General features: G+C 35.9%; 1 protein-coding gene, 2 long non-coding RNA genes and 1 other non-coding gene across 5 annotated transcripts; 2 read left to right on the top strand and 2 right to left on the bottom strand.

Moving 5' to 3' along the window:
• Positions 1-22762: 22762 nt before the first annotated feature.
• LOC118485270 lies at positions 22763-22869 on the top strand. Its single transcript, XR_004875575.1, has one exon. It is a non-coding gene; the product is annotated as a small nucleolar RNA R71 (small nucleolar RNA).
• Positions 22870-29396: 6527 nt separating this feature from the next.
• Positions 29397-35690, top strand: LOC110895737. Of its 2 annotated transcripts, none has more exons than XR_002567340.2 (3): positions 29397-29536; positions 31005-31054; positions 35418-35690. It is a non-coding gene; the product is annotated as an uncharacterized LOC110895737 (long non-coding RNA). The 2 variants fall into 2 exon arrangements; XR_002567341.2 differs by having other exon boundaries at positions 29402-29536; positions 35443-35690.
• Positions 31565-33524, bottom strand: LOC110895736 (homeobox-leucine zipper protein ATHB-40). The gene is made up of 3 exons (XM_022143089.2): positions 33366-33524; positions 32956-33266; positions 31565-31917 (listed from the first exon to the last, which is right to left on the bottom strand). The coding sequence occupies exons 1-3, from the start codon at positions 33451-33453 to the stop codon at positions 31696-31698; spliced, it is 621 nt and encodes a 206-aa protein (XP_021998781.1). The 5' UTR covers positions 33454-33524; the 3' UTR covers positions 31565-31695.
• Positions 35691-45454: 9764 nt separating the features above from the next.
• Positions 45455-45797, bottom strand: LOC110897046. Its single transcript, XR_002568392.2, has 2 exons — positions 45688-45797; positions 45455-45615 (listed from the first exon to the last, which is right to left on the bottom strand). It is a non-coding gene; the product is annotated as an uncharacterized LOC110897046 (long non-coding RNA).
• Between the last annotated feature and the right edge of the window lie 26292 nt (positions 45798-72089).

Raw genomic sequence — 72089 nt, 5'->3', positions numbered from 1 at the left:
CAAGATCATTATGAATTTTCCCAAGTTATAAAAGAGTTTGTGCCTTGTGCATTCAAATCAATTTTAATAAACATTTTCAAATGTGTCAGTTGAATGTATTTACCAGTGTAAACTGACGTATTTTCCCCAAAAAGATTAAGTGCAGGTACCTAAACGTAATTGGCTGGTATTAGCTCCCTAGCGTCGGGATAAGCCTCGCAAGCTTGATTGCAGTATCAAATGGAACAATACTTTACCTTTATTTACGATCCACTGTGGATATTCAACTCTGTAATACATTGATATTATGATCAGAGGTTGAAATTTACATATTTATCTTATGCTTCCGCTGTGCATTAAATAATTGTGTGGTTTGACTATATTGTTGCCAACATCGTCACGGTAATCCCCCACCGGGCCCACCGGTGAGACACGTGGAAATCGGGGTGTGACAGAAGAAGAAAGAAGAAAGGATTGGATTGACTAAAATACCTTTTCTCTTTAGTTTAAATTTTGCCACATTTAATAATCTTATTGCTTCATATCCTTCCTAGCCAAAATAAACTTCTTATTTGATCCCCACCCTATAATAGTTTAATAACTAACAATTATAAGATTATACTAATATTGTTTTTTATAATTAATTTATGTTTCTAGCCCTAAATTTTAATAGATTTATCATATGACTTCTGAACTTTAATAGTTTTTTTATAAACGATTGACGTATATTTCTGAACTTTAACAGATTTATCATACGAAAGTTTAATAATAATTCTTTTTCGATAAACAATTTACGTTTTGACCCCCGAACTTTAATAGAGTTATCATACGACCCTTGAAGTTTAATAAAATTATTTTTAACTAATATTTGTTCTTCTATAGGTTTTATTTTACTTATCATTAATTTAACTTATTATCATTAAAATCAACTTTTAACTCTAGATATATTCACTTAATCATGTTATTTGCTTATTTTTACCGTCATTTAGATTAAACCTTACATGGCAAATAAAATAACTTTTTACATGGTTTATATTAACCCTTTAATACACAAGGTAACAAATAAAATATTTTTCTTATTTACCTTATTATAGTTAAAACTAACTTTTTTCTCTAGACATGTTCAATTAACCGTAGTGATTACTTATTTTTATCATCGTTTAGATTAAAGTCTGCATCATCTATGATAACTCATCGATATATCATGAAACAAGTACATCCTTGCCAGCAACCTCCAATAACCCTACCGCGAAACGCGGGTGCCAATTCTAGTTAAATACAAATGCCTTCTGTCATTCAAGATAGTAAAATTAATTTCTCTTCTAGCCTTATAATATAAAATTTATATGTAATTATGAAAAAAATAAATTTCAATATCATTTTTACTTATTTATCTTGCATATCACATTAATAAGTTAATAATTTATTTAGAAATTGATTAAAGAAAAGTTACGTACGGTTTTCTTATGCCTTCTCCTTAAACATATTCATGTTTTTGTTATTTGTGATATAAATTTATCTATTATTATATCTAAATAACCCAAGGATTAGATATGTAATATGAACAAAATAACTCAAGGATTGGATATGTAATATCTCTAAAATGAAAGGAGGGATTTAGAAAGGAGTACTAGAAAGTGAAGATATTTATCTTTGGTCGTTTTAACAGTTTTGCTCCAATCCTTTAAAAATAGTTTTGCTCCAATCCTTTAAAAAATAGTCATTTTACTCCCTGATATATGAAACTCATTTTCACTCCTCGCCCCAAACGACGTCCATTTTAAACGTTAAAAACTGTCATGTTTCAGTCTAGGTATTGGTCTAGTTATGGTCATAATTGTCCATCGTGCGTTATGCACATGACAATTTTTAACGTTTAAAATGGATGTTGTTTGGGGCGGGGAGTGAAATCGTGATGGACTTAATAGATCAGAGAGTAAAATGACTATTTCTAAAGGATTGGGGCAAAACCGTTAAAACGGCCAAACTACAGGGAGCAAAATGGAAGTTTACTCTATTACAAAAAATAGGCATAATTGGCATTTTGTCTCTATAATGTCTTTCCCAGTCAGTAACTCCATAAACAAACCCATACACCTACTCTCACATTGGTGGTGGTGGTGGTGACATCTGAAAATGGAATTGCCACCTCACCATTATCTCTTCCACCTTCTACCCTAAACCGTCAGTGGTGATTCCCGAGACCAGAGGTGATGACCACCGATAGCCCACTGTTGATTGTCGACATGCATCACGAAATCTGGTTGTCGGATACTTTTTGGATAAACAGGTTTGCGACCGGAACCTAATACACACCAGCCGTCGTTGCTAGACCTGACCTAGGTTTTTGCCGCCGTCGGAACAATCTAGAAAGCACCACCATTTCTGCAACTTTTCGGCGTCGGAGGTAGTGTTAGTATTTGCGGTAGTGGTGGTCACCGGTGGCGTGCAGTCGTACACTCTCAACGCATTCTCGTCAAAAACCCCCAACTTTCATCGTTATTTTCTTCCTCATAGTTATAGAGAGAAATCTAAGAAGGTTACAGACCAGAGGGAATGAGAGAAAGAAAGAAAGAGATAGTGGAAAGAGAATTTGAGAGCGAATGAGAGAATGAGAGAGAGAGAGAGAGGGTAGAGAGAGAAAAATTTAACACCAAATTTGATAAATTATATAGGGAAAATAATACTGTTAGTTATAGAGAGAAATCTAAGAAAGTTGCAGGCCAGAGGGAATGAGAGAAAGAAAGAAATAGACAATGGAAAGAGAATTTGAGAGCGAATGAGAGAAAGAGAGAGAGAGAGAGAGAGAGAGAGAGAGAGAGAGAAATTGAACAGTGATTTACTGAGAGCCACCAAATTTTATAAATATATAGAGAAAATAATATATAAATATAATATAATATAATAATATATAATTGCTTATTTTTGTTTTTGTCCCAACTTTTACTTGATTAGGTTTTAAAATAATGTGATGACAATAGTTACATTTCGTTGGATTAGCTTTTGGGCCTTGATATATTGGAATCAACACACACTTTTAATAGAAACTCCCATGTATTTGTGAATGTTTTTAGTGTTAATATGATATGTATACGCAAGTAATTGAGATTGTCATAAATTTGCATGTTTTGACGGAAAAAGGATAAGATTTAGATGTAGAGGGGTGGTGTGGGTGGTGATGGGGTTTGAACAAAAGGAGATGTAGAAGAGGTGGTGGTGTAGAGGTAGATGGGGTGTTGGGGTTTAGGCATAAGCAATGGATGTTGTGGGTGGTGGTGTAGAGGTAGAGGATGTGGTGGGGTTTAGGCATAAGTTATGGATGTAGTGGGGTTTAGGCATAAGTTATGGATGTGGTGGGTGGTGGTGTCAGATAGCCTAAGAAGCATAAATTGGGTGAACCAGGAAATTTTATTCCTCATCATGGTTTTCCGCACCTGTTAATGGAATTATAAATTGAGTGAAAATGATGCTAAAAGACAATAATACCCCAAACATCATCATCATCGTCATACTCAATAAATCCCACCAATAGCAAAGCTAAGGTAGGGTTTGAGGAGGGTAAGATGTAGACAGCCTTACCTCTACTCCGTAGGAAGAGAGAGGCTCCCTCAGTGAGACCCCCGACTCAAACTATAATACCCCAAACAATAAACATAAAAAGAGTTTAATTCTAACACCCCAAAGATGCGTAATTAAATTATTGTGCCTTTAAATGTTTTAGTATGTAAAATAATAACTTTAGTTGACTAACTAAGTTAAGTAGAATGACTCTTGTGTAGAAGAGATGAAATTTGTGCTTGAATAAATAAAAAATGAAACTATAGGGGTTGAAAGTGCACAATTGAATGAAATTTAAAAACAAAAAAAGGGCGCAGTGTGTGTATGTGTGTATATCGTACGAGATAGAAGGAGAGAAGGAGAAAAACCTTCTTCTTCAACAATAACAAAAATTCAGCAAATCAAAGATGTTCTTGGGCTGAAATTTAATGCATGAGTTGAGGTTCTTGATCATCTAAGTGTTCCTAACATAAGGTAAGTCGAATTTTATGATTTGGTGATCTTTCATGAAGTGGATTGTAATCAGTCTGTGAAATTATATGAAATTAAGCATGAATATTGGTTAGAATCATCATGTAGAAGATAAATTATTCTTGATTTTGATTATCTTGATGATTTGAAACAAAACCCACTTGTAGTAGTAGGATAATGAAGTATGATGATCATATAAGTGTAGAATTTGTGCAATGTTGATGTATGAATGTGTATGTGGTAGAATATTTGATAAATGAATTTGATATAGAATGAATGTTATGTGAGTTTAGTTGATTTAATGATCCAATATGTGAATTAGTAGGGATGTGCATAGAATACTTGTACATTATGCCTTGTTAGTGGTACGTACACCAAATGTTTGATGAAATACCTTGAAAAAGATTTCTATATGGCAAAGATGATCTCATGTGAATATAATGCTAAATGGTTAGAATTGGTAAATAATAGTTTGGTAAATTCAATTATGTTACGAAAAGAATGGAAATGAAGGCATGGGATTTAAAGCATGTTGATTGTAAATTGTAGGAGTAAAGGAGGAGGACACAAGCCATTACGGGTCACAAGCGAAGCTCGATAAAGGTATGTTCTTGTACTTACAAGTACTAGTAGTTGTAGTGTTTTTGTTATACTTTATGTTAAGTATGTATATTTGTGTTTGATCTATGAAAATACCTGGAAGCTTGATTCGTGTTTATGATCGAACAAATAAAAATGCCATGTGTATGAATTGGGAAATTGGTGTCGAACCGGTTATGGAAGGTTGGAGAGAATCAGCATCAATGCCCGTTAAAAAGTATGAATGAATGAATGTAAATAAAAAGATTAACATCACATTCATTGGAAGGTTTGAATTTTATGTTAGTAAATTACGTTATAACTAACTTGTGGCATGGTTATAGGTAAACCATCATGTTAGGTGGCGCCAAGCTTGGAACGAACACATCACCTGCATATTATGTTTCCGCATTTTCGTCATCAAACGGGTCAAAACATTTTGTAGTTATGCTTAAGTTTGGTCGTACTTTTGTTGGTTGTGTTTAAAAACTTACCAAGTTAGTATTTTATCTATTAGTAAACATTAAGTAAGCATGTCTGGGTCGTAAATGTTGGGTTTCTATATATTAATGAATGGCAAAAATTTGGTTAATGTTCGCACGATTGAAATATGCGTTAACTTTGGACTCGTGTATGACTGGGCGTTACATTAATATCTCTCAAAACTAACAGTGAACAAACAATGTCTGACACCAAGGACTCATAGTGCATGAAAATGAAACCTCGGGGACTCAATAGGTAAGATTTTGGCTTTAGGAACTCAACCAATGATTTCCTTGTAAATCACAAGGACACAAATTGTATTTTACTCACTAATAAGAAAAAATGTCTTGATAGTTCTTGTTGTTTGATGAAATTTCACCTATAGCACCCATTTTTTTTAAATTACAACCTTGATCCCTAACGTTTGTACACTCGTTTATCAGATAGTCCCTAACGTGGGTATGAGTTAGTTTTTGGTGTTAAGTGCATGTGAAAGGACTAAAATGTCTTTAATTTTATAAAACAATTATTTTAACATTAAAAGAAATATAATTTAAGTAGACCTGAGTCACCCCACCCCTTTTTATTTAAATAGAATAACCCTACCCTATCCTACCCCACCCATCCCCATCTTCTTCATTCCCAAGCCATTCACACTACATCCCAAACCAACACCTACACGCTGACCAATGGCTTCGTGTTGCCCGCAATTTTGACTGGAAGCATAAATTTGCAAGTGATTGTTGTCTCCTAACCCAAAATCCAAAATGGTCACCCCCATCGAACATCACTACCCTGTTTGTCTCCATTTGTGAACAGATACGGTGACCACATAAATGTGAGTACCTTTCCAGATCCGTTTCTTTGAATCTCGATATGAGAGGATAAAAACTTGAACCGTGAGCCACCTCAATCTAGTCTACATCTGCTGGATCTGAGAGTGTGTGTGTTTTTTTATAAAACAGTTGAATAAATTCTAAAATTCAATCAAACAGTGATAATAAACACATCATTATAAATACAACTTGATTTGGGAATGAATGTCAAATGATTTCATATATTCAATATTTTTACAGTATAATCAAAAGGTACAGATGACTACCCCTCACCAGGTGCACTCTCTCACTTAGTTTTTCTGCCTTTTCAGCTCTAAGTGTTACAAATGACATTTATGTATAACTGTATATAAGAGGAGAGAACAGTTGATGACGTCACCAAGAAAGCGCCCTAAATAACCTAATAAAAGATGTAAGTGCCAGTAGTTTGCAAAAGTGCTGGACAGTTAAGAAAAACAATTGTTACATTAAACTAATGTATCACAAAGGGAAAACAGCTGGAATTCCAAAACTGTTGGATGGATTCAAACAATTTTGGAATTCAGTACTTCTGGTCTTGTGTCGACTTGGTCTACTTATCTTTAGCTTTGACTTGTTGACTAGTTGACCAACACTTTATTATTCCAATACTTTGTATTATGTTGTCCATCATTTTAGTGTAACAGTTCTTATATCAACAGTTTTGATGGTTGTTTGGAAAGCTTTCAAGGGGGAAACTTCTAGCACGTTGATTATACTTCAACTTATTCCATTAGGCAGGGAAGATGGTTCCCTTGAGTTTTGGCTTTCATCATCAGTAGTTCTTATATAACCCAACAACACCCCACCACATGTCTTTTCGTTCATCCTTGTATTCCGGTTCGCTCCAATTGAAACCAATCGGGTAACAACCATCAGCGAGCATAACCGAGTGACATCTATTCACTAGTGATTAGGTTGTTTCCCATGTCGCACAAATATGAAATTAAATTGATGCAACATACCTCCAACTTTGTTAGGTTCTTGGGTTGTTTCCTGCGACGCACAAATCTGCAACTCCAAAAGTAAGGTGTGAATTCGGTGCCCTATAAGTGTTTGATCGTCGGACCTTCATCCTACCGTCGCTGTTCTTTCCGACGTTGAAATTATATCTTGGCCCATTCCCGATCACCGCCACTATACCATCACCGCCACTTTTGACATGGAATGATCGCTTTTAATCTGTTGGAAATGACTCGTGTGTCGCCTTAGCTTCACTTAACACTCTACGGGTCGAGAGAATGTTTTCTGGCCACCCATTTGTACCTTCAAAATTCATAGGAGAGAAACAGATTTGTTTCCTCTTTGCTTATGCCAATAACTGAAGATACATGAGTTTCACAATCTCATTCAAACACCAAAAACTAACCCCCTTTCACGTTAGGGACTATTCGAGAAATGAGTGTACAAATGTTAGAGATCAAGGCTATATTTTAGAAAGGTGGGGACTATAGGTGAAATTTCACCAAACCACAAGGACTATCTGAACATTTTCTCCACTAATAAATATAGGGGCTGTTTGGTAATTTCTGAATGGTTAAATGCTGAACCAGTAAGAGGTTTGAATCATTAAGCGCTGAACCAGTAAGAGGTCTAAGAGGGCTGAACTATTAAGAGCCGACATAATGCTTAACCGTTCAGATGCAAATGTCTGACCATTTCAAATTAGAGGTCTTAATTATTTAGGCCTAGTATAATGCTTAACCATTCAGACGCAAATGTCTGAACCATTCAGACATCTGCTCGCGAAACAAAAGTCTGAATCATTAAGTATTGAACCATTAAGAGGTATGAACCATTAAGAGCTAAACAAACAGCCCCATACACAATTACACTCTAAAACATATACAACTAAAAATTTCAAATGAATAGTGAGATATGTTGTCAAAAAAAAAAAAAAAAAAAAAAAAAAAAAAAAAAACCAACGTTGATCACAAAAGGATCACATTTCATAAGGTAAAATTTACTCAAGTTGTTTTAAAATAAACTATAACTAACTTGAAGACTTTTTGGAACAAAGAATAGAGCAAGATTGAATATATTTCTAATCTTAATTTACGGTTTATGACATGTTTCATGTCATCAAAAAAGTTAATGACAAACCACGAGTCATCCCGGAAGGTAAAATAGAATCTGAATAATGGTTAACATGTCAACTTTGAATTAATATATATATATATAGGGTAGGGATCCTAAGAGAAGTCCACCCTATATGAGAAACTTGAGAAGAATTCTGGACCACACATTTTTCTAAGCCTTTCGTAATATACACATATGTATAGTTTAAAATTGACTATATACATATATGTATATTGAGTTATACACATATGTATATAGTCAATTTTAAACTATACATATGTGTATATTACGAAAGGCTTAAAAAAATGTGTGGTCCAGAATGCTTCTCAAGTTTCTCAACTAGCCTATGACTTCTCACATGATCCTTATCCTATATATATATATATATATATATATATATATATATATATATATATATATATATATATATATATATAACCTCAAACACTGTATAGAGAGGTGGAGGCGCTACATTTTCCATCACTCATCACACCCAATCATGTTCCGTCACCTCCTCAAATTTGGGTTCATCAATAGTGATAGATTTTTGGGGGGATGCCAATAAATCACCACACCCAATCACACCCAACAATTTCCCTCCTTCAACAGTAACATCCCAACAATTTCCCTCCTTCCTCACGCGTCATGGGCATCACGCGTTATGACCATCACTTGTGATCATATTCAGTGACGGCGGTGTTTCACGCGTGGAACTTCAACCATTACGGAGAACAACGGAGCGCCCCGCCTGGCCTTATAGAAAGCTATAGCAATAGTAAGGATGATAATGAGACGGGTTCGAAAGGTGTATTGGTAATTCTAATTTCATACCTAATTTTAAAATTGTGTGTTTATAAAAAGCTATAGCAATAGTAAGGATGATTATGAGACAGGTTCGAAGGTGTATTAGTAATTCTAATTTCATCCCTAATTTTAACATTGTGTCTCCTACCGGCTCAATGGCGTATCGATTATATATGATTAAGTTAATAAAAAAATAAAGCCAAAATGTTTAGAGGTATATTCGAGTAGGGGATGGTTCAAATGAAAACCATTTTTAACGCGAAAACTAACTAAAAAAGCCTAAAAAACACATCAATTTTTTTTACATTTTTTTATTGAAAATCGGTAGTTTTTCTATATAATTTTTTTTTTCAAAAAAAAAAAATTTGTAGTATACATGTGTAATAATACATATGTGTACTATTACACATGTGCACTACAAATATATATTTTTTTAAAAGTTTTTTATATACATAAAATAGTGAAAATTGGTAAAAAAAAATTGGTATGTTTTTTAGGTTTTTTTTAGTTACTTTTCGAGTTTTCACGTTAAATAATGGTTTTCATTTGAACCTTCTCGTCCGAATCTACTATCTACTACTTCTAATAAATCAAAATAATGTTTAGCCACTTGTCATTAGCTTAAACCAATACTTGCCATGTGGCATTTGATTAATACCTCATTTTCTCAAATGACCGCCAAAACGCAGCATCCCTCACGCCTTTTTTCTTTTCCTTCTTCTTTCTTTAACCTAATTAATGTTCACCGTTTCACACAAACAACTCTCCATCTTCACTCCAATCTTCTTCCAAGAATACCATCGATTTCCATATAACAATGAATTATTTCACTGGATCTACATATATAGATGGTTCTACGTTCTTCATCGTCTTCATCTACTTCTTCTTTTTCTTGATTCGATTTCAGAATTTCGAATATCGATCTACAAATCTGTAAGTTGTTTTTGTTAAATTCCTTCTTTAATCATTATTCATGTGTTCCTTCGTTTAATTACTGTGTTAAAACTATGTTTCTGTTGATTTAACCCTAAATCCGATTTTCATTGAAAATCTGTTGATTTTGGGGTTTTAATATTATGTTTTTGTAACCCTAAAACCGATTTTCATGTATAATATTGTTTATTTCTCATTTTTATTTATTCTATCAAGTATATACGAAACCATAGATCCGATTGTTATGGAATATCTTTGTTAGGTTTTATTTGAATTGATGTCTAATAAGTTTTATTTGATTGTCATGCTTATTAAGGTTTTGATTGTGATTCAAAACCCTAAATCCGATTGGGATTGAAAAATATGTTGATTTTGGGGTTTTAATTTTATGGTTTTGTTAAAGAATAAGTTGATTATGCAAATCCCTAAAACCGATTTTGATGCAAAACATTTTTTATTTCTAATGTTTATTTATTCTATCAAGTTTATACGAAACCCTAGATCCGATTGTTATGGAATATCTGTCTTAAGTTTTATTTGAATTGATGTAAAGTAAGTTTTATTTGATTGTGATGCAAAATAAGTTTGTGATTGTGATGCAAAAGCCTAAATCTGATTGTGAGGGATTGTGATGCAAAAGCCCAAATCTGTTTGTTTTTGTGAGGGATTGTGATGCAAAAGCCTAATTCTGATTGTGATGCAAAATAAGTTTTATTTGATTTGATTTTGTATTCTATGAACCTCATTCGTGTATATCATTGTTATGAATTATAGTTTTTTATTTGATATGATTTTGTTTATGTGTTTTCAGTCTGATTTATTGGTTATAGTTATGTTATACAAACCCTGATTCTGATTTTCATGGAAAATCTGATGATTTTGTTTTTATTTCACATGTTTATGTAATCTATGAACCTCCGTTTATATACTGTGTTACAACTGATGAATGATTTTTCGTGTTAATGTGGTTTTTTTGCTTAACGATTTGATATTGTGATTGATCATCGGATTATGAGTGTTGTGTTTGTAATTTGTTGTTAGGCTACATAAATTTGTGGAAATTCAGAAGTGTTTGGTTGTTTTTTATTTCATTATATTGTTGAATCTTTGCTCCACCTTCCTATTGTTTTGTTTGAAGATTGATTGAATATTATATGTGTTCTTGGAGTTTAATGGTTTGATCCTTGATGTTTGACAATTTAATTTCGGATCATGATAACGGTTCGGTACTATCCTTCAGTTTGTTACAAAAATTTTATTGTTAATTATTATTTCCTTATTTAGAGGATAGATAATAACTTGATTTTAAATTCAAAAATTTGATTTGGATGATAATTTGGAAGTAAACGATTTGAAGTTAATAACATTAATTGGATTTCCTTTTTAGGTGAGTTCAATGTACCTAGACATGTTAGTTGTTTAAAATTTAAAATTTTATATATAATTTTGATTAAATTCTTCCAACATACTATAGTAATTTTAAATTTAAATTATATTTGACTTATTTTTAAATAAAGTTACCTGAAATAGAAGTTGACTATATTCATTTTTTACTAGTAGGGTGCCCGCGCGATGCGGCGGGGGCGACATTTTGCATTACGGCACTCATTTCTGGTAGTTTTCTTATTCGTATAATATTTTTATTATTGTGGTGGATATATGTCATAGGTGTTACATATGTCTAGAATTTTAATTATACCCTAATTCAAGAAACCATTGGTGTAATAAAGTAACACACGAATAAGAAAAAATAATCTTAAACATAATTAAAAGTTATATAAAGTAGCACACAAATAAGGAAAGTTATATTGAAGGATAACTTTGATGTTCTCAAATTTACCAACGTGTGGAACTGATAAGTTTTGCATCTGGCCATTCAATTTCCGTGCATTAAACGTGAATGATGTTGTTTATACAAATGATTTCGTTGAGCTTTTGAAACATATCAGGATTGATTATAAGAAAAACTACGTAAACGGAATCTATGTGCGTAGATTTAGTGAATTCATGGATTGTTTTTAAAGATAGTGTGTACTGGGATGCATTTCACAATGGGTAGACTCTTAATAATAATCCAATATTTTACACTAAAAAAATAAATTCTCAATAAAATTAACACTACGCACGAAAAATCGGTGAAGCCAAGGCACACCTGGGCCTCTGTTATCCTCCGAACCTAACTACAACACTCAGGCCTTCAAACTATAAAGTGCCATTGCTTTGTAATACATGAAATGCTAATGTTACTCAAGTGCACACGCAAAACAAACCCACCTCAACGTGCGGGTAAATTTTCTAGATTCAACGCAGTCAAAAGCCACGTTCAAGGTTCTATTTCATTCAAAGTTATAATCAAGGCGGTTAAATTCTTAGCTTATATCAAAGCACAACTTGATTTACAGAATAGGTTTTGTATTTGCATGAAATTGTTATATGTTTTATATATCTAACATTATTCAAGTAACTATCAAGCTATTTATATTTATCCATTTAATATTTGTGTAAAACACTTTTAAAGAACGTAAATAAAGGATTAGATAGGATGCAATTTATCCATTTAATATTCGTGAAACACTTTTAAAGAACGTAAATAAAGGATTAGATAGGATGCATATATTCTATCATAATTATTATCTAACCCGAAACATAAAACCATCACCATGGACATTCATTTTTACATTTCTGTTGTAATGCGCGGCAACACCAACTTATATCTATCTTTTATATAATAATGTTAATGTTAATTATTATTTTTATTAGTATTAGAATTATATAATCTAAAAAGATAAATGCTAAAAGGTTTTTTTGATGAAAAAGGTAAAAAAAAAAAAGGATATATATTATCTGACCAGATTACCCCTTAGTTAATTATTTTTGGACGAAGTTATTGATTTAGACGAAAATGACAAAAAGAAAATTAAGCAAAAAATAAATCAAACCTCATGGACCAAATGAGAAAAAAGAACTCTTTGATAATCAACTCCCACAGCAACGCACGGGTAGCGTCACCTCGTAATATATACAATATACAATTTGTTAAAATATATACAATTTTTTAGTCAACCAAACCCGACCCATTTTAGCTCGTATTTCACACTCAAGTAATTTTTCCACCCCTAAATTCATTAGGACCTAAACACAATAATCAATTTAACGCTCACAAAAAAAATCCAAAAGTTTTGAATTTAAGCTTAAAGAACCTCAAAACATTCTTTATCACCTGGTATTCAATACCATCAGGAACAATGATACTATCATGTCGATAAGGGCCGAGCCCATTAAACAATATTCATCAGGAGATCAAAGATCAATACCGTTTTTAATATTCTTTCTAAGGTCCAGTTCAAAAATTCAAACACGCGTTTGTTACAAACTATATGTGAGCAATTTTAACCATGGTTGCAAAAAGTCGCTAGGTGTTGGATTTGAGAGTACTCGGCCTAAGCGGAGATTACTCGGGGAATAATTGGCCTAGGTGAAGAATACTCGGGTCTCGGCAACCTACCTTGTAGCGAGTACTCGGAGCCTAGGCGGGACTTTTACAACCACGATTTTAACCCACTTACTTTAATGGGTCATTCGTGTTATGTTTAATCTCCTAACTATTTTAGCAGAACCCTCATTCAGGAGCATTTGATTGAAGTGCCTAACACCTGAAATTTGAATAAACTTACCATTTAGTAAAGTAAGATAATGGTGTCTCAAATCACAAAGGATCAGAAATCCAAACACTTGAGATTCAGAAAATAGAGTTGTTATTTTTAACAAAGGTGTGGTTTTGACCCATTAACTTCTTAGCAGGTTGATTGGGATTATATATTATCTTGCTAGATATAGTCAAAAGATTTGGCTGAAACAAAAAGGGATCAAATAGATCAACGGGTTGAAAGCATCCCAATGTATATTTTTAATGCATAATACCTCCTAGATCATTTTATACAATGTAGCATTTTATAATTTGGAAAGTCTAGAGACCACACACTAAAATCCTAGTTTAATAATAGTAGATAGAACTTAGAAGGATGATGAAATTACTGTACCACATGGCTCTGTTCCCTGGAGCTATCTGGCTAGCATTTCAAGTAGCTCATACAGAACGACATATTAAACTGTGCATTAAACAAAATCATTATCCCGTAATAGTCTTTCAATTTTCTTCATCAACCCATTTACTTACAATTGGATCTATACGGGCTGCGTTTTATCTCAAACGGGTCAAATAATAAAATATAGCTAAAGGTGAGAAGGGCGAGCGGGTTAAAAGTCTCAAAGTTAATATCTCACTATTCACTAATACATCATCAATAATCTTCATTCAAAGATCTTGTTATTATAATAATACTATTGCTTTTGTAATCAAGAGCTTGCAACCTTGATATCATAGCAGCCTCAAACCGGTTCAAAACAACCTCACAACTTATTTGCAGGCAACAAAAACACATCACATTCATTGCCTAGAGCTTAACCGGTTGTCATTCATCAAAACTAAGTCAAATACATTTAAAACTCACCTTGTAACTGCTGGAAATCGTGACTCCAATCAGCCCCTTCGTAGGCAGCCCCTAAGAGATCAGAATCTCAGCTTCATCCTGACTAATAACAGCCAAAAATTCGTCTCCATCTGTTAGGGATTAATCATTACACCCACATGCGACAAATTGTTACAATCACATAGACTAATCTCTCAAGTGTATGGGACAAGACAATACAATTTAATATAAAAAGCAAACTTTCGAGCAATAGTTTACCTTGGCGCCTCCGGTTTTAAATGAACCAGTAGCAGCTTTCTCCATTACAAGAAAAAGGTTGAAGTTCATTGAGCGCGTCCAAAAATAACTTGAACTGATCTTATAAAGTTATTTGACTCGATAAGTATTTTGTTTGTCACCTGAATAAAATATAAAGTCAGCATCACCATTTTATGACCATATGAGATGACAAATGGATGTTTTACTACATAATTATTAAAGTGCATATGTTAATCTTGGTCAAAGCCTATTATCATAAGTACATAACCTAATAAACATATCTTATTAAACAAGAACTAAGAAAAAAAAATAAAAGCAATAGATACCTGACACGTTTCAAAGATGCAATAGCTATAAATGCACTCTGAATCATGTCCTCATTGTTGTTAACTTCTTACTTTACAGTGTCTTGTTTCAGCTTGAAGTGAACCGTTTATTGCAGAGGCTCCACGAATTAATCTAAACTGTGAGGGTGCAAAGCAACTTAGTACATCAGCTAGCTATGAACCAGAGTGACTATACGCCTAAACAATAAACATAAAAATCACTCACCTGCTAAGACAGCCGAAGGACACTTATCTGCAAGTTTTGAAGGATAAGATGGCAAGGCAAGCGTCCTTTTATTGGTGATACGTCTACCGGATGGTGTCTTGGAGCGTCAGTGGGAAGGTGTTCAGTTGCTTCAACATAAGCTGCAACATATATACAAATTTGATGAAGTGTTTGAATATGAATAAGTAACTCCAACTGATGATTCAAGGAAGAGCATTTTTGCCACTGTCAAGTTAAAAATCAAGATCAATCACACAACTGTCGGCAGTTTAACATTTAGAGTTGTATGTTGTGTTAGAAATGACATACATTTGTTCCAATAGTAAGGGTTTGTGTAAATGGTCTTCCTATCAGACTTTATATGTGAAGGACCAGTTTCTTCAGCAGCTCTATAGAAGAGGATGACTGAAGGACTGACCCTATCGAATTGCCAGAAACAACCGCAACAACAGCATTCGTGGCGCTCTACAACGTTTCACGAAGAAACCCTAACCGACGGCACCCACCTGATTATCGGGCGTGAATCTTTACGCCGACTGTCGAAATATGAGGGCCTTGTAGATGGAATTTGTGTGTGTGTGTGTGTGTGTGTGTGTGATGGAGAACGAAAGAGAAATCATTTGAATTTTGAAATGAGATTAAGGTTTTCAAACATGCGTGAATTCGAAAGCCCTATTTCAAAATTCAAATTCAAACTTGATAGAGCCAAATTTGATGCCTGCAATACGTATAATAATAGTAAGAATAGCTAAAGAGGGTGGATTACATTGACCTGGTATCTCATATATAGCTTTGAATGTGGAAAAGTGGTTTATCACTTTCTTTATCTATATCATTTGTTTGTCACTTTAAAATTAAATAAATTTATAAGATTTAGGCTCTCTCAACCAAACAACTTAGTTTTTGCATCTCAGTAATCGTAATCATCTGTACACTAAGCAATCATCTACTTGTACCTTTTAATTCACACGTTAATACTGAATAAAACAACTATCGAAACGTCAACAAAAATGAGTAAGTTGTCACGGTACTTTTGGATTTTTTTAAAAGATTATAGTTTATAAGATATGGTAAGAATAATTAAAATAATTATAAGTTTGTTGTGGAGTAGGAATTGTAACTAATCATCCATAATTTTGTTAAAACCCTAGGGATTTAGGTGTAATAAGTTTAGGGGTTAAAAAATAAATAGTGTTTAAAAGACCATTTTACCCTCATTTTAGGGGTTTATTTATAAATAAGGGGGGAAGAAGTTCTTAACTTTTGGGAATCCCTCCCTCATGCATTATAATATAGTATAGATAATTGCTAATTATCCCCTAATTTTTAGTAACCTCTAATCAACAATTATTGGTTTCTAAATAACTAATTAGATTCAAATTATTCAACAATTATATTAAAAACATTTATTGATTGTTATTATATATGCTTTAAATCATTAATATAATTGATACGGAATTGACTTTTGAACTTTCAGTGTATTTTAGATAATTATGTCCCTCAAGATACTAGCATTTGTATGTTTTCAAATATCGTTTTAATTATTAGAAGTCTGTTTAAAGAATATATTAATATTCTTAAAAAGCGTCAAAAAATGTGTTTTTAATATTTTTGGCTGATAATTTCCTTATTTAGATGATAGATAATAACTTGATTTAAAATTAAAAATTTTGATTTGGAGGATATTATGGAAGTAAACGATTTGGAGTTAATAACAATAATTGGATTTCCTTTTTAGGTGGGTTCAATGTATCTAGAAATGTTAGTGGTTTAAAATTTAAAATTTTATATATAATTTTGATTAAATTCTTCCAACATATTATAGTAATTTTAAATTTAATTATATTTGACTTATTTAAATAAAGTTGCCTAAAATAGAAGTTGACTACATTTATTTTTTATTATTGTTAATTATCCTAATTTTTAATAACCTCTAATCAACAATTATTGGTTTCTACATAACTAATTAGATTCAAATTATTCAACAATCATATTATAAACATTTATTATTGTTAATTATCCTAATTTTTAATAACCTCTAATCAACAATTATTGGTTTCTATATAACTAATTAGATTCAAATTATTCAACAATCATATTATAAACATTTATTGGTTGTTACCATATATGCTTTAAATCATTAAAATAATGGATGCGGAATTGACTTTTGAACTTTCAGTGTATTTTAGATGATTATGTCCCTTAAGATGCTAGCATTTGTATGTTTTCTAATATCGTTTTAATTATTAGAAGTCTGTTTTAAGAATATATTAATACTCTTAAAAAACGTCAAAAATGTGTTTTTAGTATTTTTGGCTCATAATTCCTTATTTAGAGGATAGATAATAACTTGATTTTAAATTTAAAAATTTATTTGGAGGATAATATAGAAGTAAACGATTTGGAGTGAATAACATTAATCGAATTTCTTTTTTAGTTTGGTTCAATGTACCTAGACATGTTAGTGATTAAATTCTTATTTGTCTGTTTTTAATTAGGGGAAATCTTGGTTTTTGAAATATGTTAATTCGTTTTTAGGAGTTTATAGATCAAAGTAGTTGGGTAAAAAGTTAATATGGATTCAGGCTTTCGATTCGGTTGACCCAAATCATTTTTAATTTAGTAGTATTTTCATTTGCTTGAATAAAATGATCTATGATGTTGATGTGTGTTGGTGTGTATATTTTTGATGAGTATTTAAGCCCCTTTTTTTACACTTTTTGCCAAGTTTTAAATTTATAAAACACGATATTCACTAACACTAAACACACATATGGGCAAGTGCACCCATCGTGGACGTAGTATAGTGTTGGTAAGATACCGAGGTCGTCCAAGGACACAAGAGCTTTTAATACCGGTTTATCCTCAACGTCTAATCAAATCAAAAAGTTAGAAAAATGTTTTAAACTAAGAAAAATAAAAACTAACTAAATGCTGAAAATAAAAATAAAATAAAAACAGATAGACAAGATGAATCACTTGGATCCGACACGTGTATTAGTATAACCTTTGATTATTTTCGCACTTTTGCACTTGTTTAAGAGATTATCTTAGTTATTGTAGTAGGCCACTCTTTTGAAGGCGACGTTACCCTCAACCCAGTAGTTTGAGTCAGCAAGGATACAATCCTAAAGGGTCGGATTATTGAAAGATAATGAATTAAGTTATTAATGCAAATTGTGGTAGGCCCCGCTTTTGGCGGTGACGTTACCCTCGGCTAAGTAGTCTGAGTCAGCAGGTATACAGTCCTAAATAGCCGGGTTATAGTATTAATAGTAGTTAACTTATGAGGGGGTCAAAGAGTTTGGATCCCCGCCATCCAATACCTATGGGCATTGAAGGAGATCCTACTAAATTTGACCCAGGTCCCAAGCAGGACCTCTAAACGCTGAACAAGGGCAAGACCCTTACCAAACCGTTCCCTTAACCCCCGACCAGGTAGCCAACATACCTCCATATAGACCGTGGAGATATGAATGGTGAAAATCTTTTATTTTATATAGACAGTAAAATAATGCCAAGACACCACGGACAAACGATAAGGAAAGATCACCTTCAACATAAGTAACTAGTTATTAAAGTCATTAATACAAAACACTTGTCTTCACCAAGTGATGTAAGAGACTTAGGCAAACATGGCCTTGATTGTCAAGAACTCTTACGATCAATCTTGGATCCCGAGACGACTCACACACTCTACGATGGACAATGGATGATGGTGGTGGATGATGGTGTTATGGTGGTGGTGGGTGGTGGATGAAGTGTGAGAGAGGTGGTGTGCCAAGGGATGAGAGAGAATGAAGCCAAGCTCCTCTATTTATAGGCTGAACAGAAGGCTGGACACGGCCCCGTGTCCGCTGGACACGGCCCCGTGCCCGTCTGACATTCTCTCTCTTCATTAATTGTAATTGCGAATTACAATTAATGCGCCTGCTGTACTTTCACCACGCCCCCGTGCCCGCTGGACACGGCCCCGTGGTGGGCAATGGAAGCTTCTACTGGTTTGTCTTTTCTGCTGCTTCCTGGGCACGCCCCCGTGTTCGCTGGACACGGGGCGTGTTCAGACTCTGTTTCTTCTCCTTTGCTTTGGGAGGTGCCGTTGAGGGTCCGGGCAATCTACTTTTGTTCCTTTTCTTGTATTTATGGTAGAATTAGTTGTCTTTTTGCTTCTTTTGTGATTTTGAGCTCATTTCATCCTGAAAATACAAAAGGAAGACAAAAACACTCTTTTTCCAACATTAGTACTTAAAAAGGGTTAGTTTTATGCCTTAATTGATGTGATTTATATGTTGCATTTTACACACATCAAATACCCCCACACTTGAACTTTTGCTTGTCCTCAAGCAAAACTCTTTAAATGTGGCTTACACTCCCAAATGGAATAGGTAGAAGAGAAGTTTTTAGCTTGTCCTAGAGTGTCGGGAATCCAAGGTCTTTATAAGTTTTATTTTTATTTATTTACAATCCTATTCGTTATGATTTATTTTGAACTTTTCATAAGATAAATTACTTATTTGGGCATAGTATGCCTTATTAAAATTCTATTTATATACAAGTTCACATACCTCACGGGAGATCACTCAACACTCGGCCGAAGGTGTATATTTTTAGTGAATCACTCGAGAGCGGCATGGAACTTACGCCTTCCATAGGCTTGCCAAGCAATCAATCCTCCTCCTTTTTAACTTTTTACCTTTGTAAATATCAAGAGGACTTTTTGGGGTAAAGGGTTAGGTTTGGGTTAAAGGTGGGTGGTTGGTTAGTGGTTAGTAAAAAGGGCGAAAATCGTAACAAGCGTCGGTTTTCGTGAAGTACCTTGTTTTTAGTGACTTTTTATTTTTTTGAAGTATTTCTCCAAACAAGCTTTTTTTATAGCTTTTGTTTGTTTTTGACTTCATCATCATTTTTTTTTTCACATAAAAAGGCGAGTTTACGAAAAACCGAGCTTGTTACTAAAATAAAGAGTGAAAAATAAAAAGGTTTTTGGTGGGTAAAAAGGGTTTTTTGGGGTAATGAAATGAAAGGTTTAGGCTCAAAGGGGCTATCTAGGGGGATTTTTGGGTAGGTGATAAAAATTGAAAAATAATGGTTTTGAAAGAAAATGGTTAGTCCTAATGCCTCCATCATTTACTTACTTGGGTTTAAGTTGGTAAGGACCGGGAATGTATTGTCGTGGCAAGTTCTAGATTTGTAAGAACCGAGCGGCTATTCACACAAGAAACGAAAAATGAGCATTTAATCTAAATATGTATATTTTTGTGCTCAATAAAGGCTCAAAACTCACTTTTGTGGGAATGGGTTTTTTGATGTGATCAAGTATATATAATCGAATTTTTAACTAGACTTGTTATGCCCTTTCATAATTTTCTTATTTTGGTTCTTTTTTTTTATCACGACGCTATCGGTTGTAAACTTGTAAAAATATAACCTTTTTAGAACTTGTTATTCCCAACTTAAACTAAGACAAGTAAATAAAAAAATGAAAAAGTTTTTGAAAAAAATTGGGGTGTTTAGCGGTTCCAATAGAGTTTTGTGTAAGGCTTGTGTTTAGGATTTTGCAAAATTTCAAGGTTTTAGCATCCCCCCCACACTTAAATTACACATTGTCCTCAATGTGTCCAAAAATAAAGTTTTTGGTTGATTAGCATGTGTAAAAGTGGGTTTAAAAGCAAAGTTTTGTGTTACTGGCATCCTGGACACGGCCCCGTGTTGACCGGGCACGGCCCCGTGGTCAAGTGCCATTAACAAAAATTAGAGAATTGAAACAGAAGCCTGGACACGGGGGCGTGTCCGCTGAACACGGCCCGTGTCCAGTTACCTGAACTGGGTGATTTTCTGCAGGGGGCTCAGCATGGGGCCGTGTTGGTTGGGCACGGCCCGTGTTGAGCCTTCTGTGATGGAGATTTTTGTCGGGTTGCTCTGTTCTTCTTGCATGGTTCCATTTTTCTCGTTCCCTTTTTCATCCATTACCACCATGAGTGTGTTTTATTCTGCAAAAACTAAAAGATTAAACTAAACTAAGGATAGTTCCGCGGAATGCCTCCGTGGTGCGCCACGTTTATAAGGGTCCTTGGCTAGACCCGAGTCGAGGTTATATATCTTCTGAGTGGGATGCCTGGCTTCCCATGTTACACCGTCGGAGAGCGGCATCCAGGCTCGAATCAATAACCTTCATGTAATTGACTGGGTCGTCGTCCTCTATTCTCTTCCCAACTCCGAACTTCACCTCATCATCCCCATACCTCAAAGTGAGTGTCCCGTCATTCATGTCTACCACTGCTTGTGCCGTGGCAAGGAAGGGTCTCCCTAGTATAAGGGGGACCTCGGTGTCTTCCTCCATATCGAGTATGACAAAGTCAACTGGATAAACGAATCTGCTTACCCTTACCAAGACATTCTCGATGACACCTTGTGGGAACTTGACGGATCGATCAGCGAGTTGTATGCTTATTTTTGTAGGGCTCGTGGTTCCCAAGCCAAGCCTTTTGAACATTGATGAGGGCATGAGGTTAATGCTAGCCCCTAGGTCGGCCAAGGCATTGCGAACGGGTGATTCCCCTATTGAGCATGGAATCGTGAAACTTCCGGGATCGATTTTCTTTTGGGGTAGTTTATTGAGTACGAGGGCAGAGCATTCTTCTCCTAAATTAACTAATTGCAAATTTTCAATTTTCTTTTTATGGGTAAGGAAGTCCCTCATAAATTTAGAGTATTTGGGCATTTGGGTTAGGACTTCGATAAAAGGAATATTGACATGCAACTGTTTTAACAGACTTTCGAATTTTGCGAATTGCTCATTGGTCTTTTGACGAATTAACCTACCGGGGTACGGAACTCGAGGAGCCTTGGTAGGCTCTGGTGATGGAGGAGAGTTCTTTTCCTGCAGAGGTGTTGGCATCGTTTCTTCCGTAGGTGGCGGTACTTCTGCAGGCCCTACGGTGCGGTTTCGTAGTGTGATGAGGTGAACTTGCGCCTTTGGGTTTGTTTCGGTATTGCTAGGTAATGCGCCTTGCGGTCTCTCGGAAAAGTTTTGAGCTATTTGATTTATTTGTTTTTCTATGTTTTGAATGCTAGCTTGTTGATTCCTAAAATTAGATTCTAATTGTAGAAATCTTTCCGAGTTTTTCTTATCAATGTCAGAGACGAGGCGAGATATAGTATCTTCGAGCCTTTCTCGTCCACCTTGTTGTTGAGTGAAATTTTGTGACTCATTTCTTGATTGCTGAAAGTTTGTTCGTTGGGTTTGTTGGTTACTACTATTGCCGGGTTCCCTCCAACCAAGGTTTGGGTGGTTTCGCCATCCTTGATTGTAAGTTCCCGTTGGAGGACCTGACGGCCTAGGTCTATTATCAATGTAGTTTACCATTTTGTTGATCGTCCGTTTCTTTCATGCAACTCCAATTTTCATGTGACCCACCACACCCTTCACAAGCCATAACCGAGACGGTTTTTGTCATTTCTAATTTTTTTATTTTTGAAGAAAGGGCCTCGATTTGGGCTTGTAAAGAAGTGCTTTCGTCGACCTTATGGGCGCCCGGGGCGATAGACTTATTTCCCCGGGGGGTGTGCCATTGAAAATTGATTTGAGCAATTTCCTCAATCTGATTATATATTTCATGTGGGCGTCGGTTACCTAAAAGTCCCCCGGAGCTAGAATCAAGTGTCTGCCTAGTGTGTGGCAACAATCCATTGTAGAAAGTGGATACTTGTTGCCATATTGCGAGGCCGTGATGGGGACACTTGCGTAATAGCTCCTTGAACCTTTCCCAAGTTTCATATAAGGATTCCCCGTCCTCTTGTGAGTATGTATTAATTTAAGTCATTAATTTAGCAGTTTTAGCAGGAGGGAAATACTTATATAGAAATTTTTGGGCTAGTTCATCCCAGGTGTTTACCGAACCAGCTGGGAGGGCGTTGAGCCAAGCTTTCGCTCGGTCTTTTAGTGAGAATGGAAACATACGGAGGCGGATGGCGTCGTTTGATGCTCCATTGATCCGAAAGGTATCACATATTTCTAAGAAATTAGTTATATGTAGATGGGGATCCTCGTCCGCAAGCCCGTGGAAGGTTGCGAAGTTTTGGAGCATTTGTATCAAATGCGGTCGAAGCTCGAAGTTATTGGCTTCGACATTCGGAGCATTGATAGCGGCGCCTAGATTACCTACGGTAGGCCGTAGATAATCCATAAGGGTACGTTGGTCCGCCATTGGAGGTGGATCACCCGAAACCTTCTCTTGGTTTTTGGCTTTTAACCTTTTTCTGAGAAAGCGTTCGGGTTCTTCTAATGGTTCTTTTATGTCTTTATTGGAACTGGAGTTCATACACTACGTGAGGTTGGCGTCGGGTTCCAAGTCCTGCAATAAAAACAGAAAAGAATGTTGGTCAGAAGGTTCACCACGGCCCCGTGTTGAGCGAACACGGCCCCGTGGTCGGAATTACAGTGATTGTTTTTCAGATCCCAGTTACTGGAAGTTGGACACGGCCCCGTGTTGCACCGGCACGGCCCCGTGGTCAGCCTTCTGTAACTTGAAAAACAAAAACTGCCAGTAACGATGCTGAGCACGGCCCGTGTCCAACCAGGCACGGCCCCGTGCTGAGCTCTGCAGAAGCTAAAAAACTAAAAAAAATCCTAAAAAATTAAAGAAAAATAAAAATATGATTAGGCCGCTGATTCCTAACTTTCTTAAAATCCTTGTGTCCCCGGCAGCGACGCCAAAAACTTGATGTGTTGGTGTGTATATTTTTGATGAGTATTTAAGCCCCTTTTTTTACACTTTTAGCCAAGTTTTAAATTTATAAAACACGATATTCACTAACACTAAACACACATATGGGCAAGTGCACCCATCGTGGACGTAGTATAGTGTTGGTAAGATACCGAGGTCGTCCAAGGACACAAGAGCTTTTAATACCGGTTTATCCTCAACGTCTAGTCAAATCAAAAAGTTAGAAAAATGTTTTAAACTAAGAAAAATAAAAACTAACTAAATGCTGAAAATAAAAATAAAATAAAAACAGATAGACAAGATGAATCACTTGGATCCGACACGTGTATTAGTATAACCTTTGATTATTTTCGCACTTTTGCACTTGTTTAAGAGATTATCTTAGTTATTGTAGTAGGCCCCTCTTTTGAAGGCGACGTTACCCTCAACCCAGTAGTTTGAGTCAGCAAGGATACAATCCTAAAGGGTCAGATTATTGAAAGATAATGAATTAAGTTATTAATGCAAATTGTGGTAGGCCCCGCTTTTGGCGGTGACGTTACCCTCGGCTAAGTAGTCTGAGTCAGCAGGTATACAGTCCTAAATAGCCGGGTTATAGTATTAATAGTAGTTAACTTATGAGGGGGTCAAAGAGTTTGGATCCCCGCCATCCAATACCTATGGGCATTGAAGGAGATCCTACTAAATTTGACCCAGGTCCCAAGCAGGACCTCTAAACACTGAACAAGGGCAAGACCCTTACCAAACCGTTCCCTTAACCCCCGACCAGGTAGCCAACATACCTCCATATAGACCGTGGAGATATGAATGGTGAAAATCTTTTATTTTATATAGACAGTAAAATAATGCCAAGACACCACGGACAAACGATAAGGAAAGATCACCTTCAACATAAGTAACTAGTTATTAAAGTCATTAATACAAAACCAAATAAAAAGTGCAAAAGATTAAAAATAAAAAGTATTATACTAAACACTTGTCTTCACCAAGTGATGTAAGAGACTTAGGCAAACATGGTCTTGATTGTCAAGAACTCTTACGATCAATCTTGGATCCCGAGACGACTCACACACTCTACGATGGACAATGGATGATGGTGGTGGATGATGGTGTTATGGTGGTGGTGGGTGGTGGATGAAGTGTGAGAGAGGTGGTGTGCCAAGGGATGAGAGAGAATGAAGCCAAGCTCCTCTATTTATAGGCTGAACAGAAGGCTGGACACGGCCCCGTGTCCGCTGGACACGGCCCCGTGCCCGTCTGACATTCTCTCTCTTCATTAATTGTAATTGCGAATTACAATTAATGCGCCTGCTGTACTTTCACCACGCCCCCGTGCCCGCTGGACACGGCCCCGTGGTGGGCAATGGAAGCTTCTACTGGTTTGTCTTTTCTGCTGCTTCCTGGGCACGCCCCCGTGTTCGCTGGACACGGGGCGTGTTCAGACTCTGTTTCTTCTCCTTTGCTTTGGGAGGTGCCGTTGAGGGTCCGGGCAGTCTACTTTTGTTCCTTTTCTTGTATTTATGGTAGAATTAGTTGTCTTTTTGCTTCTTTTGTGATTTTGAGCTCATTTCATCCTGAAAATACAAAAGGAAGACAAAAACACTCTTTTTCCAACATTAGTACTTAAAAAGGGTTAGTTTTATGCCTTAATTGATGTGATTTATATGTTGCATTTTACACACATCAGATGTTTTGGCATGTTTTTAGTATTTATATTATCTGTTTGACCCACTTATAGAGAAAACATAACATGAATCACAACCCAAACATAAAATCTATATTACCTTTGATACTATTATCTGTAATTCTTGATTTTATGGCTTTTAAACGGGTAGCCATGAGGTATTATCATTTGTCATCTAAGGGAATCTTATTTGAGTAGTAACATGCCAACTTCATTAATTTTCCACTTCAAATACTTGGCAATTTCTATGTTTTTTTGAGGTTTGTTTGTTTTTAGTTACAGGTTCTGCTTTAATTTTCCTTCTATAAATCTATAATATGCAGGGCTGTAACCATAATGAATGAAACATTAAAGCATGCCGAATGCTTGCCGACTCGGACATGCTTTGCCATGACGCAATATTGTGAAGGAACCCTTGACGCCATCAGGTGATTGTGCAATTTTGGGTGTGTCGTCGTTCCTTCCCAGAACTTTGGATATGTATTTTTTTAGTTTTCTATCTTTTAAGTTTTTACTTGCAAGTCCTTATTCTAATTCAAGATAATGTGAAACATTTTTGAGTTTTTCTTTGTCGTTCCTTTGTTAAGATAATCATAAACTTTATAGGTTTCATCATTTTTTTTAATTTTAAGAATTGTCATTGTGTTGTCTTTCATCTTTTGCAACTTTTCATTTTCTTTAACACATCGAAACATGTCTTCCGTGAAATCTTTGAACAGATTATCAGGACATTGGTATCAAAAGGCGTTGGATCTGAATCTTATGCAGGTTTTCTTTTGATGAGTTAGATATTTACATGATAAAAACCATGTATTTTATGGAAACAGACTAAATTAAAACGATATTGAAGCTTTGCAAATTTTTAGGCCCTTCAAAGTTGTTCATGTTCGTCAAAGCTCCTTTTTCTTTCAATATGCCTCTCCACTTTCTTCTCAAGCGTGATTATAGATTCAATAAAAAGGTAATGTTTAATTATCGGAACATTTTTATTTGAGCATGTTGATGGCTTCAAAAGACCTATATTATTTTAAGTACTTTTAGAATGACCAACTCTTTTTAAATTATTAAATCGTATCGAGTTTTCTTTACTAATGGTTCCTCTTATGAGCAACTTTACTAATAAGTGATAACATATATATTGTATATATTCATACAAATCTATGACCTAGAGCTTGATACTGGACGTTCATATTTATTTGTTTGTTATCTATTTTTTTTTGCCACATTTACAACTCCATCTAGAGTTTCAAGTTATAGTTGCTTTTAGAGGTTGCAAGATTAGTGGGATGGGTAATTGGTCAAAACGGGTAGTAGGTTTGGATCATATGTGATGCTGTCCTTTTACAACTCTATTTAGATTTACAGGCTACACTTGCATGTAGAGGTGGCAGGTTGGGTCACATGCTAAAACAATTAAATTTTAGTTGCTTAGGCAAAGCTTTTTAAAGGCGTTTGGAGGAAAGAATACTAGAGTTGACCAATCAAGTCAAGGTAAGACTAACAAATTTTATCAAGCTTGGATCTTTGACTACAACAAATGATCAGTTCGAAATAAAAGCAGCCTGATATTTTCTAAATGTCGTTACAATTGATCATTTTATCTTAAGGCTTCCTAATCGCTTAAATACACTAATTTGCGGTTTCTCCCATAAGTAGTAAAAATTCTTCTTATTGTTGTGACCTTATAAACTCCATTTCCTTAGTCATGTCCTACACAAAATGTAACTGAAATCTTTGGTATTGTTTTGCTTGTAGTGGTCTGAACCTTTGATCATATTTGCTTTATGCAGTAGCAATTGATCTATGAAGGACTGGAGAGGCGAAAGATCGGTTTTTTCAGCATTATTCCTATCGGCACCAAAGCTGCCAAGGTATAGACCCACATTTAAAACATTCTCAAACTTACATTGCTTCATTTATTACAATTTAGCAGTGTTTTGTTTAAAAAAAAGACCAAGTTCTTATCAAATGGTTATAAAACACAACCTAAATAGGTTTGAGTGAAGAGTCAAAAAGTCACTCTTCAACTTTTAACATAAACAAAGTGAGTCAGTTGAAATAGGGTTTGTATACTAATAGTTTTTCATCCATATTTATAAACCTTTTGTAAATAAATAATGCACTAAGTGTGATAATTAAAGACAATATTATCACATTAATAACATGCATTTAGGAGTTTTATGCACAGTTATGATGAACCACAACTCAAATGGGGTTGAGTACCAGGTGAAAACGTTAAACAAGTCCTCTTAACACAACTTTTATTAAATAACCGGTGCAACAAAGATTATTATTATTACAATAATAGTTGTAATTAACTACCTATTTGATCCGTTTGAGATAAGAGACAAATCACATGGTTTAGCGACTCATCTTTTGCTTATTCTAGCATCTTTCAATTTAGGAAAACCAAGATTGTAAAACATATTTCATTCCTGTTCTTTGTAGGTTATCTAGAAAGTTTTGCTAGCCCTCAATGGCACATTGAACCAAATCGCCTTCCGTGTGACAACCATGGATGTCTCGGACTTGACCATGAGAATTGAAAGGTCGTCTACTTATGACTAGGACAAGGCCGCCACAAGCAACTTTTGAAGGTTTGTAAAATGAAAATAATCAAATTATCTTTTATCCGTCATATAAGGTTTAATGTCGTCGGGAAAGGTAATTTGATGAAGGTTATACGAAGCCACTAGGTATTGTTTCTCGAATGGTTGGTCTGCTATGGTTCGTGATGTTGGTCTGGAGGATAAAGATGTTATTGTTTTCCATGTTGTTGATGCTCAGATGCCAAAGTTCACTCATTTTAAGGCTGATTGTCTTTCCGGTGTTAAAAACAAGTTTTTTGTAGAGATGTTATTTCCCGAGAACGGTAACTTGGTAATTTATACCTTACTACTTAGGATGAAGAACCAACTGACCTCTTTATTGACGATTGCATTTATTCTTTATTTAGTGGTTGCCGAAAGAGTTTATGAACAGGTATTTCAAAACCGACACTTTGGACGATAACTTTACAATTCGTTTTGGAGGTACATACATGTGGAATGTCAAAGTGAATAGGCTCTGGGGATCGAACTACTTCATTCAAGATTTCTCACAAATCAACAAAGAACTTCATCTCGTATCAGGTGATGTAATCGTTTTTGAGTTGGTTGCGAGACGTATTTTCAACATTCTGGTTTTCCGTCCTAATGGAATATAGTCTGTTGTTCCCGAGGTTGCCAATAGTGTTGGTGTTGAAGAAGAGGAAGACACATAACAAATGGATGTTAGTGAAGATTTGTTATTAGACGGCGAAAATCAAGACATGGAAGATGACATTGTAGACGTTGAACATGGTGTCCATCTTTTCGTTTTGTAAGTTTTTCATACTCTAAATGCTTTATTTTAATATTATGTAACGCTTTGAAGTTTGTATTTTGTTTATTAGTTTTTTAATTTGTTTATTTTATCGGACTGTAATGCAGCGGTTCCCAAAGGCATTTGCAGCAAATGTAGATATATCTGTCCTTGATGAGATGGTAGTTCAAACTGAAGACGGGTTTTCAATGACACTAGAGATCCGGCAAGAAACGGCACGTTGGAAAATGCTGCAGGCTGGGTTGGAAAATGGAGCTCAGTTTTTGCTGCGATATTATAGGGATCAAAACACCTTGCGAATTCTTAATCCAAACCCCTAGGTGGTGTATCTATTGACAGATAGCGTCAGAAGTAAACAACTAATATCGTTACCAAGCATGTCGTATGTGTGGTAACAGTTTTGGAACAATTATTACTATATATGTTTTGTTTACAAAAACTTAATGTGTTACGAACATTATGTCGATGTACTTTTGGGACGTGCTCAAGTGTCTCAAAATATTAGGTTTAACAATCAAAGTTTAACGGTTCTACGTTTAAATTATTTTATGTGTTTAGTTGGTGTTTAGCCACCCGCGAAAGTCGCGGCTAGTATACACAATAACACAATGCATTCAAGGAAGCGGGAAAATAGGCTAACACATTCAAAATTCAGCCTCCTGCAAATTCCCCCAATTTCTAGGGTTTCCGTTACGAATTCACTGGCATTTCAACGAGCTTCAGGTTCGTCACTACTTGTATTATATATAGTTATTGACACAGTGATTAAGTTTTTCATTAGATTGCTCGTTACTCACTGTACCACCTGCTGATACACATTTGATTATGTGATTTGTTGTCATTCAGGCTGTTGAAATAGCTATTTATCGCCACTATTTGGTTTATCATCATCATTTTCATGCATCTAGTTGTCATTACCGATCACATGTTTAAGTTTTGTTATTTGGAAATTTATTATGAACCACTGCAGCAATTGTGCTTAGCCTTTAGAAGTGTTTTGTTATAATTATTCTTGATCTTATCATTATGATGATGATGATGCCTGTGATAATAACAAGATACTGCTGTCATTTTCCTTTGCTTTTAGTGGGAATAGGACATGAAATTCCATATAATTAAGGGAAAATTACATAAATGTCACTTTACCCCAAACAAGTTACCTACTCTTTGACTAATTTAGTTATATAATCTAACTGCTTGACCGTCTAACGGCTACTTATAAGAAAATTGATGCAACCCTTGTCCAAGAAACGGAAATCGCGCTTTTATGGACTTCTTGGTGAAAATCATGCCTTTTTGGCACTTACCAGTGAAATTTACGCTGCTACACATGGATGTCGTGTGTCCATCTAAACTCTTCCAAAATAGTGGTGTCAAATAGCGGAACCGCTATTATCGGTGCTATTGACCATTAGTTTGGTTGTCTGGGTTGATGCGGACTCTGAGGAAGGCTTACGATTATATCATTTTTCAAATATTGGCAATTTGGCACTTTCGAGTTTTGACTTTTGATATTACTATTAATATTATATGCGTTTTACGTTTTATATATGTGTATATATATAAATTATGCATGTTATAAAATTACCGATATCTCATCGTGATAACGTACAAGCTACATCTCTAATATCGGCCCTTGGCTGCTATTTGCTTTTGGACCGCTATAACTGCATAAGGGGTCCATTCACGCTTTTATGGCACTTATCATGCTTTTTTCCTTGCGAAAGTTAGTGGCCAAGGGTGAAAACCAGCCAAATGATGCCATGTGTCCACAAGAATCATGTTTTTTTGGGACTTCCCGGCAACCAAATAATGGATTATCGAGGTTTTGGTCAAATGATTATGTACTTAAAAGTCAAACGAATAGTTGGGTAAAGTTTTCTGTTAAAATGGCCATTTATTAGAATTTCCCTAGGCTGCTTTTCCTCATCATTACAAATGCATGCAATCACCCTTTTAGTTATCTGAATCTGTTAGTGTACAAATTTACCTGCAAAAGCTTCAGCTTTTATGGCTTAACTAATTGTTGTGGACCATTTTTCAAGTACAGCAATTTCATTATTGGTCTTCTTGATATTTACTAAATATTGTTCATTATACTTTCTGTTATTCCTATCATGTAATCATTTTACTAATTTTCTTGTTTCTGTTTGTTTATCCTCATGACCCGACCATCAACATATGACGGTAGGATGTTGATCAATGCTCTCATCTCAGATTGTTCAATATATGATAAAACAGGTTAGTTGTTGTCATAACTTTACATTTTTGTACCTGCTTTAGAGAAGCTACTTTTGTTGATCTATTGGGGGTTAACTGTTTATTAGTGGTTTTGGGTCCCATCTTGAAGTCTAGGTGTCAACTTGGGATAGCTTGAACATGACATTTAATCTTGCGAAAATCACGAATAAATCGACTTCTAAATTTATCAACTTAACCATTTTATATCTTTAATAAAAGATAAGCGAATCATTATTAGACACGTGGACCATTTTTGTGTTGAACTTAGTCACTTTTGTGCTGATTAGACATTGATGTTGACGTCCACTACTTTTGCGCCCATAACACATTGACACGTGTGATAAGTTAAACATATTATTTCTTAAACCTCTAGATCATCATTACTTCTTAGGGTCATTGACATTAGTATTGTTAACAATAGAATGACCATATTGCCCCCATGCAATCGAATTTGAAGAAAAGATTGTTCATGACAACCTAGCCACTAGTGTTTTCCATATAGTCAAAGGATTATTAAGTAAATAAAAGCACCATGATCATTAACCAGAAAGCAAGGACAAAAGATGTACATTAGATGTTACTATCTACAAGACTAGATTACTAAATTATTTAATTACATAATAATAATAATCCCTAATTAATTAGATATTAAGCCAATCCAATCCTCCATGTATATAGCTACTTTCCTGAAAATAAAATGCATCTTCAAATCCTTCCATCCCAAATTGTCCGAACAACGGTGGCTCTGTCGGCTCCATAGAGAAGGATGAACTAGGGCTTGTGCTCGATATCCCTTCAGACCGCTCCACTAGCCGGTTTATTTCTTTTTCCGCTTCAGCGAGTCGTTCCTTAAGTTTTAAAACCTGTACAAACAAACACACCATGATCAGGTTTTGGTATATCAACACTATAAATAAAAGATTAAAAGGTATCTAAGTTTAATCTAATTTATTTAATTTTGTCTTTGAAAGATGGTGTAATCAACGTGGAAGATGAAGGCCCACGTGGAGAGATGTGTCATGTGCTAGTCCACCAAAAATACTGTCAACATCCTAAAAAAACAATATGGATCAACACTTGTGTGGTAATAGTACATATTCTGCTGGACCAATGGGATTTTAGTCTCCTTATTCTTGTCAAAATCACATGATGTTTCTTGAGCCTTGAGTCCATGCACTTCCAATTTTTTGGATTAAAAAAATACTTTATTTTCCTAAACACAATATACTTGGGCCACTTGGCAACTGCTCATTTATCATCTAGCATTTACCATTATATTTTTCTATATATTTTTACAACTCCATTCAAAAACAACTTATATTAAAAACAATTTTAGGATAAATAACTTCACTAAATATCAAAGGGGGCTTGTAGGGTAACGGTAATAGGGTATTTAGTACAGGCGTCTCTCGTCAAGTGATTAACGGTTTTAGTCTCATGGTGAACACTAGTATCAGTAGATTTAGAGGTGTATGAATTAGTTGTTCTAATAATAATAACCTCATCAAATGAATAATTTTTTTTTGGGGTTTCAAAACTGTTTTTAGTTTTTACCCTCACGATAAATAGATAAATTGATTATTTTTCTGGTTATTCAATGTATTCATTTATTGAGGTTATGTAAAAATATATACTTGGAAAACAATCTTTTATTTCATAGTTTTCTATTTTTGTTGAATATTGTTCTGGTTATCCAATGTATTCATTTATTGAAGTTATGATGTATATAAAATAAAACATGTAAATATATATACTTGGAAAACAGTCTTTTATTATTTCATAGTTTTATTGGCATGTGACATACCAATAAATATAGAAACACAAACTGATTGAAGTAACAAATATAGGGTAAGTATCTATATTTTTTGTTGAAACTATTTGGATAATAGAAAGAAGGGTACCTCTGTTTCAAGTCTGCATTTTTCAACAACAGTTGAATCATGCTCAGTCTTAAGCTTGGAATATTCTTCTTCCATCTTCTTGCTCTTCCATCGAGCCCGTCGGTTCTGAAACCACACCGCAACTTGGCGTGGGTCAAGCCCAAGTTCAGCCGCAATCCGGTCCTTCCTTTCAGACTCCAGTTTATGCTCATCTCCAAAGTTTTGTTCAAGCATACTCACTTGTTCATCACTCAGCTTCCTTTTTCTAAACCCACTGCTATTAGCAACTGTTTTGTTCTTCTTTCGTCTTCTTCGCGGTTTCACAACTTCCCCTAAACAGAATCGAATCATGATCAAACACCAAAGTTTAATAACACAAATGTGTAAATAATGATCAAAACTGCATATATTATTTTTAAATAGTTTCAAACCTTGTTGTGGTATGAGTTGGTCATATATCCCAGGATAGTATTGGGAGAGAAGAACCATTTGATCATCAACCTGAGTTTGGGTTGTCATCTTTCTCAACACTTGGCAGGCAGAGGTGTTCTTGTTTGGTGAAACAAGTGGATGTCTTAAGGTGGGTACCTTAAGGGAGACTTTATTTATAAAGGTGGAGTGGAGACTAAGGACGACTCAGTTACTTTATTTACAATGCAATGCCTATATTGCCCCTGCTGCTTTATAAAACTTTCCTGTTCTACCCTTTAATCCTCCATGAGTTTTGAACCTTTTGGTCTAATGCAAACTAGTTTAAGTTTCTCGTGTTGCGGGGGCCGGGGCGGAGGCGTAAAACCGTGATAAGTAGCAACCGAACAATGACCAAACTCGGAAAACGTAAAAAAAAAAAAAAAACGAATTAATAACAACTCACGTGACGTAAAAAGTAGACAAAGTTGAATTTATACCTACATATTCCAAAATCAAGAGGGTAAAAGAAAACTTGAGGGACCAAATGTGACCACCAAACACAGTACTGAGTAGCAACCAAACAACGACCAAATCCAAAAAAAAAAAAAAACGTAAAATAAAAACTAATGAAATAACTAAACCCGTTTAGCTTTTGTGGCAAGATTATAAAAAAACTAAAATTTTGTTACAGAATTGTAAAATCCCTAAAGTTTACTATAAAAAAAAGACAAAAGAGTTGTTACTAGTTGTCTAGTCATTAACATTAACATTGTTTAAAACTAATATATACAGAGAATTGCAAAGTTACAAAAGTGACATGGGTCTGTCTATTTTAATCTTTGAGGCTAATAGATTTGACCAAATCACTGTTAGAATTTCATAAATACTGATTGGTCTTAAAACACTTAATGTTTGGAGTTGTTGGTGTCAAGATCATTCACACTCCACTTAATAATGATATTAATTAAGTCATCTACATGATTTGCTTTGATCTTTGAAGCTGTCCACAAATGGTTTCTTTCCCATTTATGTTCATTTTATTTTAATGATTTAATCACCTTACTTTTTTTTTTTTCCAATGTTTATCCAAGAAATTTGGGGGGAGTCATGTCTGATAAAAACTTGACCTTCATGACCAAAATTAAAATTTCCCAGATTATGTAATAGTGGGCAGGGGTTCGGGATCCCAAACCTGAGCACCTTAAAGTCAGTAAACAAATACATTTTATATACTTATATATTTATTTTTCATATATCTATTTTTTATTTATTTATCCATGTTTATTCCCATTTCTGTGGTGCATGCGTGCTTAGGAAAGTCACTCCTAGCTCTTGGAGGAGAATTGCATGGAAACCCATAGCAACTTAAAATATACCATTGGTTACTAGTTACGTGACATATGCTCTTACATCATCACATGTGACGATGGATAAAAAGTAAAAAAAAAAAAAACACTAGAATTATTATAGGATGTTTCAGCTTTCTTGTTTAATCTCTTTCATAAATTATAACAAGAGCATTTTTGAATAATAAAGACTAATTTCAACATAGGTAGTCGAAGGCGCTAAGCACATTTCAGGCACATAAGACGCTTAAAAAGCGAGGACTTCTTTAAGCAAGGCTCGTAATATAAACCAGTGTTGTAAGAATTGTTATGCGATAGTCGGGCGGTGGGGTACTGACTAGTGATTAATCGGATTGAGATTTTTATATGTAATTTTTAGTTAAATACACACACACACACACACACACACTTTTATATGTAGTTTTTTAAAATAGACATGTTTTAACCCCTCATTGACCAATTTATAAAGTATTTGGAAGGAATTTATAATGTTTGGTTGAAATTTGGCCAGCGTTTGGCCAGAATAGGACCGTTATTGACCGCCTAGCGATTAATCGGTGAACCTCCGATTAGTGATTTATCGGCGACTAATCGGAGACTAGTCAGGATTTTTAAAACCGTGATATAAACAAACCACTTCTTTTTGGGGTTTTAGACATATTTTACGCTTGTTTAGGCCGGTTTCAAGCCATTTTTCTAAGTTTCAGACTTGTTTTAACTGTTCAGACCGGAATTTGGCTGAATTTTGTAGAATTTGGTGGTGGCACCTTGATGGCTGCAGCCTGCAACGTGGTATGGCTGTGCTGGTCTGCGTCTAGGCGAGCGCCTTGTGCGCCTTTTGATTACTATGATTTCAGCAACAAATTATTGAATTGAAAGCAACACGGTTATAGGTACTTGTAACTAAAGCAATAGAATTTATATTTGCTCTTGGAAAATTTGTTTTGTTTTTTAAATGACAAGTCATTCCAAATAATTTATTTATTTATTTCGGTTAAACCGACCTGTTTGTTGGTTGGATATAATAAAATGTCACGTCATTGTCTTACTTAAGCTAAGCTTGATAGTTTATATACAATCCACCAAACTCAAAAAGCATTGATCTTTATGAACTCATGAGTGCCAGCCATTGTATCTTGAGCACAAAACAAGATGGGACTGACTTGGAGTACTATCAAAGTGGAAATACGTGTAGAACTTTTGGGCACTTACTTGAGGAAATTTTGTATATGGATAAGAAAACCTTCCCTACATTATCTTTTAGCTTTCTACCTTGAGTTTAGATGTCTCAAGTCTTAACACATCATAGATAAAAAGTTGTAGGATTAGGACCCACATGTTTTGCACACTAGCTTTTTTTGTTCACTTCAAAGCACTACAAGATTAAGATAAATTATTCTTCTCATTTTGATGATTTTTTTAACGTATTGGAAATTAACCTATGATGATAAGGGTTAGTTTTTTAGTTGGATTCCAAATCTAGGTTAGTTGTTATCTAAGATAGCGACTTTAGGTTCTTGGAGTGCAAATATGACTAGATCAGATAAGTGTCGTGCTGTTGAGGTCGCTATCTCACATCACGACATCACTTATCAAAACTTCAATCTTACTAGATATATAAAGTGAAGTGGGCATATGACATAGCGACTTCAACTCTAAAGTTATTATCTTAAATAGCGATAACTCAGCTGAAAAAACCACCAATTTACCTTCATACGTTTTTAGAAAAGCCAAATTGAAAAAAAAAACATTTTAATAGTAAGATAAGATTTTGGTGGTAAATCTTGAATGTGTCATCAATTTGTTAAACCAACGTATTCTAAAGTTGGGGGAGCAAGAACATTTATTGGTTCTTGAACTTCATCAGGTGGCTTTCAAAGTGTTTTTTGATTGGCCAATCAAGTGGCTCCGCTGACCCACTAATTTTAACATCTTGTATAAAATATCTTCGGATGTGATATATTTCTCTATTATTATTTTTCTTACACTATGTTCCAGAGTTTACTAATGGAAGGAAAGGAAAGGAAAACAGAAAGAAAGTAAAAATATTTTGTGTTCCAGAGTTTCATTTAAGGAAGGAAAAGAAAGGAAAATAAAACATGTCGTGTTCTCGAGTTTCATTTAAGGAAGGAAATGACAGGAAAACTAGGCTAAATTCTTTAATTTTTCTTTCCTTCCGATTTGAGAGGAAGCGGTGGGAAAGTCATCTTTTTTTTTTCCTTTCACATCCTTTCCTTTCTCACTTTTGCTTTCTTTTCTTATCCCTCGTTAAGTTAACTCGGGAACAAAGCGTTAATATAGCTCCCTAGTTTTTTTTTTCTCTAGATCAGCAACAAACCGTTACAAGACCAAAATTTCGATATTGTAACGTATGTAAAATCTACTATAATTTAACCTAGGTAATTTGCTGTTGGAATCTCAACATATTTATGATAAAAATGTCGTCATTTTGATTTTTCTCTGTGAGGTATGAATAAAGACATGTTTTCAAGCCATAGGGGGGTGGTGGGGTTTGTTGTTGTTGTACTGGCATATGCACATGGGGGGCATCCAAAAATCTTAAACCTGGCTTGGACACGCGTCAACACCCTAAAGACCCCAAAACCATACCTTTCTGGGACCACATTTTTTATCCATCTACATCCTTCCACCTAACACATTCTTCCACTTAAAAATCTATACATACCATCTACTCTCCACCCAAATACATTCTTCCACTTAAAAATCTTAAAAGGGGTGTAATTTTCGTATACACAAGACGATTATATTATTTTTTTATATACCATCTGTTTTAGGCACGCCTCAGCTTAGACAAGGCGTCGGCCTCTGCGTCTAGGGGTGGTAATCGTGTCGGGTTAATGGGTTTGCGGGCTGACGGGTTACGGGTTGGCAGTTTGTGGGTTCAAATGTTCAATCCGAACCGAGCCATATTATTATTCGGGTCAAAGATTTCATCCCTAACCCGACCCATATTAATTCGGGTCAACCCGAACCCGACCCGTTTAACCCATATTTTTAAATGAGTGATGTAAGTTGATTATTTATAAACAAATTGTTCGGTTTTAAGCGGGTTATCGATAACATGTTTAATGATAAGTATGAGTGTGATAAATAAATAATATAATGTGTCAAATTAACATTATTGTAACTAACCATGTAACACATAAACCGAAAAAAAGAAAAAACAAAAATATAAAAGATTTTTTTTATCTAAATAGTTAAACGGGTTAATGGGTCAACCAGTTTTTATACGGGTCAACCCGAACCCGATACATTTTTTTAAACGGGTCGTGTTAGTCGACCCAAAACTGTTTTTTTCGTGTCGGGTTAACGGATTGTGTCAAGAATTGTCGCCCCTATCTGCGCCTTAGTGCGCCTAAGACGTGTTTTTTAAAACCAAGAATACAGATGCTCTTTCAACTATCTATAAATATATGTGTGCATATGTTTACACACATACATATAATATATGTGAGGTTTTGGTAAGAAATTATTTATTTATTAAACGTAAAAACCATTTAGGGTTTAAGGGTTCTATATATGAAATGAGTGATGAAGTTTTTATTTAGTGGCTTAACAAAAAAAAGTTTATTTTTTACGTGAAAGGGACTGAAATTAAAGATGTTTAACTTGTAGTACAAATATGGATTAGTTAGGTAATCACATTTGCGTATTTGAAACAGTAATCGTCATGCTGCTTGCATGTTCGCGAATCTTATCCGATATGCGCATAGGTGTTGCCTTTTCCTAAGTTGAACCAATTCATTAAAGAATTTGGTTTTGTCTTCGTTCTTTTTTTGGGTGCAACCATAGTTCCGTATGTAAATTGTTGATATCAATTTAGGAAATGCATGCATGAGTAGTTTAGATTGGTATGAATATTGTTACAAAGTGATGCATTTTTCCTTTTCAAGACTTACACAACATATGCATTCTCTTTTATCTCTGAACTTAAGTGATACTACAAAGGTTGGTCTATAATGGTGAAAATTGCTTGACATTGACTAAAGGGTTATGATAATATAGCTAGGTAACTAGCTTCGTGTGTGTGGAGTGGTGGTGGGGGTGGGGGTTTCACTTCTAATACATTCCACACCGATATTCAAGTCAAATATCTCATGCCCCATTTATAATACCCATAGCAAAACTATGCCATTTCAATTTGCTAAATCAATTATCAGGACATAAATTTGGCATCCTGTTTAATTTTATTCATATATTCAAGGCAACATGGGTTGGAAGATATCATCTCTAGTTCGAACACATTTTAGATCATATAATCTGAATATGACATGTATAGCCTATTCATCAAAATAGCCTATTCATCAAAATAAGTCACTCATGTTAAATTAAAAAAATATATATATGTTTTTTCTATTATTTAGTTTTGGGTGGGGTGATAGCTTTTTTCACTTAGTATAACCTTAACACTACCTACTTAATTAACATATTTGTTCATGACTCAAAATTTCATCATCTTTATGGTACCTAATCAGTCTGCCTGATTAGTACTTTTAAACTGTCTTCATTTTGACTTAACTGGTTATGGTGCCAACCAAGGGAAGTAATTGGTACTTGAGTTGAAATTTCATTTATTTTTTTAATTCTTTGTTACGATTTAAAATGTCATTCGTAAATTCATTTATTAATGTTGGTTTCACATTTTTATAATTCTAGTCATCATATTTGTTCGCGTTTCAAATTAATTTCAAATGAGTATTTCCATATTAAATACACTATGAAACTTCAAATTATTTGTTAGGCTATCTGTTATAGGGCTTGGTTGAGAGCTTTGATTGAGAAAATGTCTTGTCATGTGATGCCACGTAGGTGACACGTAGTCGCACTTTTTTTTTTTTAACCCTGAAATGCCAACAAAGGTGTATTGGAGGGGTTTGGTTGATGATTATATTGCTAGGTATGATTGAGTGATATATTGTTTAATACTAAAAGAAAATAAAAACATTATCCCTCTTCCCCAACGCCGTGGTTTGCCCCACAATCCTCGCCCCAACGTCATGATGACACATGGTCTTATATTATTCTTTTTTTTTGAACAACGGCTATTTCATTACGAAACATAAAATAGTACAAAGGGGCCAGCCGAAAACTGGAAGTCCCGAAACAAAAACAAAGACTTACAAAATACAATCTCATACATTAAAGTCTCTCGTCTCTCCCAAACTAAACCGCTGAAAGTCGCTCCATTTTTAACCCATAAAAACGGCTCCTCTTTAATCGCGTCGACCACTTGTAAAACCACAAAAGGCCTGCCATCAAACACGCATCCATTCCGTGCTTTCCAGATGTTCCACATGGCTGAATACAGGATCGTAACCATTGTCTTCTTCCATTTTGCCGAAGCCTTCGTCCCCTTTATTCGCTCTACCCTTTCTGTGAAAGAAGCCACGTCCATTACCGTGTTTTTGGTCCATACGCCAATACGCAACCAAACCGCACAAACCAATACGTACTCGGCTACTAGATAACTAACAGTTTCTTCACCATATCCACAAACTCTACATCTTGTATCCCCATAGAGACCCCACGGTTCAAGAGAGCCACCTTTGTTGGAATGCTTCCTAATGCAAGCTTCCAAATGAAATATAATACTTTCCTAGGCAACCACAAATTCCAAATAAAAGGGTATTATTAAGTGGTCCAGTTATGAAACGCTACTCCTCACTTTCATCTATTTACCAATGAAATGACCCAAACCAAACTTGTCAGAAATGGTTGTTGAGCGTTAATTGATTCTTTAACCATTTAAAGAGTTAAAAGTTGCTTCAACTTTCAACTCCACCACACACTAATCCTACCCATAGACCTATAGATTCATGCCACCACTATCTATAACTTTCTACACACCCAAGATATAGGAAGAACATTATAGAAAGGATTTAATTCTATTTTAAGCAACAAAGATAAGGGATAAGGCCAGGGGATTACTTAGTTTACTTAAGTAATTAATAATTTACAATATAACTAACGACAAAAGTAGCAATTAAGGATAAGGATGAGATTAGTCATTGGTGTATGTGATGTGTGTGTATATATATATAGAGAGAGAGAGAGATTCTTATAGTCTGGCTTGAGAATATTAATTGGTTACAAACTTTGGTTATGGGTTTAACAGGTGCTTAAGAAATAATATGTAAAAACAAGTTGCTTATGACGGTTGTACCGTAGTGATCCGCGCTAGGTATTTATGTGTTAAAAGGAATGAAATTATACAATATGTAAAAACAAGTTGCTTGGAGAGATTGGTGTAATTATCCCTTGTACATGTTGTAGTTTGGTTGTGGTGCAGTCCTGCGTTTTTTTTGCCAGGCTGGCCGGTTTTTTAATGAAGTTTACCTTTAAAAAAAAAGTTGCTTATGACGTTTGGACGGTAGTGATCCGCGCTAGCCATTTGAGTGTTGAAAAGAATGAAGAAAAGAAAAAAAAGTGTTTTGGAAAAGATGCGCATGGTGTGGAAAGGATTCCATACTAAAACTTTTGAGTTGTTTAAGAAAGTAATTAGGATTATTTTAATTAGCTAAGGTGATGTTTACCATGATTAAAGAATATAAAATTAGGTGTCATCTTTATACCGACAGACCTCACTCTTGTTTCCAATCTTCCAACTCAATGATTCTGTTCTTAAAAATATGTAACTTAATTAGTGATTGGATCTAAACACATGAGTTTCTAGCTAATCACAATTATTGTGTTTTAAGATTCATTTTATTTATATAATCACCAAATCTCTTACTTAAAATATTCTAATTATACCCTGATCTGTTCTTGAACTTCATAAGACGCATCGAAAGTCTTGATTAAATATGTTAGTAAAAGTTTTAATTTCTTTTTCTATTTTTATATATGTTATTTTCAAAAGATACATATATAAGTCATGTTTTAGTTTTAAATAAACTAGGTTTAAATAATTTCGCCGCGTTGCGGCGGATTTCTTTTGTTATTTAGTCTGTGTTTACATATGTTTTTAAATCACTACAGGCGTGTTCCGAACGAAACTGCTGACAAGAATAAAAAGAAAATGTAGAAGAAAACACTAAAAGATAACCGAAAGAAAATCAACCAAAAAAGTTGTACGGTAACGATGTTTTTCGTATGAAACCCGTGGTCAGAGATGAGCAAATTGTTCTGGGTACCGATACCAAATTTGCCGAACCAAAAGATCTTAAGTACCAATTCGGTACCAACTTTTGGCGTTCCTGGTACCGGTTCACTACAGTTTTTTACCTTCATATACCGGTACCGTAACCGGTATTTTCGGTATCAGTACCGATTCTGTATCGGTTAGCACCGAGCTCATCCCTACCCCTGAAACTAAAAAAAGAAAAAATTAAAAGTTGAAGAAAATCAACAAAAAAAACTTGTACGATACCGTTGTTCGTACGGTAACCGTGATCAGGGATGAGTAAATGGTACCGGGTAGCAGCACTGAATTTCCCGAACCAAAAGATTTCCAATATCAATTCGGCACCAACTTTTGGCGTTTTTTGTATTAGTGGCGGTTTTTATCTTCATGTACTGATACCGAACAGGACCGTACCGGTATTTTCGATACCAGTACTGGTTCGATACCGGTTGACACCAAGCTTATCCTAACCCCTGATATTAAAAAAAAAATAAAGTTAAAAAGTAAAGAAAATAAATATTATTATAATATTAAAATAATAAAAGTATTAAAAAAATATATATTATTATAGCATTAAAATCACTATTCATTTCAATTCATTTATTAATATATAGTAAATAAATAAATATATACTAATAATATATAGTAATAATCGTGTTGAGTTTTAAATCTTTTAACTAAGTCTCTTCAGCCAATGATGTGGAAGACTTGCATTTCTCTTAGGAGATGCAAGTTCAACTCGCACTTGGTGTAGAGTGAGGCACTGATGAGCAATGATAGGAGACTCACAGAAACTTGGGTTCGATTCTTGAGCCAAACGGGTTTTACTGGTAATTTCACCGTTGTACTTACGGATGGGTGGGTTACTGGGTTTTCCCCGGAATTGATGGTGGACTCGGGTTACTCTCGGAGTACTCCGTTTGGTCCAGTGGATGTCCCAAAAGTGTTCGAGATTAAGTCTGTTAGCCGTTGAAAAAAAAAAACTAAGTCTCTTCATCACTTTTTGAGTTCATAAATCGTGTGTTAACATTTCAATTCCGCCAGTTCATAAATGCCTACGAATACATGAAGGAAAATTATGAAGATGAATTCATATTAATATTTTGTTTTGAAGGGTAATTATAAACTAGTCAATAGACCCCCGTGTTGCGGGATGTGGTGTAAAATTATTTCAGAGAGGCGGCGTAAAACAACGATAAGTAGCAATCGAACGTCGATCAACATAATATAAAAATAAGAATTCTAACACTAAGTAACTCACGGAATGTGACACGTATAGACGAAGTAGAATTTATACGACACATATTAGAAAATCAAGGGGGTAAAAAAACCTGGCGGATCAAATGTGATCACTGAACACCGTACTAAGTAGCCACTGGACGACGATCATATCCGAGAAAAAGCCTAAAGAAAAACTAATAAAAAAACTTAACTCATTTTAACTTTTTTGGAAAAGTTATAAAAATTTAAAGTTTTATAATGAAAAACATTAAAGTTCAAAAAAAAAAAAAAAAACAAATCCATAAAAGACAAAATAAAAACTATTCCTTATACATGTTATGTTATGGATTAATACATATATATGAATATTAATTACTGAAAAAGATAAATAATCGTAAATAAAAAAAATATGCAAATTAATTCTAGAGTTGTTTTGTGTTGTAAGAAAAGTGTTGTGCTTGTTTTGTTTAATTGTCAAGTATAAAGATAAACGTGTTATAGTATACATAGGTTTCAACAACCCTTAAATTGCGCCTTAATTTTAGGCGTATTTTAGGTGGCTTAGGACTTTGAAAGTCGTCACAAGCTACATGACCCAATTAAAAATGCCAAATCTCGTGGCAAACTCTTATTAGCATTTTATTTTTTTTTTGGAACAGCAAGAAATGATGTGTCACTCATCATGACATCGGGTACTGTGGCCAACGTCAACTACTCAATCGCCGTCAACCCTTTGGCTCTCCTAGATGTGTGGAAACCCGACCTCTACCCGCCCGAAGACATGTCAGTGGAATAATCTTCGCCTCTCATCTAAGACGAACCGGCGCCACCTATATTCGTCCTTCACCTGGATACCCGAGAGAATAGTGGGAAGAGTAGGAGTCAAACCTGGGTCAGAAGGAACACTAAGTTTTTCTCCAAGTACTCCACCACTACCTCATTAGCATTAGCATTTTATTGTTAGTAAGGAATAAGAGGGTTAACTTTTCTTGGTCTAATAATTTTTTTTATTGATTATAACTAGGTTATTTACCCGTGTGATACACGGGTTAGAACAATTTAATTTTGATAAAGAATCAAAACAAATTTTTTTTTTTTCCAAATAATTAGTCTAAAAACACTTCCCTACATTTGTCATTTACACAACTCAGTAGATAAAAGTACATAAAAATGATAATCAACATTGACTATCTATAGATGTTTAATACAAAAGCCATCAGTGTTCTATTGTCTTTTTCAACTTCCAGATGTAATAAGAAGCTTCATGAATACTACTAATGATAATTCAAAAGATAAAATAAAGTTTTATTAAGTATCATAATTACAATGAATATAAAAGAAATACTATTTCAAGAACCCCATGAATTATTCATTGTGATAAAAGCATGCTACAGAGCCTACTCTTTGTAAGATTTTAATTATCTGCTTCATTTCCTTTTGAAAGTTAGCTTTCAAAATTCTATCAGCTTCACTAACCACAAAGCACTGCAAAATCCAAATTAAAATTTTGAAAAAAAATAAAATAAAGACCATAGCTGATATTTATAAGAGATAGGTTTAAATATCTAGAAAAGTAAAAAATGGATTTTAACTCCAACTGTATATTAATCAAATAACATGGTTTGTGATGTAAAAAAAAGTGTACCTTGAGGTTCTTGTGGATAAACCTTTGGTGTTTTGCAGATGATCAAAAAGTCGACCGAGAGTAGCTACAACTTTACTACCCTCGCAATCCACTCCGCTTCTCCACTTCGGGTTGCCCCACGAATTTACCTGCCCAAGAGTTTGCGAGTGATACTTGAGAAGGTCCATGGCCACTGAATGAATTTGTACCAGAAACTAATGTTCCTTTGAATTAATTAACTCTTACAGTCTTACTATATGAAACATTTTTCTATTTGTCTTTGTGAAACTATGATTGTAAACAACTTTAATAGAGATTTGACATTGTTACTCTAAAGGCTAATTCTATACAACATGAGACACGGCCCTATTGCCCACTAACAGAATACAAACGATTGCGTATGTAAGAACATGGTTTACATGTATTGCGAACTCCCTTGTTTGGCAAATGACAACACCACCAGTCTCATTTTAAAGAAGAAAATCAAGCATATGATATAAGAGCTTAGCAGTTGGCACAAGAAAAGCTAGAGTTTTACAGAAACTTGTTTTTGCAGCTCTAAGAACACCTCTTCCTTCCAATAGAGAAGGAATTAATATACAATCGTTACAAGTTGTTGCAAACAAAAAGAACAAACATTAACCACAAAAGTTTAAAAATTTTAACCATTTATCAAAGACATAACATATAACAGTTCCAATCCTAACCGAAGTTTCAATGACAATACACATAGTTAAGACACTCAAATGCGTGATATGCACACATCTGAACATATAAATTCTAAACACGCCTATTTAATACACACAAGGTAAATAACATCGCTAAAGTTGTACCTTATAAACGACATCACCTGATAATAGAATGTTTTCATTGTTTCTATATTGTTCATCTGTTCCAATATTGTTCATCCGTAATTTTACCTCTTCATCTAACACCTGCATAAAATATTGGAAATATTAAATTCCAAAAATACACCAGTGACGGTTGATTCTGAATTCAATGTCAACCATTGTATTCCATAACACTTTTTCTCTATTTTGTTTATCAATAATTAGCGAAATCGAATCCCTAGCTAGCCTACAGAAACCACCACCAAACGTAAAGAACTAAAATTTCAAAAAATGAAAGTAACTAAAAATTTCAAAATGCTAGTAGCAATCTTTACATACCGAATGAATAATTATAGGTAACTAAACGTACCAAATGGCGTAGATCAACCTCGCATAAGATTTAAATCACTATACGTTTCAATGTAAGAAAGTTGTGCTTCAAAAAATTAAACAATCATTAGGGTTTTGCATATTTAGAACTGAAACGAAGTGCAAGTCTAAAAATTATTAAATTGTAGAGAAGCTAAAATCCTAATTTTGTGACAGAATTAAAAGAAATCAAAGAAAAAATAATCTAAACAACAAAACCTTACCAAGAACATGTGGTTTAAAGACGAAGGCAAATGGTAGAAATCAAACACCTATCTGATTGGAGCGCTTCAAGAAATTAAAATCGCCATTAGTATCATGCATATTTAATTATTTAGAAAAATCGCCATTACTATCATGCATATTTGTTAGGATTGAACCCTGCCAAAGGAACAGATAATAAAAGCCAAAACTGGATCAGAGCAGAGGATCCAGAATAAGCACATGTTATGCATGCAAATCTCTCCCCTTGAAAGTGGTTTCAACATCTGCTGACCTCCTATCCGCTGATCATGCAAACTGCTGACCTACAACTGCTGATCAAGTCAAAGACTGTTGAAGAACTAAAGCCCTGCTGCTCAATCTACTACCTTGCTTCAAGCACTGCTGGTCATGACAAGTACTGCTGGGTTCACAGCAATGGAAGGATGCAACAACAGTTTTACTTATCTTGTGTATTGTAATGTAACATCAGTAGTTAGCAAAGCAGTAGTTGTTTAGATCAGTAGATAAAGTTTGTTAGTTTGTTAGATGTCACTTTCATGGTGACGTCAGCCTTGATGCCTCAATGGTTTGGTTTGCCTATAAATGGAGCAATACTGTGTACTGTTACATTTGATCGTTTTGAGTGAGTTCTCCTCAATTCAATCCTTTCATCTTGTGCAACCAACCTTGGGGTATCAGGCTGAGGGGGAGTTTAGTATTGTAAGCATGCTTGTAATCCTTTGATTTGTATTATAATCATTCGACTCAAATTGAAGCATGTGTTAATCAACTATATTTCTCCTCTTTGATTGTGTTTATAAAGTTTGTTTTCATTTCCGCTGCACTTTAACTTTGTTCATAACTATTTATTTGTTCAAATTATACAAACAAACACAATCCTGACAGCCTCCAATCCTAACAATTGGTATCAGAGCTTGGACAGTCAAATTCGATCTAACAATCAATTTGACATAACAGTTCAGCTCACAATGCATTGATACTAAGGTTGGTCGTATTTAGTTGAAAAACAGAGCAATGAGAAATCATGTTCAAAGTGACTATTCTAAAGCTCTGTAAAACAACCAAGATGTCATAAGATTCACAAATTTCAAGCAATAAGTGATGTCATGAACAAATCACCCATAGTTTTCAGATCTGAAAACATGTCTGGTAACTATGGTATGACTATCTTCATTCGAAATTGATCTCAACTGTTGATATGAAATTTGTGATGATTTCATCATATTTTATACTAAAGTATAAACCTCAGATTAATAAAACATATGTTCATATAAACATTAGTGTTTTGCTAACATAGAAAGAGGGAAATAAAACTTTAGTCATGAAATCTTATGTGTTAAAAAGCAGGTTGAGAATCCTCAAAAGGACCAAATCAACCCTGTCAAAACACATTAAGAAAACCAGGGGTCAAATCAGTCCAAATCATACGTAATGTGAGATTCGGTAATAAAGCATGTACAAATGTGGCCAGATCTCTCAAAACATTACTGCAAAATGATTCAGGATTAAGTATTTCCCTAATAAAATCTCCCAATGAGTACTTTTGTACTTATGGATGGGAAGGGTAAAAAGGGAAAGAAGAAAATGAACCAAACTCAAAACTGTGTTTATCTTAAAACTTTTGAAGTCAAAAGAAAAGAGTATAAACATAAAACACTTATTAGTCCAAAGTTGGGTAAACAATGGTCATCATGCAACTGTGTGCGTTCATTAATTCAGGAAAAGTTCAGGTAACAATGGTATCTCCAGTGATTGACCTTAAAAGAAGAATTTACAATCAATTGACAAGAAAATGATCCTAAACAGTGGTCATAATAACTTGAGAATGATGTGATTATGAGCTTATTTGTAAAGTCACCAGATCCTTTTGATGTTATTTTCAAAATAACCTTTACTTCTTTTAAGGGTGTTTTTCTCAGATAAAACCAGATATATTATTTTTTTTCTATATAATATATTTTGTACTTTTACTCATTTTTGATAGTAAAAAGTTCATCTCTGGTCAGGATGTAATTTCCTTATTTTTGTGTGAAATTACTATTCCTAAAACTGATCAAAAGGAAATGGTGCTCATGTCAAGGTCATATTAAACTCAAGTTTGTTTATCACAGAAAAAATTGATTGCAAATTGATTTTAAAACTACTGAGACACTCATGTTCTAGTTCAAATAATTAGACACAAAATGAATTGCCTTAGTAAAGAAGTTTTCATCATCTGGGATGCTAAACCACTGTCAGGAAATAGTGAACATGTGGTAAACCTAGAACATAATCTCCTAGAAAAACTGCTGACAAATTAGTCTTGACAATTTGCATCTAAAATGTAAATTGTTGAGTATAGCATTTCTGCAGAATAACAGATGTTGGACATGATATTGTGTTTACACAAGACAAAATCAATTCCTTTATCTGAACAAGCAGATGCTAAAATTTTTTGTCAAAAGTTCAACCACTGCTGCACTAACTGTTGCTGATATAAAAACTTTTCAAAAACTCACCATTGTTTCAACCACTGTTATAATCAAACATCTGGTTCCTAAACACTGTCCACTGCTGAAAATCAACCTCTGCCCTCTCATTTTCTTGATATACACTGCTGTACAAAATCAGTGTTATATCCACTGATATGCCATCCACTGATGGTAAAAATCATCCACTGTTTCATTTATTACCATTGAAACCACTGATGGATGTTTCATCAGTGGCTCTCAAAACAACTGTCTTCCATTTTCCGTCTTTTCATCAGAGGTTGACACGTGCTCAGTTTTTAGCCATCAGATCTTTGTAACCGCTGCCACATCAGCACTCACTTTTTCCCTAAAATAAAAACCCTGATTAAACCCAATCAGGGGCTCACACTGTCGAATTGAATTCCAAAATTCTCTTCTCAAAGCAGTTTCCCACTCTTCACTCCAAAATCTTCCTTCGATCTTCTTCATCAAAAATGACGAAATCAAAATCGAAATCAAAATCAAAATCACAATCATCTTCTTCATCCGCTCCTAAAGACGCCACTTAAATGGCCGCTGAACCTAACGAAATACCATACAAATCACCTCACAACTACTTGGGTATTCTCACAAAACCCACTTCCAACAACACCTTCGATTCCATTATCAACACCTTAACTGCGTCAAAGTACAAAACTTTGCTTACAGCAGATGCTCTCATCTACGTACAAACCCAGAGAGAGTTCTGGAAAAAGGCCACCCTTGTGAAACAAGGAGACACTGTCACAGCCATAAACTCCTCGATACAGGGTAAAGAAATTCAAATATCTCCTAAATCAATTTCAGAAGTTTTCAAACTCGATGATCTGAACGGTAAAACTTCTTTTTCTAAAACCGAGTTGAAAAAGGATTTCATGAATAGGGGATATGCAGAGCAACCAAAGGGATACCTTACAAAAAGGTTTCTTCCCTTCTGCACCAAGGTTTTTATTTCACACTCTGTTGATGTGTGTTTCTAATAAAACAACTGCTTTTAATGAAATACCATCAAAAATCCAATGCCTGGGATATGCTATTTTAAATAATGAAAATTTTAATTATTCCCAGGAGATTTTTGATGATTTGGTGAAAAATGTTGATAATAAAGCATTTCTGCTCTTTCCAAGGTTTCTGAGCTATTATTTTGAACAAAAATTTGAAAAGGAAGATGTAGAATTGCCCAAACAAGGTGCTCACTTTAAAATAAATGGTTTAACGCCTGAAACATTCTCTAGAATGTTGGCACCTATAAAAACAAAAGCAGAGGTGCCTGAGCAGAATTTAGCAGAGGAAACTGCTCCTCAGGTATCGGCTGCTGAGCCCACTGCTCCAGGTGATCAAAGCAGCACACCCACTGTTTTGAAACCCACACCTGCCACCACCAAAAAGACCAAAAAGAAAACATCCAGAAAGCCCCCCAAACCCAAAACAAAGGCACCTCTGGAAGATGAGATCCCAGAGCCACTGCCAGTGACAACACAAGTGTCACCAATAACCACTGCTGCTACTTCCTCACAGCAGTTGGAAGAGAGATCTCCACCCTTGCCTCAAACTCCTCCTGCATCCTCACAAAAGGATCAGGTTGTAAACACAGGGACCCCACAATATGAAGCTCTGGACCCACTTGGATCCATCTTCCACAGTCCTGATCCCAAGGACATGTCTCTTTCAACTCCTTTACCCTCACCCCCTACATTATCACCATCCATGATACCCTTGTTGCATACAGTTGGTATTACTCAGACACAAACCAGTTCCTCTCAAACACCTATCACTGAGAGTATACTCCCACAAGTGACTGGGTCTGATGTTGATATCTCTGTTATCCCAGCAACAACTGAGGAGGTTACACTGCAGGAGTTACAAGTAACTCCTGTCAGTAGTTCTAGTGGAGCAGCCACTACAAATGTTGAACCTACTGGTTTACATTTGGATAGTGGTTTCATTCATAAGACTCCCTTGAAGGCAATTTCTTCAACCTCTGAGAACCACCAGTGAGGTTGTTTTGCCCACCGGTACTCTTAAAGGGCTATCAAGTGCTGAAGAAAGAAGTTCCTAGTACCAAGAACAAGGGGCATCAATGAATGACTTTTGGGATTCAGTTCCTAAGTCACACATTGGTACAACCACTGCTGGTGCGGATTCAGATGATCCCATTAATTTGGGTGATGATTCAAAATATCAGGAATTAATGGGCAGAGTTGAAAATCTAGAGTCCTCAGTTGCTGAAATAAAGGATATGGTGCAGCAGCTGTTAAAAGCTTAAAAAGCACAATCCACTGCTGCTCCAGCTCAAGCACCTGCACAACCAGCACCTGCTGCAAATGAGTTATGGAACATGTTCCAACCACTGCTGGAAAGACAAAAACAGATGGCTGATCAGCAGCATGCTATCCATGTACAAAAGCTGACAAATATGGTGGAATCAAGATTCAAAGATACTCAGGCAGACATCAAAGCTATCAAAGCTCATATTCAAAGTGCCTCTGGAAAAGTTCCTTCCACTGTTCTTTTCATGAATGAACCCTTCCCAGATAATGCCAAAAAGGGGGAGAAGATCAAGTGGAAAAAGAAAGGAATTGATGATGGCCTTTACATTGAGCCAGAAAAGACTAGCCAAACCAAAGCTGCAGTATCAACACACACCACATCAACACACACCACCACAACCACTGCCACACCATCATCATCTGTGATTTCAGCACCAAAACCAAAATCCCCATCAAAAACAGCCACTCCATCATCACCTCCTGCCAAAAAGCAGAAGACAGCAGATGTTACAACATCTGCTGTAATGACAACAGTGGTTGAAACACCAGTTGTTCCAACTACTGTTAGTCAGTCACTCATCACCACTCAAACCCCTGCCATCACAACCCCTGCTCAAAAGCAGAAGACATCTGCTGACATATCAGTAGTTGTAATGACAACAACGGTTGGAACACCAGTTGTTCCAACTACTGTTAGTCAGTCACTCATCACCACTCAAACCCCTTCCATCACAACCCCTGCTCAAAAGCAGAAGACATATGCTGACATATCAGTAGTTGTAATGACAACAGGGGTTGGAACACCAGTTGTTTCAACCACTGTTAGTCAACCATCCACCACTGCTCTCACCATTCCTACATCACAACCAAAATCCATTTCATCCACAAAGCTTTACACCAGAAAAAGAAAAATTACTCAGGCAAATGAGGACAAATATGATCCAAATGCTGCAAAATATCCTATGGAACTGGAAGCTGTAAAAAATGAGATGAGACAATTTTTCACTGAAGATGATCCTTCAAACAGAAGATTCCCTTCACTCATAGGCTTTATAGTCCCAGAAGATATAGATGAATATCTTGAGCTCAAAGCAAGGCAGGCTAAGATAAGAGCCAAGATTGAATGTGAAGGTCAGAGTGATGAAGCCATCTCTGAAAAACTGGAATTCTTGCTCACAAAAGTTAAGCAGATGGAAGATTTTGCACAAGAATTAAGCAAAAAGAAAGCTGATCAACAAAATAAATTAAGAAAAGAATATCTTGCTTATATTATGAAAGAAAGATTCTATCCCGCTGAAGAAAAACAGTTTGAAGAATGGCCAATAGTTGCTCTAAAGCATGAGGCAGATAGGATTGATAGAATTAAAAACGATCCTAGAAAGAAGAAGACTGCTCCAAATTGGAGCAAATACAAAAAGCTCATAGCTGACCTAACATCTGAATACAAGAGAAAGAAACAGGAGCTAGTGGATGCAAAAATGGATACCGCCACTGCCATATCAAAATGGTCAAAGCAGCAGACTGATGAAGCCTATGAAAGGCTGAAGAAAAGGAAGATAACTGTTTCAGGCACTTCAAAGAAACATGAACAAATGATGAAGCTTGAACAACAAATTGAAAACCTCAAAACACTATTCAAGTCAGTAGATAATCCTATTCTTCTGTCAAACCAAGAAGAAGGAAAACAGCTGTCTAGTGAAGAGGTAAAAGAAAAAGAAGCTGAGTACTTCACAGAAACCATCATGAAAATGGGTCTAAAAGAAGAGAGCTCAGCAAAACTTCAAAACCTTTTTAAAAAGGTGTTAACTAAGCCTGCATTACCAAATACTTCAGAATTTTTAGACATTGAGCCAGATCAACAAAAGAGACAGGAGCAGATAGAAAAGGAGACTGCAGAAGACATAACTGCAGCAAACAATGTCATTGAAATGGCTTTCAAACGAATGTCTGAAAGTCTGCAAGTTTTCACAAGGCCAACATCTCCAAACTCATCAAATAAAAATCTCCCAAGAAACCCACCAGGCTCAAAAGTACTAAAGTGGAAAACTGATAATCAGACCCATGTACTGACAGTGTTCAAGTCTAGTGGAGAAGTGAAGAAATTAACAAGGGAACAAGCTCTTGGCCAGAGTATTGAAGATTTGCAGGATCTCATTGATCTTCCACTTAGCAGGGATGAAGATGATACAGATGCCTTAACCTTTGAATTACAACTCAAAGGGCAAATAAGGGAACTGCTGATGAGGCAATAAAGATCTTTTAATAATGGAGAGTTTTGGCATTATCTGTTCCAGGGGGAGATTGTTGGGATTAAACCCTGCCAAAGGAACAGATAATAAAAGCCAAAACTGGATCAGAGCAGAGGATCCAGAATAAGTAGATGTTATGCATGCAAATCTCTCCCCTTGAAAGTGGTTTCAACATCTGCTGACCTCCTATCCGCTGATCATTCAAACTGCTGACCTAAAACTGCTGATCAAGTCAAAGACTGTTGAAGAACTAAAGCCCTGCTGCTCAATCTACTGCCTTGCTTTAAGCACTGCTGGTCATGACAAGTACTGCTGGGTTCACAGCAGCGGAAGGATGCAACAGCTGTTTTACTTATCTTGTGTATTGTAATGTAACATCAGTAGTTAGCAAAGCAGTAGTTGTTTAGATCAGTAGATAAAGTTTGTTAGTTTGTTAGATGTCACTTTCATGGTGACGTCAGCCTTGATGCCTCAGTGGTTTGGTTTGCCTATAAATGGAGCAATACTGTGGTACTGTTACATTTGATCGTTTTGAGTGAGTTCTTCTCCTCAATTCAATCCTTTCATCTTGTGCAACCAACCTTGGGTTATCAGGCTGAGGGGGAGTTTAGTATTGTAAGCATGCTTGTAATCCTTTGATTTGTATTATAATCATTCGACTCAAATTGAAGCATGTGTTTATCAACTATATTTCTCCTCTTTGATTGTGTTTATAAAGTTTGTTTTCATTTCCGCTGCATTTTAACTTTGTTCATTACTATTGATTTATTCAAATTATACAAACAAACACAATCCTGACAGCCTCCGATCCTAACAATATTTAGTTATTTAGAACAGAAACGAAGTGAAAACTTAAAAGATATCAATTTCGAATGAACTTGAAACCCTAATTTTGTGTCAGGTTTTACAAAAATCAAAGAGAAAATACCTAAGAAACAAAACCATACTAAGAACCTCTAGTAGAAAGTCAATTCCTCATGTACAAAACAAAACAATATGTGGTTGATTGGAGATTAGAGGTGATAAATATCCTTTGATCGCCTTTAGGGTTTGGAAAAGAGAAGGGGTAAGAAAATAGGGGCTTTCGTTTGTATTGTTGGTTTAATCTATTTTGGATCAAAACGGGTCAAAAAAACCTGATTCTGAAGAAAAAAATAGATCCGGAAATTGAGCGGGAAACCCACACCATAGATTGCTTGAGAATGAGCCACGTGTCTCCCAAAAGGTTTTGTTTATTATATTAGTAAGATATTAACCCTTGGATATCACATGCTTCTTATTTATATTATAAAACTATATTGGTTTAATATATATATATATATATATATATATATATATATATATATATATATATAGATAGATATATAGGGGAGGGTTTAAATGAGAACGCTAAATATTGTGAGAACCGTGAGAACAAATGAAAAAACCATGAGAACTTGGTCAAAAACAATTCAAATTCAAAATTTTTTTCTACACTTATCATTATTATTCGAATACAATGTTAGAAATTCAATTTACACTTTTAAATTTACGTGAATTCATAAATAAAGAAAATTTACACATGTGTAAGTTTGCCATTTACACATGTGTAAATCTGCTATATTTACACATGTGTAAAAAATCTAAAAAGAATGATTTTGAAATGAGAAATGAATTATTTGATGTTATAAATTCTTGTTTTGATGTTGTATCTTAATTACAATGAGGTTTGTATAAAAAAATTGGTTTTGATTGGTTTTTTCATTCGTTCTCACGGTTCTCGCAATATTTAGCGTTCTCAAGATAACCCTCCCCTATATATATATATATATATATATATATAGGGTAAGGTTCATTTGAGAACTATCCTTATTGCGAGAACCGCGAGAACCAATGTGAACACAAAATAAAATCTAAAAAAAAAATCAAAAAAACATTTGTTATGAATGCATCATTATTAGTGACTATCCACATTTCTAACTCCATGTCACATTTATGTTTGTATTAATGTTATAGTCTAAATATAGTGGCTCATGTATTTTGTATGAGATATATCAATAAGAATAAGTTTCTTACATTCTCCATTTTCTCTTTATCTCCATAATCTCTATATACTTTATATACTGTTGCTATTAGGTCGTTGTTTCACAACATGTTATCAGCACGAAAGTGCTTTATGCGTTTTGCCACCCTTGGTCCCTTTTCCTCGCCTTTGATGTGCATTATTTTCTAGCCTAAATCAATCTCGCACGTTGAGAAAGTAGCCAAATAATTATCCGAAAAGAAGAAAGATAGGTTTCCTATGCGATGGAAAGTTGGAAACGATAGATGCGTAGCCACTACTAACAAAGTCAGATCTGCAATCTCTACTAATAAAGGTATGATGCTTCATAAGATTATTTTATACTATATTTGATGATGATGATACATCAATCTTACTGGTGGCACTTATTAATATTAATATAAATATAAATATATAAAGTTAAAACTGATCATTACTATAAATTCTAGGATGTAGTCTTATAATTGAACTCTATCTATATTTTTTAATTGATTTTAGAAGTTATTATATAAATTAGCATGATGGTATTCATCGGGTTTTATATGTTACGTCATAATTATAATGTTACAATTGGCTAATTCATCTTTTTCTAATACTTATTATTAATTAAATAACTTTAGTTTTTGTTGCGACGATATTACGTACATTTATTTTATTTTTATCTTTTACAAATGAACCCTTCTATTATTCTAAATTGGTTGGCTTATCATATAATTATTTAATTTAATTATATTATATCTTGTTTAGGACTCGTACAATCTAGTGATGCTCATCTGCATATTTCTTGCGCCACCATGGTCATATATTTATGCTTCTTTATTAACCCAGATAAGTTGAAAATAAAAATGTTGAATTAGTTTGATTTGAGGATGTTAAATATTAACCTTGTTAAGTTGTAAGTAAAATTGTTGAATTATTTTGATTTGAGGAAGTTAATTTGCAATCTAGAGAATATTATATGTGCTTTTAGAACTCATGAAAGACAATTAAATTCAATATCACAAAGTATGGAACTCAATATTTATGGACTAAAAAGGGCAATTGTATTAGGTATATCTGCTTGTATTGGTGGTAATACATAAATGATGTATGTACTAGATTTTCATTTTGTATAGTTTATAATTTAAATGGATTTAGTTATGTTATAGGATTAAATATTTTGTTATACATTTATGCATAAATAAGATTAATGGTATAACCAAATTAAAATTTTATGTTGATCAATATAAACGAGTAGAGTTGAGAAAAATAATTTGTGTGAAATTGAACAACAATTACAATTTGTTCGTGATTTCTACTATAATGTTGGTGCAATCATATACTGCCTTTCTCATACTTAATGATTTTCAAGAAAGGTTGTATTATGATATCCATGATTTTGCATTTACTTGTTGATTATATTATTTATATATATTTTAAAGTTATATATATTACTTATTGATTTTGCAATTAAAGTTCTAATATATAACTTATGAGTGTGAATTGAATATTATTAATTATAAAATTAATTCCGATTTCCTCATCATTAATTCATTTTGATGTATATATTAAAGTTCTAATGTATAACTTATGAGTGTGAATTGAATATTATTAATTATAAAATTAATTCCGATTTCCTCCTCATTAATTTATTTTGATGTATATATTAAAGTTCTAATATATAACTTATTAGTGTGAATTTAATATTATTAATTATAAAATTAATTCTGATTTCCTCATCATTAATTCATTTTGATGTATATTTATTTTTTTTACTCATTTTGTAAATTGAGAAAAAAAAAGGTTTATTAAATTTAAAACTTCAACAAGCATTGTAATGATATAAGATTATCTCATTTGTCTTATATTTAATTTGACATTATTGTTGTTATTTGTGGTTTAAGAAAAAAAAATTATAGGTTGTAGTAGTGATTTTAATATTACATTCCAAGGTCATCGTTGCAGTTTATTAAAGTTGTTATAAAATTTTTTATATAATTACATGCTATAATGTTGAATATTTCATAATAGTTTCTATGAATATTTGCGAATGTTATCATATTATTGCTTATATTTTAATATTTGAAATGCTTGTATGGAAAAAATGATATACGAGTAAATTAATCTAACATTGAGAACCTCGTGAAACCTTTTATGTTATATGTAACAAAATTTATATAAAAAAAGGAGTGGACATACTCGATCATATGTTATTATATGCTACTAAAACATTGTAAGGACTTAATGATTATGTATTTATATGTTTCAAGTTACACTAAATATACATATATATATATATATATATATATATATATATATATATATATATATATATATATATATATATATATATATATATATATATAGGGAGCCGCTAGAATGAGAACCACCTCGAGTTGTAAGAACCGCGAGAACTACACCCCACGGAGCGCCGTTCGCCATGATTTTTTTTACAAGTAGATGTGTATATTATAAACACAGCCGTAAAAAATCATGGCGAACGGCGCTCCGTGGGGTGTAGTTTTTTACACCACAAGTTTGGTGAAAAAAAAAGAAAAAAGAAAAAAAATTAAAAAACACCAAACTTGTGGTGTAAAAAACTACACCCCACGGAGCGCCGTTCGCCATGATTTTTTACGGTTGTGTTTATAATACACACATCTACTTGTAAAAAAAAAATCATGGCGAACGGCGCTCCGTGGGGTGTAGTTCTCGCGGTTCTTACAACTCGGGGTGGTTCTCATTCTAGCAACCCCCTATATATATATATATATAGGGTAAGGTTCATGCGAGAACCACCCTTATTGCGAGAACCGCGAGAACCAATGTGAACACAAATAAAATCTAAAAAAATAAAAAAAGCAGTCAATTTTTTTTATTTTTTTAATATTTTTTAACAAAAATCGCTATATTTAGTTACCAAAAAAAACCTTTTTTTTCGAGTAACAGTTATCCATGCACATGTGCAAATGTATCATTACTTCAACAAATTCCGTAATACGTTATCAGTAATAGACAATTGCACTTTAATTTACAATACCATCTGTAATACACTACTTTTTACGTTACCAATATTCAAAATGCACATGTGCATCATTAGGTATAACCATGATATAACATGTTTTGGTACAAAAAGTTTGTGATTTTGAATGGAGAAGTAGGCCCATATACATGTTTTCTGGTTAGTTATATCTAATGGTTGATGGTTTGGCTATAGTTGTTACTTTATGATGTAATATGATGATTGGATGGTATAATGGTGTTGATATACATGTAATAAAGTGAAAATATTGGTAACGGTATTGTATTATGGATGGTAGGAGGTAATGATATTGTATTATGGATGCTAGGAGGTAATGTTAGTGTATCATGGATGGTATGATATGAAAGGGAAAGTGTATTCAAAGTAGTGTACCAAAACACCTTATTTCTTGTTGATACATATAGATGCACATGTGCATTTCTAATATTGGTAATGTAGAAAGTAGTGTATTACATATGGTAGTGTAAATGAAAGTGCAATTGTCTAATATTTGTAATGAGTTACGAAATTTGTCAAAGAAATAATACATATGCACATGTGCATGTTTGTGTATTATGGATGGAATGATAGATGAAAGAGAAAGTGTATTCAAAGTAGTGTACCAAAACACCTTATTTCATGCTGATACATATAGATGCACATGTGCATTTCTAATATTGTTAACGTAAAAAGTAGTATATTACACGTGGTAGTGTAAATGAAAGTGCAATTGACTAATATTTGTAATGAATTACGGAATTTGTCAAAGAAATGATACATATGCATATGTGCATGGATAACTGTTACTCGATTTTTTTTTATTTTTTTATTAACAAAATATAGCGATTTTTCCAAAAAAAAAATAAAAAAATTTTTTGGGTGTTTTTTAGATTTTTTTTAGGAATTACTGTTTGTGTTCACACTGGTTCTCGCGGTTCTTGTAATAAAGGGTGGTTCCTAACGGATCCTTCTCATATATATATATTTATATATATATATATATATATATATATATATATATATATATATATATATATATATATATATATATATATATATATATATAAGAGATATGCTTTTGATTTATTGTATCGTGATAAGCTAATACAAATATATATATATATATATATATATATATATATATATATATATATATATATATATATATATATATATATATATTTCTTACAAGTGATGAAAAAAAATCTAATTTTATAAGGTTGTATCATAACCTATTTATTTGATGACATGTTATATAGTCATGCATTGTATAATCTAATGTATATATTATGTTCCATATGTTATAAATAATGAAGGGGACATCAAAGTGACCAGAGTTTTGGTATATGATCACAAGCTATAAAAATGATTGATTCGTGGTCAATGTTTATATAAAAAGACACCTGGAGTGTCTAACTTCTCAAAGCTTATTACGAGTTTATCAAAGCTTGTAAGATTTTAAACCAATAAGTATAAATGTCTCGGTTATATAACTACATCTCGATTTATATCATATGATGAGAAAAATATATATCATAATCCATTGAGCAAAACAATTTCCATCATCAAATATTATATATGCTATTGAAGTACCAAGATTGTTAAAGAATATATATAAAGTTTGAAACAACAAGCATGAAAGTTCTATGGTTCTAATCCATTCCCTGATGTGAATGTGATAATATAATGATCAATTCAAAGGTTATGATCATATACATAACTAAGAAAATTGTAATGATGCCACCATGAATGTTGTATGGGTATAATCTATTCCTTGAATAGAATGTGATGATATAATAATTGGTGTAAAGTTCGTGATGATGGTAATTGAGGAAATTGTTATGATGATCATGTGATAAGATCAACCACGTTAATAGTGCAATGAATATACAATGATCGTTATAAAGGTCATGATCATGGTAACTAAGGAAATTGTAATAATCCTCATGTTAACAACCATTTTAATATTGAGATCGACCACCAAAAGTGGCAAACTAAGGAATGACCATATAAAATGATGGTTTAAACCTTGAAGTTATAATACATTCTCTCGTATCTTATATTTTGTATTACATACATGCAAGTAATACATATGCGATCATAATCCAAAAGTTTATTGATCATAATTATTTAGTTAGTCGGCATGACCGGTTAGACCACACCGAGTCATTAATGATGATGTGAAAAATATTGAAGAAACAGAAGATTCGTCTTGATAACTATACATGTCATGTTTGCTTCAACTAAAGTTAAGTATTGATCAACAAAAGTAGGGTGTGAATCCCTAAATATTCTGGAAATGATAATGGAAATAAATATACAAACATGATACCATTTAGTATTTTAAAATCGATGCATCGTGTAAATAGTTATCAAATCCACAACCTGAAGCTTGTGTTATTATGGCTTAGCTAATGTGATAGCAAGCATATTAATCCAGATTAGTATATTTATTTGATAATAGTGATTTTGATTCCCAAGTTATTAACGATCATTAGTGTCACACCCCCAAAATCCACCTGCGGAGTATCACCGCTTGGGAGCGTGACATGACCAGGATCAAGCCACCAATCATATTGAACATGAAATTAAATAGCAAAAGTTATCCATCAATACGAAAGGTGTTTATCAAAACCAACATAAGTAAATGTAGCGGAAGCATTTATGTAAAACCCAACATAAGTATTAATGTTTGAAATGTCATAAGTGTTTAATAAGTAATCACGATCCATCTGCCCACAACGACCTGCTCCTCCTTGTGCAAGCTCCAATTAGTACCTAAGGTCCTGCAAGGCATGCAGCAGAGAGTCAACAACTAGTTGAGCGAGTTCACAGAAAGTAAATGCGTAATAGTAAGTTCATGAATATCAGGTGGCACTACTGGGCCAATATAGGTTTCTATTGGTGGGGGCTTCCCAAGTTATTAATCCACTAGACTATGCGTAACCATATGTGTTCTTCACAACCGAGAACAGTAATACGTACAAGTTTACGCAGGATTTACGTAAGTATCCTTCACAACCGAGGATAGGGTACGCGGGGGTTTACGTAGGTTTTACGTAAGTGCCTGACACAACCGAGGCAGTAGTAAGTATCCGTTCACGCAGGCTTTACGTGAGTATCCTTCACAACCGAGGATAGCGAGTAACTTAGTTATACGTAGGTTTTACGTATGTATCCTGCACAACCGAGGACGATGGTTTGGTAGTCTAGTAACAGTGTCCGTATGAATCTATTCAACCTTATCCTTATCAATCCCATTCCCAACACCCCGAGAATCCCATGCCTTGGTAAGAGTGTGAACTCACCTTGGATTGCTCGGCAGATACACAAAGAAGAGGGTTCTTGAACTAATAGTGGTCAACCACGTCCTAACAGGGTTACCACACAAGTCAGGTTTTAACTCAAGTAATGCACGTAGGTTTCACACAAGTAACACGTTTTCAAACACGTATAGATCATGGCAGCATTAGCTAATCAGGTATTTAACATATTCAAACAGATGTGACTAAACAATTGGGCTCATTAACAATCGGCCCAACCCCTTGTGCGATCCACAATGGGTTGTGCGATTGGTCACTAACCCGGCCCAACTATACTTAAGCCCGACAGAAGAGAAGTCCAAAACATAACATACTCGGCCCATAAAAGCCTTGTGCGATCCGACTGGTCTTGTACGATCGGATGAGCCCAACCCAAAATACCATCCGACCCAAACAGTTTAAGCAAGCATACAGCATGTGCGGTCCAGCTTCATTACCCAGCCCAAGACTACGGCCCAGTAACTAATCTTAGGCCTTGTACGATTCCAGTGGGTTGTGCGACTGGATTTGGGCTTGTTTGGCCCAACTGTTAACAACCCGATAGCTTGTGCGATCCCACAGTTATTGTGCGACTGAGGATCTCTTGTGCGACATGCCTTGTGTGATTGTGTTAAATTTCCGAATATTATGCAATCAGTTACAATTATCCATGTTTCCAAGTTTACCAAACAAATTAACAAAATCAATCAACAATATTCCAACTAATCAGTTACATACACTTGATCGAACAAGATAGTTATCATCCGATTCCTAAGAACCCTAATTCGATTCAACATGAACAAACATCAAACCCCTAAAACATATTAGCATAAATCCTGAATTGTTAACATATATCCGATCTTAAATCATCATATAAACGATCTGTAAACAGAACATGGCAGCCGATTACTTATTACCTCATCATGATTTTCTTGCACAACATATGATAATAACAACTCATAAGAACCCTAATCACTAACAAGATCACCACATAGCAACCGATTGACAAACATACACTCAATCCGATCATATTACACAACACGTAAACAATTCATGCAATCAACTCTAATCGGCTAAAACCAAACGTGAAATCATAACATCATCAATTCGAGAACACAAACAACATACTAACCGATGAAGAGAGTGAACAAGGATTACTCCAAATCAGGAGATATCTTCGATAGTAAAGGTGTTGTTGCCGTCGGGTTCCAAACAAACGAGAGGAAGATCTAGGGTTTGAGTGTGTGTATTGTGTTTTGTAAAAGTGAGGAGTAGTTGCCCTACCCTAAGTGTATACGAGTAGAGGATGGGCCGAACCCTCAATGGGCCGCCCATTGGTCCAAATACAAAGTATAGCCCAAATGGGCTTGTGCGATCGATATGTGTTGTGCGCTTGGGTCATTAAATACATACACACATTCAATAACGTACATACATGCACATAATAACATTCAATAAATCAAAGTTCGTATGATCATAACACGTTCACATACGTTACACAAAGTGGGTCCGAAATACGAGTTGTCACATTATCCCCAACTAAAAAGAAATTTCGTCCCGAAATTTGGTATGCACTCACTGAGGGAGCTAGGTAAGTACAATCGTTCGTTCACTGATTTTCCTGGGGTGTCACATCCTCCCCCCGTTGATCTGGAATTTCGTCCTGAAATTCCGAAGTAGTAGCTTCAGCCTCAGTAGTGGTTGCATTGGTTCCGAATAACTGGGGGTACTTTTCTGTCATCTGGTCTTCGCATTCCCAGGTGTACTCTGGGCCACGTTTGGAGTTCCAACGTACTCGAACAAGAGGGATTCTCTTGTTTTTGAGGACCTTAACATCCCGGTCCGTGATTTCAACTGGTTCCTCGACGAACTGCAACCGCTCGTCGATAATGAGTTCCTTAAAAGGAATTATGAGGGTCTCATCTGACAGGCACTTCTTCAGATTTGACACGTGAAAGACATTGTGAACTGCACCGAGTTCAGCTGGTAGGTTTAGCTTGTAGGCCACCTTGCCTATTTTCTCAATGATCTCGAATGGTCCGACATACCGCGGATTTAGTTTGCCCCGTTTGCCAAAACGAACCACACCCTTCCAGGGTGAGACTTTAAGTAGAACCCGGTCCCCGACCTGAAATTCCAAAGGCTTTCTACGCTTGTCCGCGTAGGCTTTCTGACGGTCGCGTGCTGCCGCCATGCGTTGTCGTATATGTGCTATCTTTTCTGTGGCGTCCACTACAATCTCTGGACCCGTAATCTATCCCCCACCTCTGCCCAACAGAGAGGTGACCGGCATTTACGTCCGTACAATGCCTCGAATGGAGCGGCTTGTATGCTGGTGTGATAACTGTTATTATACGAGAACTCCACCAAAGGGAGATGCTTTTCCCAGCCGTTGCCGAAGTCTATAACGCATGCCCTAAGCATGTCTTCAAGTGTTTGAATCGTTCGCTCAGACTGCCCATCCGTCTGAGGGTGATATGCTGTGCTCATGTCTAACCGTGAACCGAAAGATTTGTGCATTGCTTGCCATAGCTCTGACGTGAATCGTGCATCGCGATCCGAAATAATGGAGGTGGGCACCCCGTGCCTCGAAACAACTTCCTTGAGGTAGATGTCTGCAAGAGTGGAGAACTTATGTGACAACTCGAACTTTTGACTTTCATTTTGTATTTAATGCACGTTAACCTTGACCATTGACTTAACTATTTAGTAGTTGACTTGTTTGAATTGCAACCATACGTGTTATAATGAAACGTGATACAATTGTGCACTTATGTGATTTATTGTTGTTGTGTATATAACATGGATCGATATAAAACACTTATACTTATGCACCAATCAAACCATCTCGACGAATCAAGCTTGTGATTCGCCAAGGACCACTCAACGAAACAGAAGCACTGTTTCGTCAAACCACTCTTAACGAAACAGCCTGTTTCGCCGAGCCCAGATTCGCCGAAGCCCAGTTAGGGCCCAACACGCTGTTTCGAGTATAATCACGTGAAACGGTTTCAGTTTCACATCTTTGGCAAAACCTAAACCCTAGAACTCCCTCCCTACTTTGTTGACGGCAATCTGGTGTTCCCGAAGCTTCGGACCAATTTAGTTGTTATCTTGTTCTTCGCGGTAAGCGTTTAACTCTTGCGTGATTGTTAGTTCGTTTCATTGATTAACTATTTTGCTAGAAATCTATAGGGCTGATGCTAGATAATGATTATGTCATGATTGGTTGATATTTTTATAATATTAGAATCTATTGTATTTGTTACAAATCTGTGTATCGAAATTGGATTGGTGGTTATGGATATTTGGACTAGGGTATTGGCGATACTGTGATCTGATGATCTAGGGTTCATGCTAGAAGATGGTTGTTGTAACATGATTTGATTAACGTACTGATATGCATGGTAGGGGATGAATGATTACGGTAGTGTTTCGTAGTGATTAGACGATGATTCTATGATTACTGAATGATTGTTGTTTGATCGATAATGATGTGACGGCAGATTAGGGTTTTCTGTGATAACTTTGTAACTGCTGTGAATGATTGACGTAATTGGCATATTGACGAATTAGAATGTTTGACGAAGGTGAATGTTTGACGAAATAGGAGCTTGGCGAAACTGAGAGTTTGTTTCGCCAAAGAGGAGTTGACGAAATAGAACTCCTGATTCGCCAAGGGTTTCGACGAAATTGAATTTGTGTTTCGCCAAAGGTCTTCAACGAAACAGACACTTGATTCGCCAAAGGATGATTGACGGAACAGAATTATGTTTCGTCAACCTGTGTTTCGCCAACAAATGTGTTTCGCCAACTTGTGAACTTTTCACAGTAACATGATTTAACTCTGTTAAATGTTAACTGGATTATTTAACTGTTGTTAAGTGAGGTGCATGATTTATGTGATAACGAATACATGCTAGTACTTCTGTAATGATGCCTATACGTGAACAACTCGGATATAAACTGATCGTGTATACGTGCATACCCTAGGACGTGATTGATTTACTTTGAGCACATACTTAGCATACCGAGCAAACCCAAGGTGAGTTCACACTTTTACTAAGGCATGGGATTCCCGGGTTGTGGGAATGGGATAAAGGATTGATGATGACTAAAAACGTACTCATACTATGCTTTCCTAGACTATCTACCATGGTCCTCGGATGTCAGGACACTTCCGTATAACCTACGTGGACTTATGCCAATTATTGCCTCGGATGTCAGGCACGCACGTAAAACCTACGTGTACGCATTGCTTACTTCTATCCTCGGTTCGAAGGATACGTGCGCGAAACCCGCGTACACACCCGCGTCTCCTATCCTCGGTTCTGAAGGATACGTACGTAAAACCTACGTACACCCCATACGCGCTACTGTTCTCGGATGTGAAGAACAGGGATAGTACGGATAGTCTAGTGGTTCACTAACATGGGAAGCCCCCGCTAATAGAACTTGCTATCGGCCCAGTAGAATTACCTGATATATATACTGTTATACATTTACGTACTGTGAACTCGCTCAACCATTTTGTTGATTCTTCTGCTACATGCCTTGCAGGACCTAAGGTACTTTTGGAGCTTGCACTGGAGGAGCGGGTCGTTGTGGGCGATGGATCGTGAATACTATGTTTAACGTTTCGAATATTTGAACTTATGATTTACTTTGGGTTTACATTATTATGCTTCCGCTATTGATACTATGTTTGGTTTAGAACATCAATTATATTGAGTTGGGTTTTAACGAATTATTTTATTTATTTAAAATATGCTATGTTCAATATGATTGATGGCTTGATCCTGGTCAGTCACGCCTCCAAGCGGTGGTACTCCACGTGTGGATTTTGGGGGTGTGACAGATTGGTATCAGAGCCATTGGTTATAGAGAACTTGGTTTTAATATGGAAAAACGTTTTTATTAAAACCAGACTATAACCAGAACAGTGCTCTCAACGATCCACAACGACGCTTCGCTCCACGTGCAAGACTCGACATCCTAGGTAATAAGGTTTATGTTTATTACCTGCTTGCTAGAACTGCTTAGAACTTTGCTCGTAGTATGCTAGATTACATTGCTTACTATACGTCGTTACATGAGAACCCCTATGTGCTTACACTCTTCTGTCATCGCTCTATTCGCGAAACCTCTCTAACACATGTTGCATTTGCTATGAAGATCATGTTTGGACGAATTAACATGACTCAAGCCCAGCTAGAGGCTCTCGTTCAAGCTCAAGTTGCTGCGGCACTTGCAGCTGCTCAAGCAGGTAGTATACCCTGCAGTATAGACTCACACTAGGATCTTTAGATCCTACAATAACTCTCGTATTTAACCTTGTCCTATTCGTACACAATAGGTCAACACGCGCAGCAGCCTGTCTGCACATTCAAGAACTTCATGGACTGTCGTCCAAGCTCATTCAGTGGCACCGAGGGGGCAGTGGGACTCCTCCATTGGTTTGAGAAGATAGAATCTGTGTTCGAAATGTGTGAATGCCCTGAGGCTCGCAGGGTCAAGTACGCCACTGGCACTTTGGAAGGAATCGCGTTGACTTGGTGGAACGCGCAAGTACAGATCTTGGGGTTGGCAGCTGCTAACGCCACACCCTGGAACGATTTTAAGGAACTTATCAAAAGGGAATATTGCACGCGTGAAGATATTCACAAGTTGGAAGACGAGCTGTATAACTTGAAAATGGTTGGGTCAGAGATCGAAGCCTACACCAAAAGGTCAAACGAACTGGCCGTGCTGTGTCCAACCATGGTGGACCCTCCAATTAAGCGCATTGAGTTGTATCTCAAAGGGTTGGCGCCGGAGATCCAGAGCCATGTTACTTCGGCTAACCTTGATAACATCCAGGATATTCAACGCCTCGCTCACCGCATCACAGACCAGGCAGTGGATCAGAACAAACTGCCTAAACGTATCAGCGCTACTACCACCGCTACTACTTCAGCTACTCCTACTACTCCCAGTGACAGCAAGAGAAAATGGGATGGGGATTCCAGCAAGGGATCAGCTTCAGTTCAGTCTCAGGCCCAGCAGCGAAAGACTGACAGTTATCAGAGTCCCAGCCAGCATTCTTCAGGTAGTCACAGGCAGGGCGGATATCGTGGGAACCTCCCAAAGTGTAACAACTGCAACAGGCACCACAGCGGCCAGTGTAACAGGGGCCGTTGTCAAAGATGCCTCAAGATGGGTCACGAGGCCAAAGACTGTAGAAGCCCTCGTCCTGCGAATCAGAATCAGCAGCAGCCACCGGCACAGCAGAATCAGCAACAGGGCAACAAGGGGTGCTATAATTGTGGTGCTGAAGGTCACATCAAGGGACACTGCCCTCAGCTAAACAGGAACCAGAACAACAACAACAATCAGGGCAACGGGAACAATAACAACAATAACGGGGGAAACAACAACAACAATGGCAACGAAGCTCGGGGTCGTGCTTTTGTGCTAGGTCGGGGTGACGCAGTGAATGATCCCAATGTGGTTATGGGTAAGTTTCTTCTCGACGATATTTATGTTACTGTCTTATTTGATTCGGGTGCTGATACAAGTTATATGTCATTGAAAATGAGTAAATTGTTAAAACGCACATCAACACCCCTAAACACTAAACACGTCGTAGAACTAGCAAATGGTAAAAGTGTAGAAGCGGCACATGTAATCAAGGGTTGTAACATCGTTCTAGCTGGTCAGACCTTCTCGATTGATCTTATACCCATAGTTTTGGGTAGTTTCGACGTCGTTATCGGTATGGATTGGTTGTCCCAACATCACACAGAGATTTTGTGCAAGGAAAAGGTTATTCGTATTCCACGTTCTGGTCAAGAACCTCTCGAGGTACAAGGCGACAAGAGTGGTGCAGTGGTTGGCATCATCTCCTTTTTGAAGGCTCAGAAATGTTTACGAAAGGGGCACACTGCCATTCTGGCACTCGTTACTGACGCATCAGCAAAGGAAAAGAAACTGGGGGATATACCAGTTGTGCGTGATTTTCCTCAAGTGTTTCCTGAAGATTTACCCGGTTTACCTCCTCATCGCCAAGTCGAGTTTCAGATTGAGTTAGCTCCTGGAGCAGCACCTATAGCCCGCGCACCGTATCGTTTAGCTCCAACCGAACTGGAAGAGTTGTCAAGGCAGCTACAAGAGCTCTTGGAAAAGGGCTTTATTCGTCCAAGCTCTTCGCCTTGGGGAGCACCAGTACTTTTCGTAAAGAAGAAGGATGGCACTTTCAGGATGTGCATCGACTACCGTGAACTGAACAAGGTGACAGTGAAGAACCGTTATCCTCTTCCGCGTATAGACGACTTATTCGACCAGTTGCAGGGGTCGAGTTACTATTCCAAGATAGACTTGAGGTCAGGGTATCATCAGCTGAGAGTCCGGGATGAGGACGTCTCCAAAACCGCTTTCAGAACTCGTTACGGACACTATGAGTTTCTTGTCATGCCATTTGGGTTAACGAATGCGCCTGCCGTATTTATGGATCTGATGAACAGGGTGTGCAAGCCGTACTTAGACAAGTTTGTGATTGTCTTCATCGATGACATACTGATTTACTCCAAGAGTCAGGAGGAGCACGAACATCATCTGCGATTGATCTTGGAACTTCTTCGAAAGGAACAGCTGTACGCCAAGTTTTCCAAATGCGACTTCTGGCTTCGTGAAGTCCACTTCCTAGGCCACGTGGTGAACAGGGATGGAATTCATGTCGATCCATCCAAGGTAGATTCGATCAGGAACTGGCCTGCACCGCGTACACCAACGGAAATACGCCAATTCTTGGGTTTGGCGGGTTATTACAGGCGATTTATTAAAGACTTCTCCAGGATCGCTCAACCGCTCACTATGCTGACACAGAAGGGTGTCACCTACCGTTGGGGAGATTCCCAGGAAACTGCTTTTCGGTACCTAAAGGATAGGCTTTGCAGCGCACCTATTCTCTCATTGCCAGAGGGCACGGAAGACTTTGTGGTTTATTGTGACGCATCGATACAGGGTCTTGGGTGTGTATTGATGCAACGGGATAAGGTTATTGCCTACGCTTCTCGTCAACTCAAGGTTCACGAACGGAACTACACGACGCACGATTTAGAGCTGGGAGCTGTTGTTTTCGCGCTTAAGATATGGCGACACTACCTGTACGGTACCAGGTGCACGATTTACACCGATCACAGGAGTCTCGAGCATATCCTTAAGCAAAAGGATTTGAACATGCGTCAATGAAGATGGGTCGAACTACTGAACGATTACGAATGCGCTATCAAGTACCATCCAGGCAAGGCCAATGTTGTGGCTGATGCCCTCAGTCGGAAAGACACTTTACCTAGGCGTGTACGAGCCTTGCAGCTCACTATTCAATCCAGTCTTCCTGCACGGATACGAACTGCTCAGATAGAAGCTTTAAAACCCGAAAACGTCAAGGACGAAGCCTTACGCGGCTCACGACAACGAATGGAACAGAAGGCAGACGGTGCCTACTATGTAACGGGGCGTATTTGGGTCCCACTTTATGGCGGTCTACGCGAACTTGTGATGGACGAAGCACACAAGTCCCGCTACTCGGTACATCCAGGGTCGGATAAAATGTACCACGACATCAGAACTACTTACTGGTGGCCTAGCATGAAGGCTCACATCGCTACGTACGTTGGAAAATGCTTGACCTGTGCGAGAGTCAAGGTTGAATACCAGAAACCAGTGGGCCTACTTCAGCAGCCTAAGATACCTCAATGGAAATGGGAAGAAATTTCCATGGATTTCATTACAGGCCTACCTAGATCCCAGCGGGGGAATGATACTATATGGGTGATCGTGGATCGACTCACCAAGTCTGCGCACTTCCTAGCTATAAAGGAAACGGATAAGTTCTCCACTCTCGCAGACATCTACCTTAAAGAAGTTGTTTCGAGGCACGGAGTGCCCACTTCCATCATTTCGGATCGGGATGCACGATTCACGTCAGAACTTTGGCAAGCGATGCATAAATCCTTCGGCTCACGATTAGACATGAGCACAGCATATCATCCTCAGACGGATGGGCAGTCTGAGCGAACGATCCAAACTCTTGAAGACATGCTTCGGGCATGCGTTATTGATTTCGGCAACGGCTGGGAAAAGCACCTCCCTTTGGTGGAGTTCTCGTATAATAATAGTTATCACACCAGCATTCAAGCCGCTCCATTCGAGGCATTGTACGGGCGTAAATGTCGGTCACCTCTCTGTTGGGCAGAGGTGGGGGATAGTCAGATCACGGGTCCAGAGATTGTAGTGGACGCCACAGAAAAGATAGCACAGATACGACAACGCATGGCGGCAGCACGCGACCGTCAGAAAGCCTACGCGGACAAGCGCAGAAAGCCTTTGGAATTTCAGGTCGGGGACCGGGTTTTACTTAAAGTTTCACCCTGGAAGGGTGTGGTTCGTTTTGGCAAACGGGGCAAACTAAATCCACGGTACGTTGGAACGTTCGAAATCACTGAGAAAATCGGCAAAGTGGCCTACAAGTTGAACCTACCAGCTGAACTCGGTGCAGTTCACAATGTCTTTCACGTGTCGAATCTGAAGAAGTGCCTGTCAGATGAGACCCTCATAGTTCCTTTTAAGGAACTCACTATCGATGAGCGGTTGCAGTTCGTCGAGGAGCCAGTTGAAATCACGGACCGGGATGTTAAGGTCCTCAAACACAAGAGAATCCCTCTTGTTTGAGTTCGTTGGAACTCCCGTCGTGGCCCAGAGTACACCTGGGAACGCGAAGACCAGATGACAGAAAAGTATCCCCAGTTATTCGGAACCAATACAACTACTGCTGAGGCTGAAGCTACTACCACGGAATTTCGGGACGAAATTCCAGATCAACGGGGGGAGGATGTGACACCCCAGGAAAACCAGTGAACGATGCAACCTATCTAGCTTCCTCAGTGAGTACGTACCAAATTTCGGGACGAAATTTCTTTCAAGTTGGGGATAATGTGACAACTCGAACTTTTGACTTTCATTTTGTATTTAATGCACGTTGACCTTGACCATTGACTTAACTATTTAGTAGTTGACTTGTTTGAATTGCAACCATACGTGTTATAATGAAACGTGATACAATTGTGCACTTATGTGATTTATTGTTGTTGTGTATATAACATGGATCGATATAAAACACTTATACTTATGCACCAATCAAACCATCTCGACGAATCAAGCTTGTGATTCGCCAAGGACCACTCAACGAAACAGAAGCACTGTTTCGTCAAACCACTCTTAACGAAACAGCCTGTTTCGCCGAGCCCAGATTCGCCGAAGCCCAGTTAGGGCCCAACACGCTGTTTCGAGTATAATCACGTGAAACGGTTTCAGTTTCACATCTTTGGCAAAACCTAAACCCTAGAACTCTCTCCCTACTTTGTTGACGGCAATCTGGTGTTCCCGAAGCTTCGGACCAATTTAGTTGTTATCTTGTTCTTCGCGGTAAGCGTTTAACTCTTGCGTGATTGTTAGTTCGTTTCATTGATTAACTATTTTGCTAGAAATCTATAGGGCTGATGCTAGATAATGATTATGTCATGATTGGTTGATATTTTTATAATATTAGAATCTATTGTATTTGTTACAAATCTGTGTATCGAAATTGGATTGG

Source organism: Helianthus annuus, chromosome 12 (assembly GCF_002127325.2).
Source record: "Helianthus annuus cultivar XRQ/B chromosome 12, HanXRQr2.0-SUNRISE, whole genome shotgun sequence".
In the NCBI taxonomy this organism is placed as follows: domain Eukaryota; kingdom Viridiplantae; phylum Streptophyta; class Magnoliopsida; order Asterales; family Asteraceae; genus Helianthus; species Helianthus annuus.
Note: the sequence above shows the minus strand (reverse complement) of the source record. Positions and strands in the feature narration are given on the sequence as shown.

What these genes read in the sequence shown, in the direction of transcription:
- LOC110895736 (XM_022143089.2), bottom strand. Translation starts at nt 33,453, where the DNA reads ATGACAACCCAAACTCAGGTTGATGATCAAATGGTTCTTCTCTCCCAA. An exon ending in CCAACTCATACCACAACAAG is followed by an intron (nt 33,267 to 33,365) that starts GTTTGAAACTAT and finishes GATTCTGTTTAG; the next exon opens with GGGAAGTTGTGAAACCGCGA. An exon ending in AATGCAGACTTGAAACAGAG is followed by an intron (nt 31,918 to 32,955) that starts GTACCCTTCTTT and finishes TTGTTTGTACAG; the next exon opens with GTTTTAAAACTTAAGGAACG.